Raw genomic sequence first — 72,089 nt, 5'->3', positions numbered from 1 at the left:
GAATAAATTTATCTTATTTTTCTAAATGGTTGCATGTTTGGCATTTTCAAAGAAAAATAAACTCATAATTTATTCTCTAATATTATTCACTTTATGTCTCTAAAATTATTATTTGCCTTCACTACAAGAGACATCTTAATTTTCATTCATAAATTTTATTCTTAATGATGTTGATGATTGAGCTGCTATTTTACAGTCAGAAACTAAATCGGTACTATTTGGACTTAATTACCATTGTCTATTTAGCATTTACATAGTACCTAGAAAAACAATAAATATGCTAGTTACTTATATCATTAGCCATTGGCACAATGGGTGGGAAATGGCCTGGAAGAACATAGGCTCAAATGGACATTCATTACAAGTGGATATTTCATCTGATCATGGTGGTTAGTTTTATGTGTCTGCTTGACTGAAGTACAGAATGTCCCAACAGCTATCAATGCCATGAATTCTGGGTGGGCCTATAAGGATGAATGCAAAAAGTAAAGGCATTATCTAATTCATTGAGGGCCTGCCTGAATAGAATAAAAAGTTTGGATCAATAAAAAAATAAAATAAAAGCAGGAGAAAGCAGTGAGTGTTAACCTTCTTCTTGAGCTGATGCGTCAACCTTCTCCTCTCTTCCACATCAGAGCCCCTGATTCTTCTCCCTGCAGCCTTCAAGAGTCGTAGATCTGGCTCTCTGGTCTTCAGCTGTGGTCTAGGAGTGACACCATCAGCTGTCGGATGCCTTCAGACTCAACAAACTTAGCACCGACTTCACTGTCTCTCAACAAACTTAGCACCGACTTCACTGTCTCTCGAGTCTGCCTTGAGCACCAGACTCAGCATTCACATGAACCACCTCCCATAGTGAATCCTCTTATATATGCGTAGTGAGATGACCATCCATATTTAAGCATTCTGCAGCCAAGGATTCAAACAACCACAGATAGAAAAGGTTTTTGAAAATTTCATCTGGGGGCCAGTGTTGTGACCAAGTGTATTAAGCATCCGCATACAGCACTGGCATCCCATATGGACACTGGTTCCAGTTCCAGTGGCTCCACTTTCAATCCAGCTCCATGCTAATGGCCTGGGAAAGCAGTAGAAGGTGGCTCAAAAACTTGGGCCCCTGCACTCATGTGGGAGACCTGAAAGAAGTTCCTGGCTCCTGGCTTTGGATCAGCTCAACTCTGGCCATTGCAGCCATTGGAAGACCTCTCTCTGTCTCTCCCTCTCTCTGCCTCTCAAGTAAATTAATATATCTTTAAATAGAAAGAAAATTGCCTCTGTTTTAAACATGTACAGTCTTTTTCCCTTGCCATTATGTCCAAACAATTTAATATAAGTACACATAACATTTGCCTATATTTGTTATTATAAGAAATCTCAGGATGATTTAATGTATGTGTTTTACATGCAAATACCAAATAACTTTACATTAGGACTTTGGATATTCATGGATTTTGGTGTTTACATGTGTCCTGGAATCAAGCCTCCGTGGACTGAATATACCATTGGTTCTTTCTCTCTGGATAACTTTGGTTAATAAAGATATGAATCCGAAAGAGCGTAGTGAGAGGTTTCTGTAAGGCACTTAAATGCTGAGATATTTACTATTGCTGAATATCATTTTGTGTTTATGAAAGAAGAAAACCTAGCAGTATTTTGCTGTGGAAAACCATTTTCAAGACTAAAAACAGTATTTGCAAACATTAAAGCTTTAAATAATTACCTCACTTATTCCTTAATCTGTGACTGCTGATCTCTGCTCTAGTTTTAAATGATATCATTGGATTTTTAGACCCAGATACTTAATTTTATAGTCTGTGTATTCTTGCTCAATATTATCTTCAGTTTGTATTTCTTTGTACCCATAGTAAATGAAAGTCCTTTAAACACTTTTGCTTTATTGATCTTATTTATTATCCTCTTCTTTCCAACTGTTTAGTTATTGATTTTAATTACCGTTTGTTTATCAAGATTGCTTCTTAAATTCCTTTTAGCTTTTCAAAGCTTGCTATTCTATCTGATGCATTTCATGCCAGAGTATATCTTCTGTTGTTCTCATCAAAAGAAGCCATTTCTGCAGCTAGATATCAAATTGTAAGGTCATAATTTTTGGCTTTAAAATCGGGTGCCTGCTTCAGCTGTAACTTTCAGAGGTATGTGGTAGAGGAAGCACTGATATCTGCTATTTTCCTTATAGTACCACTTACTATGTATGAATTTGTGAGTGAGGAGGACTGTACTATATGGATGTGGCTTATATGACAGGTCTGAAGAAGATTCCTGGGTGAGAGGTGCAGACTCTATTCCCTTCCCAATTTTTAAATGCTCTGTAAGATGTGAATGCAAAAATAAGTGCAACTAACACAAAAATAATACCAACTTTTCACAGAGTGTGCAGAATGGACAATTCTATGAAGGCCCCTTTTATGTTGATCTTTGGTCTTGTATCCTTTATTCCATCCCAGCTCTGAGCCCATTTCCTTAGTTTTGTTTATCACCTGTCTTCTAACATAACTAAGCTTACTCGTGCTGGACTACTCTGTCTCCACAGTTTATATCTCTGGTGGTCTAGACATGTGTTCCCATGCAAGCTGCTTACGCACAGCCACCAGGGTTTCTCGACATTCTCTAATGACTCCCCACTGTAGTAAGTGTTTCTATATTCCCTAATATTGGACTCACAAACGCTATCCACACTGAGATAATCACAATGCTATCCACACGAAAATTTGTGGAGTTGATATCTCTAAAGATGTGAATAAGAAAGGACAAGTACTAATTAAATAAAGCAAATGTTATTCAATTTTATAGGTGGTTCAATACATACATTTCTGAAACACAAGCACATATTTGGGGTAAAATCAAAGTCTCCATTTGCTCCTAGGTAGGAATATGGACTGGCTTTGTATTTATGTGCATCTATTAGTTTTACATTTTAATCTAATTTTAAAACTTGTGATCATTTTTTAATTTTTCAAATGATTTTAATATAAAATTTTAAATTTCTTACTAATTAAAAAACAGTAATTATGTCTCCACAAATACCAAGTTCTTTATCTTTTTCGTAAGATCAGTTCCCTTACGGAGATTTGAGAAGCACATTTGCAAAGGCCCTGACCAAGACCACAATCGGGAGCGGCAACCACCGTGTAGCCATTGGTACACCTGCTCTAGTGGTACAAGTGGCACAGCAGGAGATACTGTCCCCTCCACAACCACTGAGCAACTTAGGGAAATAAAGAAGAAGCACAGCCAGTAGACTCTCAGGGCTCCATCATGACATGGGCTTCCTTCATTTTTACTGAACTTTTTTGTAACATGTTTGCTAGGAAGCCAAATTCTATTAGAATAAGTAGAATGGGGTTTAGAGAAGTGGGGGTTGAGTGGTAGGTAGTATCGAGTTAGAACGAATACTACGTACAGAATCTTAGAGACCTCAGAAAACAGTGGAGGGCATTTGGCATAATGAGGAGGGTGCAACTTGGGACACCCAAATTCCATGCTGGTCTTCAGGGATCGAGTCCAGCTCCACTTCAGATTTCAGCCTTCTGGTAATGAACACCTGTGAGGCAGTGGGTTATGGCTCAAAGTTTGGAGTCCTTGTTAGTCATTATGCTACCTGGTGTGCATGGCTCCCAGCTCCTGCTTTGACCTGGTCCTGCTCCAATTGTTTCAGATATTACAGGAATGAACCAGCAGGTGGAAAAACTCTGGACTATCTTTCTGTTTATTCTCCTTATCTGCCTTTCAAATAAAAATAAAAATACTAGAAATCCAGGGATAATATAGTAATTCACAAATAGATTTACCTTTGTGATCTAAATACTTTGCTGATATTATACACACACACAAACACATACACATGATTTCAGTTGTATGTAAAGAAATCATTTATTTAACTCTTGTAATCCTTTTCTGTAAATTAATTTCATAATTATGCAAATAATACTAAGAGTCTCAATGACAAAGCAACAAAATAATATTAGCTTAAAAGATAATTAATCTAGACCTTTCTCTGGCTCTCTCTCTCACTGTCTAACTCTGCCTGTCAAAAATAAAAAAAAAGATAATTAATCAAAAGATTCACTATCATTGATTAGATGAGTTAGTGTATATACTTATATTTGTGTATATAATTTATGTACGTAGAGTGATGTGCATATATATGCTTGCATACTTTAAAAAGTTTGTGAGAAAATGAATTAAAAGATACATTTATTTTGCTACAAAATTTGAAATCCAAGCATTTCTTTCGTAATATGCATTTTCATGCACTGTATGTAGAAGACAGATCATTTGGCTACACGTCAGGCACCTTGATTGTCAGTGGATATATCCAAATGAACAGGATCAGAAAAAATACTTCTCTTACAGTTTAAATTTTAGGGGGTGAATAAACACTAAGAATTGGAGTACATGAAGCATTGGTATAACTGTAGGCTGATGTATTAGGAGAAATGCAAGATAGTCACTGGGAATATCTAAAAAAAATAGGGTCAGTAAATACATTCTATCAAGATTATATTTACAGGGGGTTGAGGAAAAAAAAAGGTTTATCTATAGATCCCTCCATCTTACTATCTACCTCATATACAAAATAGAAATAACCTATTTGAAAAGATGACATTTAAGGACAAGAGGTAAAAATATTGAACAAGCTGAAGCAGTTGAAGAACTGAGAAAAAATATGGAGATAATACCAGGCAGATGAAAAATCTGCTATGATAGAAAATGGTAAGGATTTTAAATAGTATTTAAAACTATCATATCCACAACTTCTATTTTGAGATAGAATGATGTCTTATAAAAAATTTTAAAATTGAAGTTGAAAGTTCAAATAGTATGTTGGGAAACTAGTATGAGTTTTCTATAATTATGTTTTTGTAAATTACATTGAGAGTTTTTTTGAGTTTTCTTTTATATTTTGCATCTAATTTTGGTTATAATTTCTAGCTTATGGACAACATGAATTTTATACCCATAATTTTCACAAGAGCTCTTTATATTAGATTTCATAATAGGAGCTATCAAAATTAGTAAATAAATATTAACACATTCTTAATAGATATATGCGCTCAGAGTTCTGATTACACATTTTTAAATGGTTTAGATTTCATTTGGTGTAGTAAATTTGACTTTAATTTTTAAAATCCTGGAGAATTTTGAGTTACTCATGTGTGACAAATGTTTACAATAATGACTTCAAAAGTGGTAATAACTTGGGGCCAGCGCTGTGAGTTAGGATAGAAAGCTGCAACCTGCAAATTCGACAGACCATCTGGGCGCCAGTTCATGCCCCAGTTGCTCCACTTCCCACCCAACTCTCTGCTAAGGGTCCGTGGAAGCAGGAGAGGATAACTCCAGTGTTTGGGCTCCTTCACCCACGTGGAAGACTTAGAAAGAGTTCCTGGATTTAAGCTTTGGTCTGGCCTAGCCCCAGCCCATGTGGTCATCTGGGAAGTGAACCAGCAGATGGAAGATCTCTTTTTCTCCCTCTTTCTCTCTGTAACTCTGACTTTCAAAAATAAATTAAAAAATATATTTTTTTAAAAAAAGTGTTACTACCTCAAAAATATAAATAATTCTGCTTTTTTAAAAAAACATTTACTTAGTATTATGGACTTTAGAGGCAGAGATTTGAACTTCAGATTTCATTATGCCACATACTGGATGGGCAACCCCAAACACATACATGTTTTGTTTTTCAAAATTAACTTATTTATTTGAAAGGCAGAGTTACAGAGAGAGGAACACACACACACACAGAGAGAGAGAGAGAGAGAGAGAGAGAGAATGAGTATCTTCGTTCCACTGGTTCACTCCCTAAATGGCCACAACAGCTGGAGCTGGGTGGATCTGAAGCCAGGAGCTAGGAGTTTCTTCTGTATCCCACATAGGTGCAGAGCTGGGATTTGAAACCAAGTGCTCCAAAAAAGATGTGAGTTGTCTAAGTATCCTTTTAACAGTGGCACCAAACACCTACCCCTCGTCATCAGTTTTTTAATCACTGTGATTATGATGCTGCTTAGGAGTTGCAGATTGATGCTGAAGTCCAATATCTCAGGAAAGTATAATATTTCATAGTACTAGACTGGATGTAACATGAAAACTTCAGCATTCTAAGTACATCATCTATTGAATGCATATTACTTCTGCACCATTGTAAAGTTGAAAAACCGTAAGTTCAACCATTGTTAATTCAGAGATCATGTGTACTTTAGCACCTCTTGAAAATTCTTGGAACTTGCAGTCTACATTTTACATGAAGCTCACTGTGATTGTATTGTCAGTACACAAACTAAAATTGAAGATGGGTATGAACCTTGTTCAAAGATGACAAGCACAATTGTTTCATACTTTTAAACAAAAATATAATATCCATTATAAAACATGGGAAGATATAAAGCTCACTGTTACATTAGATGCATAAATTAAAAAGTAATAATAGAACCTATCACTTTAGACAACTACCACTATAAAAATAGAAAACAATGTATAGAGAAACTAAGGATTTATAAAACACCAAGATTACAATCAACATAACAGGGGAAATTCTTACTTAACAAAAATAATCTCAATATAAATGGATAAGATCCTATATGAGGATTCCAAGATGATGGAATAGGGAAGGAGCTTACTACTCTATTCTAGGGGAAGAGATTTAAAAAAAGTGAAGAGAGTGCAAGCTCAAGGGAGAGTTATGGAGAAAAGTTCAGAGGAAATTCCGTGCAAATTAGAGGGACACTATGGATTTATGTGGAGGGTGAGGATGTGCAGCGCAAACATAAACACAGCATGTGACCCCAGGTGTGGAGAGCCTCGACACCAACTTTGGAGAGGGAGGTAGACCAGACTGCAACAGACCGAGCCAATAGCAGTAAAGCTGCAGGGAGACCTTAGTGTAAATCTGTCTTGGAGTCCTGTGGGGGTCAGTGTACCTACCAACCTAAAGGAAAGAAAAAGGAACACGTTTCTCTCTCCCTGACCATCCAGCACTGGTGTTCTGTAACTATCTGAGAGAGGGCAGAGGCATTTTGGATATATGTAACAGCTGTGCCAGTTTGCACCTGCCTGCCCAGCAACCAGATGAGAGTGGAAAACTGAGTCTTGCTGGGAGAATTGACAAGGGGCTGGGTGCTCATGACTGTGAGAGCTTTGTGTGCCAGGAGTATGAAAACGCTGTGACTGCATGAGAGGGCACAGGATGTCGCTGGCTTTTCGGGGCAGTCACTATAGGAGGTTCCACACACTTAGGGCTCCCTGATTGCCTGATAAGGGTCATTGCTGTAGGATCTGTGTTCACAATGAGGACTGCACAAATCATTTGTATAGTTCTTGTGGCAGTGTGGATGAATATTGCCCCACTGAGGCTAGAACCTGGGCATTGGTCTCCTTGGAGGAGAAGATGTAAGCCTTAGTCTTCTCCACTGGTGCTGATCAAATCCTCCCCTGAGAGAGAGAAAGAGAGAGAGAGAAAGATAGATTTATCACACCCAACTTGGGTGTCTCCTTGGACACTCCCCTCACCCTGGAGCAATGAACAGAGTTCCCTGTCCATACCCAGCACATTCCTCTGAGTATTCACTGAAAGAGCACACACTCCACTAAGCCACAGAGGGAAAGTCCAAAGATAAAGGGCATCATGGGGAAAAAAAATAACAAGTATTTCCACAAATGCCTAAAAATAAAAGCAGAAATTCAAGAAACAAGAATAAGGAAGACAACATGATGCCCCCAAAGGAACACAACAGCATGTCAATACTAGAATACGAAGATGAAGAAACTGAAGAAACATCAGAAATAGAATTCAAAAATTAATCATAATGTTACTCAGAAGTAATCAGAAGCAAATCCATGAATTAAAGAAATCCATATATGAATGAAATCCAAATCATGAATGGAATTTTTCCCATGAAATTTTTTTTTATTTCAAACTTTTATTTAATGAATATAAATTTCCAAAGTACAGAATATTGATTACAATGGCTTCCCCACCATAACATCCCTCCCACCCGCAACCCTCCCCTTTCCCACTCCCTCTCCCCTTCCATTCACATCAAGATTCATTTTCGATTCTCTTTATATACAGAAGATCAGTTTAGCATGCATTAAGTAAAGAGTTCAACAGTTTGCTCCCACACAGAAACATAAAGTGAAAAATACTGTTTGAGTACTAGTTATAGCATTAAGTCTCAATGTACAGCACACTAAGGACAAAGATCCTACATGAGGAGTAAGTGCACAGTGACTCCTGTTGTTGACTTAACAAATTGACACTCTTGCTTATGGCATCAGTAATCACCCTAGGCTCTTGTCATGAGCTGCCAAGGCTATGGAAGCCCCTTGAGTTCACTGACTCTGATCATATTTAGACGAGGCCATGGTCAAAGTGGAAGTTCTCCCCTCCCTTCAGAGAAAGGGACCTCCTTCTTTGATGACCCATTCTTTCCACTGGGATCTCACTCGCAGAGATCTTTCATTTAGGTTTTTTTTTTTTTTTTCCCCAGAGTGTCCTGGCTTTCCATGTCTGAAATACTCTCATGGGCTTTTCAGCCGGATCCGCATGGTTTGAGGGCTGATTCTGAGGCCAGAGTGTTGTTTAGGACATCTGCCGTTCTATGGGTCTGCTGTGTATCTCACTTCCCATGTTGTATCATTCTCTACCGTTTTTATTCTATCAGCTAGTATTTGCAGACACTATTCTTGTTTATGTGATCCCTTTGGTTCTTAGTCCTATCATTACGATCAGTTGTGAACAGAAATTGATCACTGGGACTAGTGAGATGGCATTGGTACATGCCACCTTGATGGGATTGAATTGGAATCCCCTGGTATGTTTCTAACTCTACCGTTTGAGGTAAGTCAGCTTGAGCATGTCCTGAATTGCACATCTCTTCCCTCTCTTATTCCCACTCTTATATTTAACAGCAATCACTTTTCAGTTAAGTTTCAGCACTTAAGAAGAATTGTGTATTGATTACAGTATTCAACCAAAAGTATTAAGTAGAACAAACAAAAAAAAATACTAAGAGGGATAACATATTAAGTTGCTCATCAACAGTCAGGGTGAGGGCTGATCAAGTCACCGTTTCTCATAGTGTTCATTTCACTTTAACAGGTTTCCTTTTTGGTGCTCAGTTAGTTGTCACCTATCAAGGAGAACAAGTGGTATTTGTCCCTTTGGGATTGGCTTATTTCACTCAGCATAATGTTTTCCAAATTCCTAACAGGGATCACTTTTCAGTTAAAATTTAAACACCTAAGAATAATTGTGTGTTAATTACAGAGATTTTAATGAGAAATAAAAATGAAATGTTGGAAATTAAAATCAAATATAAAAATGCAATTCAAAGTTTTAACAACAGACTTGGTGAGGCAGAAGAAAGAATATCTGAGTTAGAAGACAAACCCCAGAAAATTTTACAGTCAGACTAAAAAAAAAAAAATTAGAAAACTTAAAAACAGAGTTGGAGATCCATGAGCTAGTGTTAAACAGCCCAACATATGGTTCTTAGGATTCCTGAAGGCATGGAAAGAGAGAATGGATTAGAACACCTTTTTAGTGAAACAATCAGAGAAAACTCCCCCAATTTGGAGAAAGAAAGTAACTTCCAAGTACAGGAAGCACACAGAATGCCAAACAGACATGACCAGAAAAGATCTTCACTGCAACACATTGTAGTCAAACTTTCCACAGGAATACATTCTAAAACGTATATGAGAGAAATGCCAAATTACTTTCAAGGATCTCCAATTAGACTCAGAGCTGACTTCTCATCAAAAAACCTGCAGGCTAGAAGAGATGAGAGATATATTCCAAGTCTTAAGAGAAAAAATATACTGTCAACCCAGAATACTATACCTTGCAAAGCTCTCATTTATGAAGGAAGATGAAATAAAGAATCTCCATAACAAACAGAAATTGAAAGAATTTGTCACCACTTGTCCAGCCTTACTAAAGATGCTTAAGAATGTGCTAAAAACAAACACAGAAACATGGTCATTACTATGAAAGAACTTGAAAGCACAAAAGACCCCCAGTAAAAGTACAAAGGAAATCCAAAGTAAACAAGAGTCATATTTATGAAAAATTGGCAGAGAAAATTTGTTACTTATTAATAGTAACCTTGAATATAAATTGTCCTAAGTCTCCTGTTCAAAGATACAGATTGGCTCAATGGATTAAAATGCAAGACCCATCTATTTGCTGCCTACAAGAAACAAATCACCACAGATACCAGCAGACTGAAAGTGAAAAGATGGAAAAAGATATTCCATGCTAACAGAAACCAAGAAAGAACAGATGTAGCCATCCTAATATCAAACAAAATAGAGTTTAACACAAAAATATTTTAAAAGTACAAAGAACGACACTGTATAATGATTAAGGGATCAATTCAATATGAAGTTGTGAAGATAATAAATGTATATGAACCCAAATAGAGGGCACCTGACAATTTAAAAGAAATATTAAGGGATCTAAAAGGAGAAATAGACTCCAATACAAAAGTAATGTGGGACTTCAATAACCAAATTTCAGCAATGGACAGATCAACCCACACAAAATCAGCAAGGAAACAATAGAGGTAATTGACACTATAAACCAAATGGACCTAACATATATCTACAGAACTTCTCATCCTACGGTTGCAGAACACACATTATTCACAACAGTGCATGGAACTTTCTCTAAGATAAATCACATGCTAGGCCATAAAAAAGGTCTTAGCAACTTCAAAAAATCTAATCATACCATGCATCTTCTCTGACCACAATGGAATGAAGCTGAAAATCAACAACTTAAGCATCTCTAGAGAATATGCAAACATATGCAGACTGAGCAACGTGATCATGAGTGAACAGTGAGTCATTGAAAAATTCAAAAGGAAATCAAAAAATTTCTGGAAACAAATGCACATGACAATACAACATATCAAAACTTATAGGATACAGTAAAAGCAGTATTAAGAGGAAGGTTTATAACAATTGTTGCCTACATCAAGAAACTGGAAAGGCACCAAATAAATGAACTATCAATGCATCTCCAGGACCTAGGAAAGCAATAACCATGATGGAAATTGCATCAGTAATAAAGACCTTCCAACAAATAAACCACGACCAGATGGCTTCACTGTTGAATTCTACCAGATGTTTAAAGAACTAATTCCAATTCTTCTCAAGTTATTCAAACAGTTGAAAGAGAGGGAATCCTCCTAAACTCCTTCTATGAAACCAGCAACACCTTAACTCCAAAACATAAAAAAAGATATAACAGAAACAAGAGAACTACAGACCGATTTCTTTGATGCACATAGATGCAAAAAGTTTTCACCAAATACTAGCCAATCAATTAAACAACATATCAGGAAGATCATTCACCCAGTCCAAGTGTAATTTATCTCTAGTATGCAGGGATGGTTCAACATTCTCAAATCAAAAGTGATACACCACTTTAAAAAACTGAAGAACAAAAAACATATGTTTATCCCAATAAATGCAGACAAAGTATTTGATAAAACATAACATCCTTTCATGATGAAAACTTTAAGCAAATCGGATATAAAAGGAATATTTCTCAACATAATCAGGCCATTTATGACAAACCCATGGCCAGCATCTTATTGAATATGGAAAAGCTTGAAACATTCCCTCTAAGATCTGGAACCAAACAAGGATGCTCACTATCACCACTGATATTTTACATAGTCCTGGAAGTTTTACCAGAGCCATTAGGCAAGACAAAGAAATCAAAGTGTTAAAATTATAAAGGAGAAATTCAAACTATACCTATTTGCAGATGACTTGATCCTATATATAGGGAATCCAAAAGACTCCACTAAGACACTATCAGAACTCATAAAAGAGTTTGTTAAAGTGACAAGATATAAAATTAACACACAAAAGTCAACAGACTTTGCATACACAACCAATGCTATATTTTAGAAAGAACTTCAAAGATCAATCCCATTCACAATAGATATAAAAATATTATGATGACAATTATGAAAAATATCCCTATTTTTCTCAGTGAATGTTGTTAAATGATGATTGCATTATGTTAGTCATAACGATACAATATACAACAGTTCCTTTCTAAACGTGTAGTTAATGAGATATTATTTAAAATAAAAAGCATTTGTCTGATAAACTATTTGACAATGACAGAGAATCAAGGCTTCAAATAACTGTATTTGATTTTCGTATACTAATCTTTATGTACTAATGTTCAAGTATCCATATACTTAATATTAACCACTGTCAAGGAAACAGCTTTGATGCAATGTTGAAGGATCAGGAAATTTAACATTCTTTGCAAGTGTCAAAATTGGCAAATAGGAAAGAATATGTCAAAATGATTGCAATGTATGAAAGATTTGCTTTGAATCATGCTTTGTCAGGATGGCTTATAATCAATAAACTATTATGGCTTTGAAGCAATCAACACAATATGAAAGATGCCAGAATATCCTCTTATAACTCCAATGGCTCATCCTAAAAACAAAGGAACAAATCATGAGGAATCACAAGAGTTACTGACAGGATACTCTACAATTATAGCTTCAGGAGTTCTTGAAATTGTATTATCACATAGAAATTAAAAATAAGGCATTTTAAGAGTTTTCTTGTCAAAGAATGCAACAGTACAATCTCTCTTGTTTGCTCCTAGCATTCAGAGAAACTATGAGAAGTGAGTTTGTTGCATAAGTAAAAGTATTCTCCCTTGATGCCTGATAATTATCGAGAGAATTATGCGGTAGCTTGATGTTGTTAACTTTGGTATTTTATACTTTTCTTTTAAAAATTTTAACTGATCCACAAAAATTGTACTTACTTATGAAGTACTATGTTATGTTTTTGTATTGCATACATTGTTTTATATTCAAATCATGGTAAATGTACCTATTTCTTCAAAACTTTATTATATCTATATCATGAAAACATTAAAATCATCTTTTTAGGTCATTTAAGTGTAAAGAATTATCATATCTACAGTCACATTACTGTGCAATAAAACACTACAATAGTGTTCTATCTAACTATAATTTATTACATGTTAGTCCACCTTTTCCTATACCTCCTTGGCCCTTCCCCTCACCACCAGTCTACTTTTTTGGTGTTGATATCTATTGCCACAAACATCCTTTTTAGTACTGTGTTTCTGTTTATTTTTGTATCCTATATTAAAGAAAGAAACAGAAGAAGACTTTAGTAAATGGAAATATCTTCCATGCTCACTGATTGGAAGATTCAATATCATCGAAATGTCCATACTACCAAAAGCAATTTACAGATTCAATGAGATACCAATAAAAATGAGGAGATTATTCTTTGAAGTAGGAAAAAATGAAGCTGAAACTCATATGGAAACACAGGAGACCCCAAATAGCTAAATCAATCTTCTACAACAAAAATAAAGCTGGCAGATGAGTTGGAATATATTTATGTATTGTTTATTCTTCCCTTGACTTTCATCTTTAACATTGGAAAGTTTGATTATAACATATATCAGTAGATTTGCTTGAGCTGCATCTGATTGGCAACCTTCGGCCATCCTGTACTGACTGAATAGTAGTATCCTCTATGTTTATGATTTCATATTTTATTATCCCTTTGAATAGGCTCTTTCCCTTTGCATTCTCCGGTCTATGATGAGCCCATCACTCACATATTTTCAATTTTAATGTTCAAAAAATTTTATAAGCCTTTTCCATTGCTCCTGATTCTTCTTTCTTCTCTGGTTGTATACTTTCAAATTGAATAACTAAGCTAATTAACTTTCTTCTGTTTTATCTATTTTGCTATTAGTTCCATCTCATTTTTAGCTTTGTTTAGTGTACTTTTCAGCTCAAAGATACATGCTTGGTTTTTAAAAATTACTTCAATATTTCTGTTAAATTTTTCTATTAGAGTAGAATAATTTTTCTTGTAGCTCAATGAATTTCTTTAAATGAACTATTTTGAGTTGATTATCCAAAAGTTTGCAGACATCATTTATTTGGTGTATGCTTAGTCTCTGGTGTTTTATTTTGTTTATCAGGTAAGGTTATGGCTCCCTGAAAATTATTGGAGACATCATCTACATTTTGAGGATTAGGCATTTATTCCATATGCTGTAGTCTCATTTTGTTTGTGCTTGTCCTTATAGGAATTCTAAGGAATTTGCTTATTTTCTCTGAGCCTGTGTACACTTCTGCCATTTGGCACTAGACAATGTCTAAAGAGAAGGTGTATCATTATCTGCCTGGGTGCATCACCACTGTTTTAGTCCTAGAGATCAGCACAAACTTAGGTGTGCCCCAGATGTACTGATGGTATTTTGTTTGAATGAACTGAGAGGATATCTAAAAAGGGTGGACCACCTTGTGAGTCTTTCCCTGGGAATGAATGATTGGAAGGGCCTCAGATGCTTCATTTATGATCCTTGGATTGCAGTCCTACATCACAGGATTCTGTTTGACTCTGAGTCTCACCATGGGATGGTCCTGCTCCATACTCTCATGTAACAAGTTGGCATAAATCTCACTTTTCTTCCCTAAAGTAGAAAATTAGTACTTTCATATGTTTCCTGGGGTTCCTAGAGGAATAGGGAGTGTAATCTCATTGCCCTTAGTGCTCAACTGCTGCATTGATAGTTCACACTTTGAGCCTACAGCCACTGATACCAGTGTAGTTTAAGGATAAGATCAAAGATCATGCTGCTACTTGCTACCTGCTGCTTAAGTGGTGAAAACCACTTTAAACAGGTTGAGTGATGTTGCCTGGATTATGACCAGTCAACTGCTCCTATCATTTGCTTTTGGGTCTGAGGCATTTACAGATACACTGTCCATAAACATGACCATAGGGACAGGAACCACTAGTATCTATCCAGTGTTAGCCTATATCAGACCAGCACAGAGTTCTAAGACATAGGTATGTGCTCACTTTTGCTTTATTACCAAGGGATTTGCTTCTTACTTCTCATTGGCTGTTCTAGGCTGGGGAAGAGGATATAGAAGCAGTCTCTTGAACAACCAGGCTGACACTAAGCTGAGTCACACCCGAGTTCACAGATGTGGAAATTTTCATATTCCCTGAGATGCATTCCAGTCCTACACATGGCTGGCAGTGAAGCATGCCTAAACATGAGTCCATCTATATTGAGGAACTTGTTTCTGCATGACGCTAGGATTGGTCTAGAAGCTCTACATTTGAACAGTGGCCTGGGATTAGCGATCTTTGGACTTTATCTGTTGCTGTGTTTCATCATTACAATCATGGCACTGAACCCCAAGGCAAGGCCCAATTTTACATTCTTGCACTATTGTCTATGGGATGGAATCTTGTTCCACCATGTGTCTGAGGTTGGGAGAAAGCTTGCACAGGCAGCTCACTTTCTGTTTAGTTTAGGAGGGCCAAAAGGTTTAGTCTGAAAATACTGGCCTAGAGCCAGAGAGCAAGGGGCCCTAACTGACAGCACATTGCATTGTAGATGTCCTGGTACTGAGTTTCAAGTCTAAGTTCTCAGTTAATTCTTTCTGTTTACCCAAGCAGGAGGTGTGTCTCCATGCTATGCTATTTGGAGTTGTGAGATGAGTGACATAAGAAACTCTCTCTTTGCTTCCTTCTTCAATTTATCCTTTCTTACTCTACTAAAACCAAAAACTATGATCTCTCATCTGGCTCCCTTAGTATTTTGGAAGGTTGTTTGATACATAAGCACCTGTTCAAATTGATGTCTTGGTAGAGAGATGATCATTGGAGAATATATCCAACATCTTTCTACATTTCCCTTTCCTTATTCTTTAATCGTTTGTAAAAAAAAATGTTTTACAGAGCACTTAAAAATACAACTATGATAGTTATCTATTAACTAATTTGTACTGTCATGTAGCAAACAAAAAGTTCGTGGTTCCTCTCCCAAGTGCACAATTGGTACTTGGGGCAACACAACCATGAAAACCATAGCAATGATCTTTAACTTGGATTAATACAATGACATCACATTTTTGAAAAATGAATATTTCAAGGAATTTTAATAATCATTATCTGAGTACAAATAATCATTGTATTGATTATTATGCTTATCTATTCAGTTGAACCCGGTTGGCAATATTCCTCCTACATAACATCTTATTTTGAAATGTCAAGCTATTAATAAACATATGTAGCTGCAGTTTTTACTTTGCTATGTGCCTTAAATTTAATGTCCTTACATTTTCTCCAGAAATAACAACATTAAAACATATTTTTCCATAGTAAGACACATCAACATTGGCTTTACTGACATTACATAGATCAATTATTGGTTTGGAGGGAGTGTTGGTATATTGTAGGATGTTCAGCAACATTTGTGGATTCTACCTACCAATAACATGAATAATGTCACTTACACGTTGTGACAACCAAAAGTGTTTCTGATGTTACCCAGTGTGCCCTGCATGCAAAATCACCCCCACTTTCTATAGTTAATAAACCTACTTTCAGAGTTGAAGGAATAAGTTTCTAGCTTTTCACTGCATTGAGGGAACACTCTAGTTCACAATAGTGTAATATATTGCCTGAACAAATGCAGGAAAGAGGAGCCAAGCCTTCAATCAAAGTATTGCCAAAAAGGGAAAGGTTGATTATATTGTTCTGATCAGTGCATATTGTATTCATGTATTGGTGTATTACCATGAAGCCCATATATATCTACATATATTGCTAATAAAATTTGTAAAAAAAGGATTGTTTAATTTTTTAGAAAACTTTTATTTAATAAATATAAATTTTGAAAGTACCACTTTTGGATCTTAGTGATTTTCCCCCCATAATTACTCTCCTACCCACTAACCATCCCATCTCTTACTCCTTCTCCCATCCCATTCTTCATTAAGAATTATTTTTAATTATCTTTATATACAGAAGATCAACTTAGTATATACTAAGTAAAGATTTCAACAGATTTCACCCATGCAGATACACAAAGTATAAAGTACTGTTTCCAGACTAGTTTTACCATTAATTTGCATGGTACAACACATTAAGGACAGAGATCCTACATGGGGAGTAAGTGCAGAGTGACTTCTGTTGTTGATTTAATAAATGACAAGGATTATTTAATTTTATACTTAGTAAAATAAGACTAAAAATTTTAAGGAAAGGCATGTACTTCCAACAAATTCTCCAAATTCTCTATTAAACAATGTTGATGAAGGCAGTTATATATAATACGAATGCCTAAATATTTCTTCATTAAATGAAAGATAAATAAAAAATTATTCATTCCTGCAGAAGAGTGGTATTTCTACTTTCTAGTTGTTAAAGTACTTATTAGTGGAGTATTTAGCCTGTGATTATAAAGTAAATTAAAAATATGTTATTACAAAAATTAAAAAGAAAGAAAGGAAAGGAAGGAAGAAATGGTAAGAAGTATTAATATGTGCTTAAATTGTATATATGAAATACATGAAATCTATTCTTTTAATAAACATAAAAATGAAATGGGAAAATCTGAACCATACTATCAAATGTCATGATTAAACTCACCTAGGACACACTACACACTACCTTCCACATTTATTTCAAGGGAACGTTGAATATTTATGAAGTTTGTCTGTGTACTTGTTCATAAAATTAATCACAGCAGATATAAAATAATATGTGCTGTAATGTATGATAAACTTAGATTCCAAAATAAATAATCATGGTAATAGATCATAGTTCAGAGAAAAAAATAGGATTAAAAAATTCTATGGCAACTGTATCAAGAAGTGGCAATGAAATTTCTTTTTCACAGTAAAATGTCTATTTGTAATATATTGAAGGTAACATATTATGAAGAAATACTTAAACTAATGTAAGGAAATTGGATGAAGAACACAATATAGAGATTATGTGGCCTTAAACAATACCCCTATAGATTACTTATTAATAATGATGAGAAAAATTGTAAGTTTACACTGGCAAGCTCTAGTTTCTGCTACTTAATGCAAGTGATCACTTAATCGCAGTGACTTTGGTATAATATCACCAATATGTACATATTAACATGATACAATGAGAACAACATTACATATATTGAGCAGTATTTCTGCCAAAAATTCAAAACCCAAATTGAGGAACTTGTTACAAAATAGTAAGTCTGTGGTTTTTGTAAGACCACTGGAATGTTTAAAGACAATAAATGCAAAATATTCTAGATTAAACAAGACTAAAGATAAATAACCATGAAATAAAATGGTATCCTATAATTAATTCCAGACAAGAATTAAAAAACATGGTAAAAGTTATCATCAACAAAATTTATATTTGATAATTAATTTGAATATGAGCTAATTATTAGAGTATTATATGACTATTTGGTGTTCTCTTTTAATATTTCTGTTTGATTTTACAAAAAAATATACTTGTTCCTAGGGAATGTACACTGTAGTTTTGTGTGGTAAAGAAAAACAATATCTTCAACTTATCCTCAAACAGTTCATTGCTTGTTTCTATATATTTTTATATGTTTTTCTTTTATAAATTTAAATTTTATTTATGTTAGACCAGTTTCATGTATTTCATACACACAGAGTTAGAGACACAATAATTCCCACCCTGTCATCCTTCCTGCTCATCTTCCAATTCTTCCTCCTCCCTCTCCCACTCCCATTCTTAATTTTTACGAACTTATATTTTCAGTTGACTTAATGATCATAAAGTTAACCCTACACTAAGTAAAAGATTCAACAAATAGTATGAAAAAAAAGCCCACTGTTCCTCAACAGAAGAGAGAAGGGCTGTAAGTAATCATTTAATCTTTTTTTTTTTTTTTTTTGGACAGGTAGTTATAGACAGTGAGACAGAGACAGAGAGAAAGGTCTTCCTTTCATTGGTTCACTCCCCAAATGGCCACCACGACCAGCACTGCACCGATCCGGAGCCAGGAGCCAGGTGCTTCCTCCTAGTCTCCCATGCAGGTGCAGGGCCCAAGCACTTGGGCCATCCTCCACTGACTTCCAGGCCACAGCAGAGAGCTGGAATGGAAGAGGAGCAACCGGGACTAGAACCTGGTGCCCATATGGGATGCCAGTGCCACAAGGCGGAGGATTAATCAAGTGAGCCATGGCACTGACCCCAATCATTGAATCTTAAAATGTCCATTTCACTTGACTACATTACATTTTTAATTTTTTTTATTTATCTTTTGACAGGTAGAGATACAGATAGTGAGAGAGAGACAGAGAGAAAGTTCTTCTTTCCATTGGTTCACCCCCCAAATGGCCACTATGGTCAGCACTGTGCCGATCTGAAGCCATGAGCCACGTGCTTCTTCCTGGTTTCCCATGCAGGTGCAGGAGCCCAAGCCCCTGGGCATCCTCCACTGCTCTCCCGGGCCACAGAAGAGAGCTGGACTGGAAGAGGAACAACCGGAACAGAATCTGGTGCCCATATGCGATGCCGGCACCGCAGGTGGAGGGTTAACCAAGTGAACCACGGTGGCGGCCCCATTGAATACATTTTAGGCACTCTAGTAGTTAGCTCAGATAAGAGAAAACACATAGCTTCTTGTCTTTTTGAAACTAGCTTATTCACTAAGTATAATAGTTTCCAGTTGTGTCCATCTTGTTGCAAAACACAGGATTTCATTTTTTAACAGCTGAATAGTACACCATAATGCATACATATCATAATTTCTTTATCCAGTCAGTAGTTGATGGACATCTGGGTTGATTCCATATCTAAGCTATTGTGATTGTGATGCAACGAACATGAGGGCACAGGAAATTCTTTCAGATGCGATTTATTTTGCTTTGGGTAAATGCCCAGAAGTGGAATGGCTGGATCCTATGGTAGGTCTATATTCAGATTTCTGAGGTATCTCCAAACTGTCTTCCACAGTGGCTGCACCAGTTTACATTCCCACCAAGAGTGGATCAGGGTGTCTTTTCCTTCACATCCTCACCAGCATCTGTTGCTGATTTATGTATGATAGCCATTCTAACTGGAGTGAAATGGAATCATATTGTGGTTTTGATTTGCATTTCCCTGATGGCTAGTGATCCTGAGCATTTTTTCAAATATCTATAGGCCATTTGAATTTCCTCTTTTGAAAAATACCTGTTGAAGTCCTTTGCCCATTTCTTTAATGGATTGCTTGTTTTGTTGTTGTTGAATTTCTTGAGTTCTTTGTTAATTCTGAATGCTAACCCTTTATAGTTAAGTTGGGTAGTTTGCAAATATTTTCTCCCCTTCTGATACTTGAATTTTTGTATTTAGTTTTTGGCATTTGTGGAGTTACTTTTTTTTTCATCTGATTGCTTTAATTCTTGAGCTATGCTTCTGTAGCATAGTGGGAATCTGTGCACTTTCAGTGAATACCAACGTGTGTGTTGATTGTGGTCAGGGAGCTCTGGTCAGTGCTCCAGGATTGGACAAGGATCTAAGGTAACACCCAAGTTTGGGGTCGTAGATCTTTTTTTAACAAAATCATGAACATGGCCACCTTTGTTGGTGTGATCATCCTCTAACCTCCTCTCCTCCAAGCTGAGCATTGCCCAGTGTTAGCCCTCAGTGGGTTCAACACTCATCTGTGCCGCCATATGAACTGCACAAATGATCTGCACAGTCTTCATTGTGAGTAAAGTTTCTGATGCAATGACCTGCCTCAAGCAACCAATGAGATCCTAGTGTGTGGAGCCACACCCAGTGATCACCCAGAGAACCAGGTACACCCTGCAAACTCTTGTAACCACCAAGTCCCATGGTCTCACACAAGCCTTCCACAGTGCTGGGCACAGAGGTTTCACTCTGCCCTGCCAGCCCATCCAGTCATCAGAGAGGCAGATGTTCCCTGAGTCAACTCCACCTAGGCAGCTTGAGCCCCTAGGGGCTAGCAACTTAAGCCTGTGGTATGCTGGGAGGCTGGGGCACCTCACAGTCCTATGTGTGTTTCCAGCCACCTGTCAATTCTCCCAGTCAGGCTCAAAGTCAGTGGGGACTGCAGATTTCTGACTGCTGGAATCTCTGGATCACATGTGTACACAAGAGCCACTTGGCTGAATGTTGCTCTCTCCCTACCACTCACTGCCTACAGTACTGCCAAGAAGATGGCATCCTGGCTCAGCCAGCTACTGTGCACATGCACAAAGGCTTCAACAGCTGCAGCCCAAAACCAAAATGGCAGTCACCATTTCTCAGCTGGGCAACGGGTGCTGTTGTGTGGAGGTTGGGGTGAGACAAACGTGCCCCTTTTCCTTTAACTTGGTCTCTCCACAGATTGAGCAGTCAGGTCCCATCTCTGTCTCCAAGCTGCCACCCTCTCTGGCTCTCAGCTGCTGTGGTCATGAGTTATTCCATGTCTGTGCTGTGAGTCTGTACCTTCCATACAGGTCCACAGTGTTCCTCTTCCTTCTGTAGATGTTCCAGCATGTCTTTCTTTCCAATTCTCCCCTGAGAGTGCACTTCTTACACTTTTTTTTTTCTCTCACTCATAAAATTGTTCATAATGTTGTGGTGCTATGTGATATCTAGATGCACATATTCATTGTATCCTGCCCAGAGTGTATGTATCTTTATCTCCTAAAACATTTCACATTCTTTTTAGTGAAAATATCTAAAATCCTATTCTAAGCTTTTTAATAAAGGAATACATAGTACAATATGTATAGTCACCTTACTAAGCAATAGAACTCAATAACTTATTGCTCCTGTCTACAACATAGTATCCATCTATCAATTTTCCCCATTCTGTCTTCCAACAGAATGCAGTATGTTAACCAAGTGAAAGTCTATGCTAGAATGTATATGATTTCTTTAATTTAAAATAGTTTCAATAGATCAGTTAAATTATATTCTGCTGGGGTTTTTGGTGGGAAAATGACTTTCCTTTTTATTTTCACTTTTAAAACATTTTAAAATTAGAGAGATTTTTCATATAGAAGGGAATAGAGACAGAGTGAGTTCTTCCATGCACTGGTTTACTACCCAAATGGCAATAATAGCTGATGCTGGGCCAAGTTGAAGTACAGAGGTTGTAATACACGTAGGTTTCTCCTATGACTGTCAGGGACATAAGTATTGGAGCCTTTACCTGTTGCCTTCCAGGGTACACATTAGCAACAAGCTAGACTCAGAAACAGTGCCAGGACTCAAACCCAGGCACTCCAACATGGGATACAGGCATCTGAAGTGGTGTCTTTACAGCTGTGCCAACATGTGCCCTGGAAAAATGATTGTTAAAAAGAGATTCTTTAAGTAGAACATAAAAAGTCCAAGGCAATTTCAAATACTATTATGTCTATTTCATTTGTGAATCTCCTCTTAATTGTCCAGAATCAAATTTAAAAAAAAAGTAGTTTTAAACAACAGATTTGTATATGCTATATGATCCTTGGCTAAACTACTCAATCATTAAGTAACAGTTACATATTTCAAGATTGTAAATAATTTTCCAAACATATTCACAACACTCAGAATAAGTAACTTGGCTTGTTTAAAGATTTAAGATGCCTTTGGTACTAGATCAGCCCTGAACTTGATCTTGCCTTTGGGTTTTGCTGTACCAGTGAGTATTACTGAATTTGTAGTTTTCAGGCTATCCTAGGCTACAGTACATTACTGGCTGAATCCTAATTGGATAAAGGGTCATGTTGCTTGTGACATTTCTTTTGACTACATTTATATGAAGAGTTTTCAAAATTTTTACATTGGATAAAGTTTAGATATGTGTAGTCACAATGGATATATCAAACTTCCAATTTTGTATTTTTTACACTTTTAAAATTCTTAAATTCTTATTCTCCTTATATTACTGTCATTGTAGAGAGAAATTTTTATTGTAAAATTTTTTGTCTATCTCTTAATGAAATTATTTCACGTCTAGTTTATTTCCAGCAAGATACCACTAATATTCAAATTTCACAACTATACATGTTTGATGCAAGCATTGTTCTTGAAAAAAAAAAAACAACTCTGCCCTGATGTTGAAACTTTTATTATAATATAAAATAAATGTCCTTTAATTCTGAATAGTTTTGAATTTAAAGCATGTTGATAACACTTGACTAAATTTTTTATGTCTTTATTATCTTATTTCAGAGTGATTCTATATTTTGAAATTATTTATTATTTTAAAATATTAGTACACAATGAACCTGAGGGAAAAAAAGTATATATAAACTCTACAAGGAAATTCTGAATAAAATATTACATTTTAATATTGAAATATTGATCCTGACATTTTACTCTGTGTGGAAATATATGTGTGTGCATGTGTGTGGATATATGTGTATTTAATGTTGTCTAAATTAGTTATTGTATTACTTATCTGGTATAAATATTCTGCATACATTTGGAACAACTGTTATTCTCATGTAAGGTAGCAAGTTCTTAAAATTGACTGCAAACCTGTCTTAATTATTGTTGTATTTATATTGTGTCTTAGCCTACTCACTCTGAAATGCTAGACACTGGGTAGCTTGAGCAATGAAGATTTATTTTCTGAGTTCCAGAGGTTAGGGATTCTACAATGGGGTGCCAGCATGGTGTATATTTAGCCCATAAATCTTATTTTTCAATAAATGCTACTTGATAAGTATATAAAATGTTTACCATTTTTTTTTATCTAGCTTTATATGTGTAGCACAAGATTCTTAATACTTCACTAACCTCTTGGATATAATTTTGCATAATTCATTTTACTGACCTCTTTAAGTACAACCTAAAAATAGGTGGATGTTCCTGACACAATCTACATAAATGAAGTAAATGATATAACAAAGATTCTTCCATCTTAAGTCTTTTTCCACAAGAATGTGATTGCTTTGGAGAGCAATTTACTACAGCTTAAAGGAGTAATGATAAATTTCACAACAGAAAAATAAAATGGCCTTCTCTTCACTTTAGAAAAAGAACATTTACTATGTTTAAATAATGTAATATTTATAAACAATGTACTTTTGAAAAAAAACTTGTCCAACCTTATATTTGTAAATAAAAGAATTCCCATTTAGGGATCCACAATTCCCCTATCTAATTTTAGAATAATTATTTAAAATTATTATCCAAATTTCACTCAAAAAAGGATTCTAAATAGAAAGCAAGATCTCAAGACAGAAAGGAGAAATGCTAGTAGAATTATGAAAAATACAGGCTCAAGTAAGAAAGTTCCTGGGACACAGACATTTTCTTTTTTTTTTAACTTTTATTTAATGAATATAAATTTCCAAGTACGATTTATGGATTACAATGGCTTCCCCCACATACAGTCCCTCCCACCCACTACCCTCCCCTTTCCCACTCCCTCTCCCCTTCCATTCACATCAAGATTCATTTTTGATTATCTTAATATACAGAAGATCAGCTTAGTATACATTAAGTAAGGATTTCAACAGTTTGCTCCCACACAGAAACATAAAGTGAAAAATAATAGATGATTTTTTTTTTTTAAATGATGATGAAATCAGATCAGACCTATTGTCATGTTTAATCCCAGTGAGAGTCAAGTTGGGAGTTGATAATTTCTTTTTTTTTTTTTTTTTTTTTTTTTACAGAGGACCAGTTTAGTATACATTAAGTAAAGATTTCAACAGTTTGCACCCACATAGAAACACAAAGTGAAATATATTGTTTGAGTACTCGTTATAGCATTAAATCTTAATACACAGCACATTAAGGACAGAGATCCTACATGAGGAGTAAGTGCACAGTGACTCCTGTTGTTGACTTTACCAATTGACACTCCTGTCTATGGCATCAGTAGTCTCCCTATGCTCCAGTCATGAGTTTCCAAGGCTATGGAAGCCCTCTGAGTTCTCCGATTCTTATCTTGTTTAGACAAGGTCATAGTCAAAGTGGAGGTTCTCTCCTCCCTTCAGAGAAAGGTACCTCCTTCTTTGAAGACCTGTTCTTTCCACTGGGATCTCACTCGCAGAGATCTTTTGCCAGAGTGTCTTGGCTTTCCATGCCTGAAATACTTTCATGGGCTTTTCAGCCAGATCCGAATGCCTTTAGGGCTGATTCTGAGGCCAGAGTGCTATTTAGGACATCTGCCATTCTATGAGTCTGCTGAGTATCTCACTTCCCATGTTGGATCACTCTCCCCTTTATTTATTCCATCGGTTAGTGTTAGCAGGTACTAGACTTGCTTATGTGCTCCCTTTGACTCTTAGTCCTTTCATTATGATCAATTGTGAACTGAAATTGATCACTTGGAATAGTGAGATGGCATTGGTACATGCCACCTTGATGGGATTAAATTGGAATACCCTGGTATGTTTCTAACTCTACCATTTGGGGCAAGTCAGCTTGAGCATGTCCCAAATTGTACATCTCTTCCCTCTCTTATTCCCACTTTTATGTTTAACAGGGATCACATTTCAGTTAAATTTCAACACTTAAGAATAACTGAGTATTAATTATAGAATTGAACCAGTCATATTAAGTAGAACATACAAAAAAACTACTAAGAGGGATAATGTATTAAGTTGTTCATTAACAGTCAGGGCTATGCTGATCAAGTCACCGTTTCCCATAGTGTCCATTTCACTTCAGGAGGTTTCCTTTTTGGTGTTCAGTCAGTTGTCACCGATCAGGGAGAGCATATGGTATTGGGACACAGACATTTTCATCTGAAATCATTGACATGCCAGAGGATAGAGGAAAGAGCTCCTCTGTGCTAAGTATCTGACAGTATTGGATACTCTCAATAGATTAGTTTTGGTGGGTGTCACTCTATTTTATGCATCTTTTCTAACACCAAGCAATAATTTCTTTATATATAATCTCTGAAAAGCTATGAAAATATTTGCTTAGTATATAATATACATGTATGATATGTATGTTACTTATTTTTTCTGAATTGTTTAGTTACACTTCCCAAAGTCACTGTCCGCTTATTTATGTATCTTCATGTAAATATGCAGGTGACTATATAAATTATTGGCATACAAGTACTGATTATAAAGATACAGATTTATATTTCCTAATAAAAAATAAATTTTCAAATAATATTATCCTAAAGAAATAGAGTAACAAATTAATTATTGTTAGACCTTATATTTGGATATCCAGGGATTCTTAAAGGTAAGAATTAGAAAAATATTCATCTTTCACTATGTATATGCACATTTTTTGAACCTGCTATGTGCATATATATTTTTTAGGCTTTTTTATGCTTATTTAATTTTATTCAAATGAATATTCCTTTTTTTTATTTTTGACAGGTAGAGTGGACAGTGAGAGAGAGAGACAGAGTGAAAGGTGTTCCTTTAACATTGGTTCACCCCGCAATGGCTGCTGTGGCTGGCGCGCTGCGGCCAGCGCACCGCACTGATCCGAAGCCAGGAGCCAGGTGCTTCTCTTGGTCTCGCATGCGGGTACAGGGCCCAAGTACTTGGGCCATCCTCCACTGCACTCCCGGGCCATAGCAGAGAGCCAGACTGGAAGAGGAGCAACCGGGACTAGAACTTGGTGTGCCGGCACCACAGGCGGAGGATTAGCCTATTGAACCGTGGCGCTGGTCCCAATTGAATATTCCTAAAACTGTTTATTTCATTTTTTTCTTAAACAAAATAATACTAAAAGAATATTTTAAGAATTTTAAGAATTTGCTTTCGTATTAAAAGATGAAAGTGATAGGATAAATAGATGACTCTCTACTTGTATCTCTATATAATGTACCTTCTTTTAAACTTTTATATATATATATGTTTGTCAGTGAATTACTGTCATACTATATTGTTTTGAACAGTTACAAATTTATTTCCCTGGTGTATTGACTATTTTAAATTAAAGGAAATAGAAAACATCAAGTGCAAGATCATTCTGACCTTCATCTTATATCCTAAAAGCAGAGGTGAATTTCCTGCATGAAAGATGGAGCATTTTAATCACCAAGGATATGAAATTGAAACATACAGAATTCTGCACAGATCTTGTTAAAATGAGTCTTAAGTCTCTTCACAAAATTTACTTGCATTTTCACATCGATATTATCTTTTGTCCACTCAGTATGCAAGTCTTTGATTCTAACTGCTTCTGCGGGCCATTATTTCTACATGAGGGCTCTCCTGCCACATCAGACTATCCATATATACTAAATTTGGGTGCCTTTCTTCTGTTAGCCTCTCTTATGCCAGCTGAATTCCCATGCTTAGCCAGGATGGAGGCAGGGTGTTTCCATGCCTGCGGCTTGCTATAGATTAAATCTCACATTCAAAAAACCAACAGTTCATGCATGATGCTCATAAAAATGAGGAATTATATGCTTTAAACCATCTTTATGAAGCATTCATTATTTTGGTTGTTAATTTTAGCTTTTTACAAAATCAACCTGGAAGTTTTCCCCCATGTTATCCATATGATTAATCTTTAGAAAAAGCTCAAAAGCTGAAATACTGGTTTTTTTCACATGAAAGATAAATGTTGAGTAATGTGACTAAATAACTACAAGATTAGCTACAAAATGATATTCTGTTATTAATTCCAAATGGCAGGCAGAAGGCAAGGCAGGGAAAGCATTGGAACTGACTAACTGCAAGTAGCATGACATGAACCAATAGAAAATATTTAGTTTTACAGTTTAGTGTGCATTGCTTATTGTTTTATAAGAAAATCTTATCATTAAGATAAAGTAGCCTTATTTTAACTGTCCTGAACACTGAAGTTCTGTAATCAATTCCTCAAGGAAAGAAACATTATCAGTTGACCATGTATAAGGTCAATTGATTGTCATTAAGCTGTCAAAGAAATAATACCATCCTCAAATTCAGTATTAATGAGAGCTTCGATATCATCAACTTTATAAAAGAAAACTGTAATATTAAATTTTTTGTCTTTTGTTGTTATCTATTTTGTTATTGAGTTTCAGAATCAATGGTTCCTTCTGAATTATCATGGTAGAGTATAAATTCATTTAAGTGAATGCTCAATCAATAATATATCTTTCCACTGATTCAGTACTCCAAAATATTATCATAGCTTCTTATCTTTTTCTCAACATATACACTTTTTTGTATATCTATTGGCATTGTACACAAATGAAATCATCATTAAAAAAGGAAAATCAGTATTAAATCTATTTTTACTTTGTGTCAATATTTCAAAGTCAGGTTCCACTTTACAGTCCCTCACTCTAAACATCTGTACTTTGGGGAAGTAGTTTGCAAACTGTACTCTTGATTTTCCAAAGAACTGGTTCCCTTGGAGGCAATGGATGAGGAAGGATGTGGCATGGGCCAGTCAGGTGTGTGAGCTCATTCCGGCTCGTTTTGTATGCGAGCATTAGCATTAAATGTTAGATCTTTGAGTCATCTTTCTTTACTTAATGGGTGTCTCTAATTCAAGCATTTAATATATTTGAAAATTATTTTACTGTGGCAGATGTTTAGTTTTAACATAAATGAAAGGTGATTTTTCTTCCCAAGTACAAGTACTTAATGGTTTTAACAATTCTTTTAAATCATAGCAAGTATAATATCTTGAGTTTTGGGAAGTCAGACTTTAGCCTACATTTTTATAGCATGTCTCACACACACAGAGACGTGCACACACACACACACACACACACACTAGTTGGAAAAAGATGTGTTTTGATGGAGCTGGTATGGAGCATTACTGGCTTCCTTTCTAGATACTTCATGTTTTCTCACAGAAATTGTATATGTTGCTATATCCGCTACATACATCCTTATATTAATATAATTAGACTTTAGGACTTTGTACTAGTTGGTCCAGGCTGTTAAAACTAAGTACCATACATTGACTGGCTTAAAACAACAGATATTTCTCACACTCTGGAGACTGGATGTCCCAGATGAGGGCACCTGTATGATGGGGTTCTTGTGAGAGACCTTTCTACGGATGTAGACTGCAGTTAATGACATCAAATTGGGGATTAATATTTCAAAATATGAATTTGATGGAACAGGATATAAACATTCAATGTAAACATACCATGCTTTCATAATTCAAATTTAAACATTCTGCGACGGACATTTTTTGTCATTTTGTTTCATTCTGAAAAATAATCATTACCAATGAAACTGAGGAACTGTCTGTGACATCATTGGTTCTTATTTTAGAGATGTTATAACACTAAACATATGTACCCCAGAAAATGAAATGTACAAGTATCTGAACTTTTCAAGCATAAAACACAGACTGTATTATACTGCTGTTTCATAGATGAGGAAAATTAATACAGAAGTTATAAATAAAAATCACAAGAACACAAAACTAATATATTGTGCAGCTGGAATTCAGAACCAAATTTGACTCTGTGATTTATTGTCTCTCTAAAGATTTCTACTTCTAAAAAGTTCACTGTTGGGGCCAGCACTGTGGCGTAGAAGGTATAGACACCACCTGGAGCTCCAACATCCCATATGGGCACCAGTTCGAGTCCTGGCTGCTCCACTTCTGATTCAGCTCTCTGCTCTAGCCTGGGAAAGCAGTGGAAGATGACCCAAGTCCTTGGGTCCCTGCACCCCCGTGGGAGACCTGCAAGGATCTCCTTGCTCCTGGCTTCAGTTCAGTACAGCTCCGCCTTTGCAGCCAACTGGGGAATGAACCAGCACATGGAAGACCTCTCTCTCTCTCTCTCTCTCTCTCTGCCTCTGCCTCTCTGTAGCTCTGTCTTTTAAGTAAATAAGTAAATCTTAAAAAAAAAAAAAAATTCACTGTTGATGACACTTGATTGCTGTTTACTTCTAGAAGTCCCTGTCATGACCCATATTTAATAACCTATTAAGAAATAATATCTATTAATAATAATATATTAAGAAATTCTGGTAGATTCATGAGGCAATCAATGGTGTAATCAAACTACAGATTTCCCCACTTTCTTAATTCTTGACCACTATGTACATGCTTCTCCCCTACTAAAAATCTAAATAATTTTTTGAAAAATTGATTTCATATTTATGCCATATATCAGATTTTGAATGTAATAGTTTTCAACTCTTTAACAATTTGGACAAATTATCAAAAAAATTATGAGACAGAGAAACCAAAGCTGCTTTAATCAAAAACCTACACAACTCACATAATCCAGTGTATCATAGCTATGTCTATGGTTGTAAACAAAATAATGGTAAAATATTTTTATGTTCTTAAGATTAAATAGAGAATATTGTAACCTTTTTTTTGAATTTTAACACTTATTTCTTAAACACAAATAGTATTTTACATATTTAAATAGGTGGTGATAAAAATGTGTACAAATATTAATTGAATGCTTACTGTGAGCAACACCTAAGCTTAGCAATTTTTTGTCGCTATTTCATTGATTTTTCTTAACAAAAAATGTGGAATAATTTGCTATTTCTATGTAAGATAGTAAGATTTCAACAAAGAACCCATTTATAAAGTTAAAACTGGAAAAATCTAGATTTATACCATTTACACATTTTTTTCTTTCCAAGGTGGCCTGGGAATACAGAGACCATCATTCCCTTTCAGGTTACAAAGCAAAAATGTGAGTCTTTCTTTAAAGCGGGAATGATCTCTTATTCTCCATATGTAGAAAGAGAGTCCTACATACATGAGGCTGGCATGGGTGACTGAATGGACACAAATTTACATATCTACAGAATAGTAAATTTAAATTAGTGGAGTGCAAAAATTCTTTCTAGCCTTCAAATCAGCTAATTCTGCCTCTATTGAATTATTAGTACTCAGTAGACACTGTTGATTGTCTTGACCTCAATCTCTAGCACATTTTCATTGCTTCCTCACTAAGCATACTGAGGCACCGATGGCAGAGACTAGTATTATGTTTAAATCAGATGTTATTTCTATTTTGAACCTGTTTTGAAAAAGATTAAGCCAAGCAATGGGTATCTTGCAAGAGGATGTTGGGTAGCATTACATTTACTTCTGGGCCTAGCTCCTAATAAAACCCTGAGAAGTCCCATGTTCTCTCTGGGTACATAGCTTGTTGGAGAGAATGCTTGAGCCCATTCCATGGACACCTAAGGGCCAATGTGTCAGCAAATCAAAAGATTTCCATATTCCTGATTATTGGTTACATGGCAGTATGGCACAGAATAGACACATGGCTTATTAAGAGGAAAGGCTGTTGTGTACTCAATAAATACATCTTTCTTGTTGCCGGACGCTTGCCAGCGAGAGTCCAGCATAGTAAAGACACGATCGCTGCTTACTCGGTTCTCATGGAACTTTATTCATCCAGATGCAAGGCAAAAGAAAAGAAGCCAAGCACTCCTCCCCCTACACAATCCTATCCCCATTATATACCCTAGGTTCCCCTAGCAGGATGCTCCCAGCCAATGGCAAGTCTGTTCACATGCAGTCCATGCAGGCACAGTCCAATCACGTTGAAGGGCACATAGTGTCTCAGGTCGAAAGTTCATCTTGCTCCGTCGGGGTTGTTTGTGTGTCTTCAGGACATCCTGTGGTTAGCACTTCCTTGACTTGTTTTTCTCAGCAGCCAGCACTTCCTTAACTTGTTTCGCACAAGTTGTTACAACAGGCCATGCAAACAGCAAAGTGAGGAAGTTCCCACAGGTGGCCAGCCTGCGGTTCCCCACATCTTGTGTAAGTCACTGAGATTTTTTATGCATTTACCTAATTCAGCATCCAAAATATCATTAATTCTTCTAAGCTTAATTACATGTATTTTATTTGAGGCTGAAAATAAAAAGGATTTAAGGTAGATTCACAGTATCTTCATCTTAGTTTTCATTTCAGGCTTTCAGTTTGTGCCTGAAGCCATGTTGGAACAGTGAAACCCTCATTAATGGAAGTACACAGTCAAAATAGTTTAAAATTGAGGAGAGATTCTTCAAGAATTATTGAAGGCCCAGGAACACATGCTGAGAATTTTGGAGATACATCAAATAAATATGCAAAAAATAGCATTTAGATTTTTTTATGTCTTGGTGGGTAGTACATAAATGTATACCCTAATGTATTCATTTTTACTTCATTGAGGTTTCAGCTTTGTTTTGTTGTGAATTGATGATATAAACTTGAGAGGAGACTATAAAACACACAGAAAGGAGAATCTACTGTAATGAAACCACTTATAATTAATTTATGGTCTCCAAGATCAAATATTCTACAAAGCTTGGCATAGTTTACCCTCTTCTAGCTTAAAGTTAACTTTGTGAAACTTCTTGAGTTGTAATAAGAAAAATATCAAAGAGAGAAGCATATGTGTATATATGTATGTTTTTTTTTTCATTTTTTATAGTTTCTCAGAAAGGTCTTTAAAACCAAGACTACTTCAGACCAATTATACTTGGAGTCATTTGCTGAAGTACTTAATGTGGAGTCCCAAGTATCTAAACTATTACACTAAATTGGCTTTACAGGAATGATCCTTTCAAATGAGACTTCTGACAAAAAAAGAAGACAGTTATGCTTTACTTATCTAATTCTTAAGCAATTTAAGGAAATAACCTCAGTAAGTAAAGCTACTAACATCTAATTTTTGGTCTCAAGCTTATTTATTTCTCTGCCTCCTAACATTTCTTGATGTGTGCATTTGAATATAGACGGGCTGACAAACAGAAAGGGAGTGAGGGAGAGACCTTGAGTGGGAAAATCTAAATTTTTTGTGATTTGTATATAAATCATTTGAACATCCAAGTTTTCCTTCCAGGAAAAAGAAAATAGAATTATACAGGAAAATTCACAAGTTTAATACAGTGGTTAAATTTGAAAATATGCAAAATCTTGAAAGAAATACAAAATGACAGGGAGCTGGGCTAACACTGGATGACAGGACTGAGTACAGGCTGATTGGATTATGATACACATTTAAATAAAAGATTAGATTCAGAAAATGGAGACTAAGTGGAACTTCAGCATGACCTGGGCAAGAAGTGAGAAACCTAAAAGGAACAATATTTTATTTTGTGTTCATATCTTTTGTTTAAAAAATTGCAACCAATAGTAGAATCGTCCAGAAATCTTTGGAACCTAGGACATATTACATTAATTAACTTTAAAAACAATTAATTATCAGAGATGTAAGTAACTTGTTTTAAAGCAGACATTTAAGCAACTTCCAATAGATAACAGAAATCAAGGTGTGTACTCAAGAAAAATCATGTTTTTCCAAATCTCTTTCAATGACATACACTTGTATCTGTATTTGGGCTAATTATCATTATATGAGTCAGAACAAATCGGCCATGTAGAGAGTAGTTTTGTTTGGCTTGGGTGTCTCTATTAGTCTTTGATCTGATAGAAGCTAGCAATGGCAAAGCCTGTGTGGAAGAAGGAAAAACGTGGTGAGGCTGGGAGCAGAGGGAGACACAAGAAACACACTCAGATTATATGACCAACTCTCTCTCAAGAACTGTCTTCCTGGGACAAGTACCCAGAGACCTAAGGACCACCCACCAAGACCACCTACCAGAAGCAATAAGATCAAGTCTCCAGCCTTCATCTATCAAAGGTTAACATAAAACTAGGGTTTAAGCCGGCGCCCCAGCTCACTAGGCTAATCCTCTGCCTTGCGGCGCCGGCACACCGGATTCCAGTCCCGGTCTGGGCGCCAGATTCTGTCCCGGTTGCCCCTCTTCCAGGCCAGCTCTCTGCTGTGGCCAGGGAGTGCAGTGGAGGATGGCCCAAGTGCTTGGGCCCTGCACCCCATGGGAGACCAGGATAAGTACCTGGCTCCTGCCTTCGGATCAGCACGGTGCGCTGGCTGCGGCGGCCATTGGAGGGTGAACCAATGGCAAAGGAAGACCTTTCTCTCTGTCTCTCTCTCTCACTGTCCACTCTGCCTTTCAAAAAAAAATAATAAATAAATAAATAAAATAAAAAAAAAAAAACTAGGGTTTAAACATCTGCATGAATTTAGGAATCCAAGCCCTGTTCTGTCCATTTGAATATTATGATTTGGACATTATGAGACACTGACTTTAATTATCAGGATTGCATAAATAATCAATTCATAGTGCTAGTACATAAACATATTTTAATGTTTGTTTTTTTAATGATGTATCATATAATTTTCAAATTAAGATAATATTGCAGAAGTGTAGTGTCCTGCACAGATACTCTGGGCTCAGTGACATGGTTTCTTCAGCAGCTGAACACTAACATGGTGTCAACTTGGTAACATGTTAACTTGATATAAACAAAGGCATGAATTGTGCTTGTGCAGTGTGGCGCTTGGAAGTCTGTCTTTGTCAAAGCAAAAGTGCTGTCTCATTTTGAGCACTAGAATGTTCTGATGTGGAGCACATCTGACCGCCACGCAGAGATTACCTGAATGCAGGACAAAGAACAAATTATAGCTCTTTTAATTCCTTAAATTCGGATGTTATGGCATGCAAACAGAAAGCACTATTGCAAACAATCTCAGTAGAGCTATTTTATAATTTCTGATAGTTAGCAATTCAGCATTTTCATTGGCAAATATTATCATATATATTCAGTGCCAGAAATATCAGAAGCTAACACTAAAATTAAACATTCCTTGGTTACTTATTGTGCATTAGGAATAGTGATCAACTCTGATAATTTTATTTAATCTCAACAATCCCAAAGTGTAATAATCACCATTTTTTTACAGATGTTCAGTGATTTCACTGGAGCACACAGCTGACATTTTATAGAAATAGAACTTAAATACAGAAAAACTTTCTCCAATGCCTATATTTTATGTCATGTTTAAATATCATATAGTATATACATGTGAGCTTAATAAATTTGTCACTTTAATATATTTCGTACACAAATATATCTTCTTCATGCTACACATATTTTCCATTCTACCATGTAAAAGAATCTTATCTACTTTAATAATCCATTTTTAATGCCTCAGTTGCATACATATTTATAATAAGAAGCAGAATTGATGGAGAACTACAAGATAAACTAATATACTAATGCCAAATATTTATTGAGAAATACTTAGCGATAATATAAAAGTGATAAAAACTCATGAGTAAAAATATGGCTTCACTGTAGTCCTCTCCATACCACACAGGTGGTCTCTTCAAGAGTAATTACTGGATAGATAAATATGGGGCATTCATGTCAACGGAAATTATGAAGATACTGAAGTAGCTTTCTGAAAAAACTGGGTGTTTGAATAACTAATTTTTATAACATTTGTGAAAGTCATTAAGGTAACCCTTCTGAGGTCATTAGAGGACATTACAGGAAGCTCTGAAATATTAATGGTCTATTTCATCTCAATAACACCGCCGCCCTCAATTTCTATTCCTCACACCACATAAAGTAAAAAAAAAAAAAAAATACTTAGGGTAGACCATGATATAGAATGATCCTAAAATTTAAAATCCAATAGAGGATCCCATGTAGAATAGTAAGCAAACATTAGCCAATGAAACAGCATGCCAGAAATGTAATATGATATTAAAAGGAACAAAATGAAAATAGTTACCATAACAGGTCAGACTTGTACATTAATAGTAAATGGCTGTTATTATTTTCATTGATTGGTGGTGTTCACCAGCATCTAAAATCAAGTAATGGTTTGGCCCAAATGGTAAAGCATCATTTAGTCAAAGATCTGAATGATTTGTATTCCTCCTCTGTCACTGACCTTGCATTATATAAATGCATTATTTTCATTTTTTAAACTTGTAATACTTTCTACATACTTCCAAATATACATTTATTTTTTAGTTGTATTTTTTCAACTATGTGACACTGTAACCTCTTAGCAATAACTGATTTCCAGAAGTATTCACATAAGCTTAAGGATTTGGAAGTCTTTCTGAATTTCCTTACAAAACATAATCTACCACTTTTAAAATCACTTAAATTTAGCCATGGCAGCTTGAATCCAAATTAGATTCATTCTATTCAAATATCAAACCTAGACATTTTTTTTTTTTTTTTTGACAGGCAGAGTGGACAGTGAGAGACAGAAACAGAGAGAAAGGTCTTCCTTTTGCCATTGGTTTACCCTCCAATGGACGCTGCGGCTGGCGCACTGCAGCTGCACACTGCGCTGATCCGATGGCAGGAGCCAGGTGCTTCTCCTGGTCTCCCATGGGGTGCAGGGCCCAAGCACTTGGGCCATCCTCCACTGCACTCCCTGGCCACAGCAGAGAGCTGGCCTGGAAGAGGGGCACCGGGACAGACTCTGGCACCCCGACCAGGACTAGAATCCGGTGTGCCGGCGCCACAAGGCGGAGGATTAGCCTATTGAGCCCAGCGCCGGCCGTCAAACCTAGACATTTACCTTAATATTGGTCAGCTGGCCATTTTCCCCGATCATTTAGAATTCTGATATTAACTTTAAATGACTATTGATTTCAAAATTCTATACAAAAGTCAACTTTTCAAGTCTCTAATCATAAAGTAACATGAAGAAACATAGTAGGTATATCAAGAATATCTAAAGCTAAAATAATACACAACATTAAATAAGAGTAACTGACATGAAAATTGATGTCTCCACGTTTTATTTTAATGTAATAAATATCAAATGCTTTATGTAATTTTTGATGGTCGCAGTTATTACCACATTATTGAATAATCAACCCTTTTACTTTCTCATTTGAGCCATTAAATACTTACACATTAAATTACTTAACAGCATTAAAGATTATGAAAAAGACAAAAGAAACACCATGCATTCTTTTTCCATTTGTATAGTAACTGAGATATTTCTCAGGGGCTTGGAATTTCTCCAAAACACACAGCATATCATCATAGACTGAATAGGTACAGCACATCTAAGAGGCTCAACTGCCGCTGGTCAATTGACATTCTGCAGATAATTTGACTCAAGCTAGCAGAAGCTCTGCCAGCGTGGAGCTTGAGTCAACAGCTACAGCAGTGTGTCACAAGTTCAACAGGCCACTATGCCCTTCTTTCCAGATGAACTCCAGCACTTTGTGCATATTCATAGGCTGCAATGCAATTCTCATTCTCTTTCCAATTCTTGGTCTCTGAGATTTTTCTTTTAATATAAAAAGGAAGCAGCACGACCCCATCTTAAATATTGAAATATTCACTGACCTCTGGTTATTCCCGCAATATCACTAGTATTGGTGAATAATTCAAATTAAATAGTTTCCTTTATATTCCATGGTAGAGGACTTCATTTACTTTCTTTGAGTAGTTTCTGCGTGTGCTGTTCTCACCCTGCATTATTCATATGCAACCTCACAAATTGCTTCAAGTTCAGGCAATGCTGATATAAATCATAAGGCTATTTTCTCTGGAGGACTTCAGCCTTAAGCTCCACAACTTGTTTTAAAATGAAAACTGTTCAATTAAGGTGATTTGTTTGCTTCAAAAATTAACTATCTTATGTTCCTATTTGCAAGGAGAGAAGGCTGAAGTTACATTTCATGATGCTGAATAATTTTAAAAATTACTTATTTTCTATATCACTCTTATTGTGTCCTTGAATGTAGTTTTTCCTGTGCATATATTTGTGCCTAGCTCACATTCCTGAGGCTATAAATATACCTATCAAAACTTTGTTCCCTAAAAGTCCGAGATTTGGGGCTGGCGCTGTGGTATAGTGGGTAAAGCCACCACCTGTGGTGCCAGCATCACATACAGGCACTTGTTCGAGTCCCAGCTGTTCCACTTCTGATACAGCTCCCTGCTAATGCACCTGGGAAAGCAGCAGAAGATGGTCCAAGTCCTTGGTGCCCTGTACCCTCATGGGAGACCTGGAAGAAGCTCCTGGCTCCTGCCTTTGAATTGGCCCAACTTTGGCCTTTGCAGCCATTTGGGGAGTGAACCAGCAGATGGAAAACTTTCTCTCTCTCTCTCTATCTCTCTCTGCCTCTGCCTCTCTTTAACTCTGACTCCTGACTCTCAAGTAAATAGACAAATATTCTTAAACATAAGTTTGACATTTTGATTTTGAGTATTTATGCTAGAAACAAACTAATACTGTGTTCTGTTTTTCCCAGGTCCATCACAGTAGGAGAGGAAATAGACGGTGCTGGAGGGTGCATAAAGATAAATAAGTGGGAACACAAGCAAACTGAGAAATGAGTTCTAGTGTGGAGCATGGCTATAAAAGTAGTGTTTTAGGAGTTGTTACCAAACAAGACCCTTTTGCTATGCAATCCAAACAAAATAATCCAAGCCACCTGTACAGAAAAGAAAGGTTTTATATGTGTGGCTTGCAAGCACTGGGACATGGAGAAGACCCAAATCTATATCTTAGACCAAGGGTCTGGAGAAAATTTATTGCATCTAGGAAGGAGAAGTTATGGCCTGGATGCATTTATCAACAGGGGGAACAGATTGATAGGTCTGGAGCAGGATGGTGAGGGATTGGATCATTATGATGTGTTCAGTTATTAGATGCTGTCAGCTCTGTGATCATAGGGTCTCTTGCTTCCTAAGGCTATGGCTCTTCTGTATCCATTCATTATCCAACATTTGGTTCCATGGTTGGGGAGAGGGGTCACAACTTGGGTTCCAGGCATTATCTGTACATCATAGTCCTCTGTTGTGCCCATGTGAAGCTCAGCTGGTCAGGCTCAACCTAGCTGAAATTAATTTAGGCCACCTTGGTGGTGAAGCATAAAAATAGCACTTGAGACAGTGATTAGTATCCTGACTTTTACAGCTGGGATCTATTGTTTAAGAATGGGATGGGGAAACACATTAAGGGGTTTTTGAGTTTTGGCACTGTCAAGAGGAGACCTCATTAGGGGCAGCAAGTTGTTTTCAGAGGGATGTCGCTGAAAATGGCAAAGGAGGCAATCAAGATTTCTCCTTCCACAGAAACAATGAACCAACAAAAATCATCAAAATCAGTATTTTAAAAAACTCTAGGATCCAATGAAAAGCTTACAGCAATTGAGGAAGACTTGGTGGGAAAAAAAAGGCGCATTTCAGAATGTATGATGGCCACCTCCACACTCCACATCAACAGCCTGAGTGAGAGAACCAGGAGTGCTAGGGATTTTGTTCTCAGAGAAGTGTGCTGTGATTTTGCAAATACCTGGCAACTCCTTTAAGAAGCAGTGCAAAAATTCCCTGGTTCCACTTGACATGAAGTACTCCCAGGACTGGAATTGCTTCCCTAATACATTGTGCCAGATGCATTTAGACCAATAATATTAGATAACAGCAACCGAGTCAAGAAAGAAGACTTGAGACAGCCTCAAGATACCATGCAGAGCATGCTTACAATCAGTGATCAACTAAGTAACAGGGGAAATTACAAAATATATTAGGATATGGAAATATAAACATAGCATACCAGCGGTCTTAGAACACAACAGAAGCAGTGTGCATTTGAAATTTTATAGCTATAAAAGCATCCTGTAGTCCTAGTACTATGGATGTTGATATTATAAGCACTAGCACCACTTGGACTCTCCTACCAGGACCTGAGGAAGGGTCCCTCCCTAATCACACAGTCCTAGAGCCACAGCAGTTGGTGCCATAAACACTGGCATCACTTAGGCTTGCTAGTAGGAAAAAGGGAGAACCACCCTTGTCTCCCTCTGCACCAAGAACAAAGCTCTGGCTATCACATTTGCCAGGCAGACTGATGCTAATCTCTCTGTGGACCAAAAATGCACACCTAAGGAAAACCTTATGCTCTCAAAGCCACACCTCTATTCCTACAAACTGCAGCAGATTACCCCACTGTGTCACTAACAGACACAGCTGACATTGATTAAGACAAAACAGATCCTCAGAGACTGTGCTACTGAGTTCATTTAGAACAAAGCCACAGCAACAAGTAAGTAATACATTGCATTCCAGCTAAAAAATAAACACTTTCCCAATAAAACCTACTCCATAAAGAAGAAAAGAATATACCAGATGGGCAGATGTTAATGCAGGGTCACAGGAGACATGAAGAGCAAGGAAACAGGACACCTCCAAAGGACACAATAATCTTCCAGAAATAGATTTGGAACTGAAAGAAATCTGTGAAATGACAGGTATATAATTCAATAAGTGATTGTGAGGAAACTCAAAGAGATGAAAGACAATACAGATAGAATAAAAATTTCAGGAAATCAGAGAGTGACACGAATGACTAAGGAGATTGAAGTCACTAAAAAGAACCAAATAGAAATTTGGAGATGAATCTTCAATCAGTGAAATAAAAATGTGATTTAGAGATTTAATATCAGAATAGAACAGCTGGAAGAATTTCTGACCCTCAGGAAAAAAATTTTGAAATAACCAAATCAGGCAAAAACAGAGAAAAGAATTAAGAGAATGAAGAAAGTCTACCTGAAACATGAGACACCATTAAATGATCAAATATTCATGTTATAGGCATTCCTGAAAGAGAACAAGAAGAAAAAGGCACAGGGAACCTGCCAAATGAAATAATAGTTGAAAAGTTCCCAGGTCTTTGAAAGAATATGGGTATTCAGATAGAAGAAGCTCAAAGAATCCAAAGCAGACTCAACCAATAAAGATCATCTCCAAGGCATATTGTCATCATATTGTCAAATGTTAAAGACTAGGAGAAAATCCTAAAGACAGTAAGAGAAAAGTGTCAAGTTCCACACAAAGGATAACCAATTAGATTACCATTCGACATCTCAGTGGGAACCTCATAGGACAGAAGAGAGTGGAAGAAGATAGACAAGGTCAAAAAAAAAAAAAAAAAAAAAAAACTTCCAAGGAAGCATACTTTTTAAAACATTTTAAAAGATTTTATTTATTAATTTGAAAGAATTACAGAGGGAAAAAAGAGGGGAGAGAGAGAGAGAAAGAGAGAGAGAGATTGATTTTATTTGCTGGTTCACTTCTCAAATGGTTGTAAAGGCCAGGGCTGGGCCAGGCTGAAGACAGGTGCCCTAAACATCACCTGAGTCACCCACATGGGTCAGGGGCCTAAGCACTTGGGCCATCAGCTGCTGTTCTCCTAGGTGTAGTAGCAGGGAGCTGGATTGGAAGTGGAGCAGTGGGACTCAAACTGGTGTCCATATGGGATGCCAATACTGCAGACTGAAGCTTTCCCACTATGCCACAGCTCCAGCTTCCTCAGTCAAGTATATTATATCCGGCAAAGCTTTCCTTTAAAAGTTAAGGAGAGGGCCGGCGCCGCGGCTCAATAGGCTAATCCTCCGCCTAGCGGCGCCGGCACACCGGGTTCTAGTCCCGGTCAGGGTGCCGGATTCTGTCCCGGTTGCCCCTCTTCCAGGCCAGCCCTCTGCTGTGCCCCGGGAGTGCAGTGGAGGATGGCCCAGGTGCTTGGGCCCTGCACCCCATGGGAGACCAGGAAAAGCACCTGGCTCCTGGCTCCTGCCATCGGATCAGCGCGGTGCGCCGGTCGCATTGCGCTGGCCGCGGCGGCCATTGGAGGGTGAACCAACGGCAAAGGAAGACCTTTCTCTCTGTCTCTCTCTCTCTCACTGTCCACTCTGCCTGTCAAAAAAAAAAAAAAGTTAAGGAGAAATAAAGCATATTCCAGATCAGCAAAAAACAGAGAATTCAACAAACAATAAATTCTGAAAGGTGTCCTGCAATAGAAGTAAACATGAGACACATTCACCATCAAGTTCACTGATAGAGCAGGTAGAATCATTGTCCAATCAAGAAAATGACAGATCTTAATTCTTTTCTGTCAGTAATAACCTTGAATGTCAATGGATTAAAAGTCTTAGGTTGGCTGAATGGATAAAAATTACAGGACCCCACTATATTCTGCCTAGAAGAAACTAAGTTCAAAAATAAAAATACACACAGACTGAAAGTTAGGGGTTAGAAAAAGACATACCAGGCCAATGGAAACCAAAAGAGAGCATGTATAGCTATCCTTATATCAAATAAAACAGACTTTAATTAAAAACTGTAAAAAGAAATAAAAAAGAACATTATATATTTGATAAAAGGTTGTATTCATCCAGAAGATATGTAACAAACATAAATATATGTGTACCCAACATAAGACCATCCACATACACACAGCAAATACTGATAGACCTAAGGAGAGATAGATTCAAATGTGATAATAGTGGGTGATTTCAACATCCCACTCTCATCAATGGTCAGGTCAGCGAGACAGAAAATCAATAAAGATGACATCATATTTGAAGATACTATCCAGCAAATGGACCTAATAGACATTTACAGGTCATGTCACGCAACATCTACAGAATACACATTCTTCTCATCAGCACGTGGAACATTTTCTGGGATAGACCACATATTAGTGCAAAAATCAACTCTCAGCAAATTTAAAAGACTGAAATCATTCCATGTATCTTCTCAAGCTATAAAGGGATAAAACTAGAAATCAACAAGAAGAACAATGGAACACACATAAATACTTGGAAATTAAGTAACATGCTACTGGATGATAAATGGGTCATCGGATAAATTAAAGAGGATATTAAAACCTTTCTTGAAATAAATGAAAATGAAAATACAACATATCAAAACCTGTGAAATACAGCTACATCAGTATTAAGAAAGACATTTATTAAATGCTTACATTAAAAACAGAGAAAAGTATCAAATTGGAAATCTAATTATACATCTTGAAAACAGAAAGACAAAGGCAAATCAAACTTACAATCAGCAACAGGTGAGAAATAATAAGTATCAGAGCAGAAATAAATGAAATTGAAATTTCAAAAGTACAACAAATTCTAGTGGGAATGTGGGGGAAAAGGTACCTTAATCCACTGCTGCTGGGAACATAAACTGGTGCAGCCACTGTGGAAGGCAGAATGGAGACGCCTCAGATCTGAAAATAGATCCATCATATGACCCAGCAATCCCACTCCTGGGAATTTACCTAAAGAAAATGAAATCAGCATATGAAATTGTTATCTGTACTCCCATGTCCATTGCACCTCAGTTCACAATAGCTAAAATATGGAATCAATCCAGATATCCATCAACTGATGACTGGATAAAGAAATTATGATATATATACACTATGGAATACTACACACCAATAAAAAAGAAATCCTGTCATTTGCAACAAAATGGATGCAACTGGAAACCATTATACTAAGTGAAATAAGCCAGTTCCCAAAAGACAGATATGACATGTTTTCTCTGATCTGTGGTAACTAATAGATTACCTAAAATGAAGTGTATATACATGAAACTGGCATTTTCAGATTTGGCGATTATTTACAGTTCTTGTCTCTACCATGAAGGAATAGAGTTTTTCTTGTTTTCTTTATTCTATTTGTTCAACTTGTTACTTAGTGTAATGCTAATCTTATGAATATAAAGAAACCTGAAAATAGATCTTTGTTAAAATTACGAGTGGGGATAGGAGAGGGAGGAAGAAGAAGGGTGGGAATATGGGTAGAAGGGAGGGTATGGTGGGAAGTTTTAGTGTGTTCTTGAATCTGTATATATGAAATATATGAATTTTGTATACCTTAAATAAAATTTAAAAATACAGAAGATCAGCAATGCAAAAATTGTTTTTGAGAAGATAAACAAAATAGATAAACCTCTAGTAAGACTAATAAAAAAGAAAAATTATTCAAATAAATTCATAGATGAAAAAGAAAATTTTGCAGCTGATACCACTGAAATACAAAGGATCATAAGAACTACAGTGAAGTACTATACACTCATAAACTGGAAAACCTCAAAGAAAGGGACAATTTGCTGGATTCATATAACCTATCAAGATAAAATCAAGAAAATATAAGCAATCTAAGCAGACCCAGAACAAGCAATGAGATACAACAGTAATCAAAGGTCTTCAATCAAGTGAAAATCCAGGACCTGATGGATTTATTACTGAATTCTACAAACATTAAAAAAAAATAAGAAAGTAATTCCAATACTCTTCATTTATTAGAGGTAGTATCAAAGTATTGCTCTACGATGCTACCAGAAATTCATTCATAACTTAAATATACCCTCCATTATGAAGGCGAAGTGTAAGATCAATGGTGGCCTAGATTATCATCCATGCAGCACACAGAGATCTAATATGGGGAGAACAGGGGAATCCAGAATCACAGAATTTGTAGGTGAGACAAAAAGGCAGTGTTTCCAATTCCATCCCCAGATTGCAATGTATGTATTATTTTTAATTGTATTTGTAGTTCAAATGTTTTTATAAAGCATATTTAATTTCTACAGTCCAAGTGACAACTTTTTTCAGGTAAATATTGATAGTTCCTTAATCCCTATGTAAAACCTAATTCTATTTAATGGTACAGCATTAGCTTAACTGATAATTTAAAAATGAGAAAAAAAGAATCATATATTATTGAGACACATTATGTTAGCATTTAATAGTTACTATAATTTACAGGTTTCATATTGATAAAAATTAAGTCATACAAAATGTATTTACAGAGACAGAAAATATCTCCATTTTTTTTTTCTTGGGAGATGGAAAGTAGACAGATATTAGATAGTAATCTATGCTGTCCTTACAAAGAATAGTCATAGAGTTTAAAATTGTAATCATATTCTTCTCTAGCCAACTGTTAAAATATGTGTTAGTCTTACCCATATAATGTGGGATGGATAAACTTTGGTCCATATGTCATGATTAGATAGTAAAAGATTCTTTCTGTATTAAAAAAAAAAAAAAAACTAAAGTTCATAGGTTATTTCCCAAAGACATCAGAATCATTCATTTAAAAACAGTTGTTTTAGACACATAGCCATCAAATGCCTCCAACAAAATAGGTAAAATAAATGAGACAGTTTAATGCTGAATAATTAATCCAAAACACAAAGAGAATTTCAGAAAGACAGCTTACTTTCAAATGTGAAAAAATAACATTTGATATTATGGGGGAAAACACATGAGAAAAAGTGCACCTCTAGGGCTCACTTTAGAATAGCCTTCCCTGGCAGCAATGGAGTCATTACAGCATCTTTTAACAGTGTATTATTTATAAATGTTCTAAGAGAGAAGCCATAATAGAAGTTTAACCTTCTGAAAATCTGAAAAGAAAGCCTATAGTTAAATATGTGTGTGTTTAGTATATAAAAAGCTTTCTTTACATTTATTTGATTATTTGACTTATTTTATATTAGAAATTAATAAAAATTAGAAGAGATTTCATTACTTTGTATTTTACTCATAGTAATATGAATTTTTTTTCTTTATAATCGTGGTTAGTATATTGCAGTGTATTTTCTAATTAGTAGTCCATACTTCAAGAGTTAAATTTTAAATTAAATTTTATTACCCATTATATGACATCTGATTACCACTTTCAGTCATCCTAGTGGGAAACGGTTGCTGGCAATGGAATTGTTACAAAACATTCTTTACGTTTCACTTTAGAACTTCATTCTTTGAAAGGGACATCACATTTAAAGAAATACTATAAGATTATTTCAATGCTGAACAGTTGGAGCTTTCTCAGGCTAATCTATATTCTTTGTTACTTCAAATATTTCTTGTAGACTTAATGATGTGCCAGGTACTGTGTTCTGTGCATATTTGTCATTGCTGTTCCTCTGTAACATTTAGATCGTGAAGATAAGCGGTCTTATGCAATAGTCAAAGTGCTGGTACAGCTGAATGCATTAAGGAAAATTAGTATAAGAGGATAAATAATAGCAAGTCCTTTTGTTAAGGGTTTCCAATGTGTTAAACATGACTTGAAGAGTTTCACATCAGTTACCTTAATTAATTCATACAATAGCTACATCAAGTACCCAGAGCACAGAGAAGAGAAATAATTTGCCTGCTTACAACACTCGTCCACTACAATGGGTCTGTATTTGGACCTACACAAAGCAGAGTAACTTCTCCAGGGAAACTCACAAGCTTGATGATATAGTCCAATGCAAAAAAAAAAAAAAATCAAGGATCATACTTAGTAGATAGACTCTTCCACCCAAATATGAAGAAGCAAATGTTAGGATATGGGTGGATTTATATCTTCTAGGTCCCACTCTATTAATTCTATCACAGTTTTATATTAAGGAATAAAAGGAGAACACAAGGAAACACACAAAACAAAGCTTATTAACCTAACTCAAGTAAAGCAATTATTTAATTAGTTCATTGATAGGAAAAAGCAGGACTTCATCTCTAAGATCAATAAAGCCATGTAGTGGTTAAGATGGGGGTTTCCCATGCAAGAAAATGGGTACAAAGGTCTGTGTTTGGTTAATTAAAACAAACGACATTATTTATTGATAAAAAAAATAAGTCCCCCAAAATGCCCAATAGCAGTCTGGTGTACTGAGTTAACTCAAATGTTCATGGTCTTTTATCAGCTTCAATTGTAGATCCAGGTGTTACAGAACACAATATTCATTTTGATATCATTTAAGTAAGAGTTACTGTAAACAACATATTTTCTCTTTCACTTTCATAGAATAACAGAGAATGAAAAGTAAATGTAAATTCATTACTGTAAGGTCTTCATGAAAGATTTACATTCATTCAAGGAAATAATTTCTACCTCTATGTCTTTCCAGTACCTCAGATATTACCTTACATTAGAAAATTGTGTATTTATCCCAGTTTTATTAATGTTATTCATTTCACCATTCTTCCAATTTAGCCTACAAAAATATAGTTTTTAAAACTGGTGGAATTTACAATACACAAATTTGATTTTTATTCTGTTTTATTAATTTACTCCATCTTTTTTTACCCAAAATTTAACAAGCAGAATACCAAAATTTGGAAAGGAAAAACACAAATGAGAAAATATCCTTGTTATCAGGGAAGCTATCTTTTAGTAATGGAGACAAGGAAGGAAATATCATTTAGAGTATATTGTTGAATATTGACATAGGATGAGTATAAAATGGAGCCCAAAAGAATATCAAATGGGACTTAGATGAGCGGTCAAGGAAACTTCCTTGAAGAGATAATACCTGAGCTCAAGTTACATTTCAATGAGCAGGCATTAGATGAAAAGAAGAAAGCCAGAGGTGGTATATACAATAAGACAAAATCCATTGACTAGGGGTATGACTTAGTATTTGTCTTATATTATTCATGTAGCTGTTGATGTAGGAAATTCTTCCATACAAAACTATTTTATCAAATATGAGATATTTCAAAAAATTTATGGAAAACAAAAAAATATGGAAAATGCAATCAAAGATAAGTGTATGTGGGGCTGACACCATGGCACAGTAGGTTAATCTTCTGCCAGCGGCACTAGCATCCATATGGATGCCGGTTCTAGTCTAGGCTGCTCCTCTTCCAATCCAGCTTTCTGCTGTGACCTGGGAAAGCAGTGGAAGATGGACCAAGTGCATAGGAGACCAGGAGGAAGCAAGTGGCTCCTGGCTTCAGATTGGCGCAGCTCCAGCCGTTGTGGCCATTTGGGGAGTGAACCAGCAGGAAGAAGACCTTTCTCTCTGTCTCTCCCTCTCATTGTCTGTAACTTTACCTCTCAAATAAATAAATAAAAATATTAAAAATGATAAGTGCATATTGGTATATTTTGGTGCAAACATTTTAATATTTTGTTTATTTATTGATTCAATTTTCTTACAAGTAAAATGTACAAAAAACCACTGTTCTACCAGAATATAGACAAAGATTATTAATAATCAAGTCACAAGGTGTCCATTTTGCTCATTTAATTTAAACATTTTTGTACTGTTTGTATTTTAGCCATCATAAATTAATGAAAACATAATAATTGTCTTTTCGTGTCTGTTATTTCACTATTTGAAATCTACATGTAAGGTAAATCTTCAAAAGATTCAATGAATGTGATTAGTAAATCACCTAAACATATTATCAGAAACTATGAAAGTATTGAATGAAAACATAGGAGAAGCACTTCAAGACATCGGTGTACATGATGATTTCTTGAATAAAACACAAAAAGCACAGACAAAAATGTAAAACTAGACAAACAGGGTAATGGACATCTCAGAAGCTTCTGCACAACAAAGGAACAATAGATACAACATAGAGCCATCCAACAGAACAGGAGAAAATATTTGTCAGCTATTTATTTGACAAAGGATTAATACCTAGATGTATCAGCAACTCAAAAAATTCAACAACAACAAAAACAACACAGTCCAGTTGAGAAATGTAGAAAAGCCTTGAACATATAGTTCACAAAAGAAGAACTACAAATGGCCAAAAGAAGTATTGAAAATTACTCAGTATCGCTAGCCATCAGGGAAATGCAAGTCAAAACCACAAAGAACTATAATCTCAGCTCTGTCAGAATAACTATTATCAAAAATACCATGAGTAACAGATGCTGATGAGTTTATGGGAAAAGGGAATTATATAGTGGTGGGAATGTAAATAAGTACAGCTACTGTGTTAAACTTTATGGAGATTTCTTAAAAAAAAAAAAAAAAAAACTGGAATAGGAAATGCCAAATGATCCAGTAACTCCACCAATGGGAATATATCCAAAAAAAAAAAAATGAACTCATTGTATCAGAGTGATACTGTACTGTTCAAAATAGACAAAATATGGAATCAGCCAAGTTGTCCACCAACAAATGAATGGATAAAGAAAATGTGGCTCAGTAGGAGGGATAAATTTTTTTAGATTAAAAATAGGGAAATATGGGTATTATTAATCAATTGTGACAAAGGCACTAGCAAAACATGTTAAAATAAGGGAAACTGGGTGAGGGGATCTGGGAACTCTGTATTGTTAGTGAATTGATGCCGTATTGTTTGGCGCACCAACTCAAGTTCCCAGATGCCAGCCCAGCCACTACCTTCTACACGAAGTTTAGCTAGGATCCAGCCTGGCTTACTAGGAGTTAGGTGACCGGATTGCCCATCAACAAATGGCAACCCCACCACCACTCATGGGATTCTCCGTTCTCACCCCCTCATCCCACAAGACCTGCTTTACACACAGGCCCTTTTTTTGTTCTCTCCCTCCAGCCTGCTGGGTTTCCCCCATCAATAATCCCTTTCACTTACTGCAGCATTCGGTGCATTTTGTGGTGGCCTTTCACAGGTGCCATGACTTGGATCCAGGATCCCCCACTGACCTGCTCTCCCTCTGGGGATTTGAGCTGCTTCAGGATCCTGGACTTCTGCCAGCCACAAAACATCCCCCCGGACCTCCTTCTTTGCCACCAAATGCTCTGTGATGTCCATCCTCACACCAGCCATCCAAAATTCTGAGGAAAGATGGTTAACAGAGAATTCTCCCACTTCAACCTCTACCACAGGTTGTGGTTCTACTCTGCTTGTCTCTAAGTCCTGATACCAGGCACCACCACTTTTCACTGGCTTTCTGCATTTCCATGGGCTCTACGCCTGGGGCAACAGTGAGCATCAGTGACAACCACACCCACTACTTCCCTTCCACAGGCTCGCTCTATGCCTTGGGCTCCAGTGGGTGCAGATGACGAATCCACTCTCTGCTCCCATACTCTCCCCATTAGACAGCCATGATCTCAGGGATGCCTGATATCCACTAGTCCAACCCCCCGATTATGGGAGCTTCCTCGCCCTGCATTCCATCCGACTCTCCCCTTGGTTGTATCTTAAATAATCCTATTCCTCTCAAATTGGCTCCAGCTCTCAAATGCCATCACCTCATCTTTCTTTGTAATCAGGCATGGCCCATGTATGACCTCAGCAACCAGTCCAAATGGTCACTTAATGGCGCATTTGACGCTGACATTATTCAGGATCTCTATCATTTCTGTGAGCATTTGGGAAAGTGGAAGGGAATCTATCCATCTCCATTCTAAATCTTCTCTCTGTTCCTCATGTTCTCCAGCTCAGGTCCTTTTGGCCTCCAAGGTTCCCACCAAAGGCCCAGTGCCTGACCTGAAACCCGTTTCTTCTACCTTCAGTCCTGCATACTAGTCTCCACCTTACTGCTCCAGCATACAGGCACTGGCCCAGCCACTTCCTACTCAGACCCCCATGGTATCACCTCCCATCCAGAGCCCCCAGGCCATTCCAGCCCTTGCCATCTCATCAGCACCTCTGCCTCCCACCCAGGAATTCCGGGAGGCAGCACTGGCTATACTCCAGCTCTCACTGTACCATCCCACCTTATCTCAAATTCCCTGTTCACCCTTTCCTCAAAACCAGTCCTGTCCATTTCTACTCCTCCCTTTTCCCTTATCCCAAACCAAATCTCCATCCTGACCTTCTCTCTTCCATGCCCTCAAACCAACATTCTGTCCCCACCACTGCCTCAAGCACTCCCCTCCCCAGTGCCCGGTACCCGGTCTCTTGCTCCCAAAGGGCAGCCAGGGAGCTTGCCTCCTTGTTACCTCTACAATAAGCGGTGGGGGTGGAGGGCATAGTCAGGGTCCACGTTCCTTTCTCACTTGCTGATCTCTCACAAATCGAACAAGAACTGGGCTCCTTCAACCCGACATCCGTACACTAAGGAGTTCCGATATTTAACTCAATCCTATGATCTGACTTTTCATGATGTCTTTATGATCCTCTCCAATACCCTTCCTTCCAGAGGAGCAAAGGTGAGTTTGGGAACAGGCCCTTATCCATGAAGATGAGACCCATCAGATTGACCCTGCCCATCCCATAGAAGATGCGGTCCCTGAATAGGATCCCAATTGGAATTACAACTCTCCCAATGGCATAATGTCTAGAAACTGTTTCATTGACTGCTTACTAGCTGGCCTCAAAAAATCCACCAGAAATTCTGTAAATTATGATCAACTACCTCCAGCTCAACTTTGGGTTGCATTTTGTTACTTCTCCCTCAAGATGACCCAGTCCCAGCCAACCTGTCTACCTCAGGGGCCCTGTCCATTCTTAACCCATGGGTATGGGACACCAGTCACCCCATGGTAGCAGCTCACAATTCTCCCATCCAGATAAAATTACAAGACCCCTCCACACTTCCTTCCCAACCACAAGATCTAAAGTCTGTAATTTCAAGCTCTTCCACCAGGGCCTCCTATGCAAGACTAGCCCACCTAACACCCCAATATTGGCAGTTAAAGAGCCTAATGGGTCCTTCTGTTTAGTACAAGACCTTTAACTTATTAACGTAGCAATAGTACTCATGCACCTGGTGGTCCCCAATACATACACCCTCCTTTCTTCTATGTCAGCATTCACATCTCATTTCTCCATCCTGGATCTAAATGATGCATTTTTTACCATTCTTCTACATCCTAGTTCTCAGAACATATTTGCTTTCAACTGGATTGATCCTGACACCTGAGTATACACTCAACTGACCTGCATTGTACTCTCCAAGGAATTCTGGAATAGCCCCACTCTGTTTGGTCAGGTCTTGGCTAATGATCTAGGACCCTGGACCCAACCCCTTCCTTTCTTCTCCAGTACATCATGGACCTCTTCCTCTGTAGCCCCTCAAAAATAGATAGTCAGAAACAGACTGCTGCTCTTTTCAACTTTCTAGAAGCCAAAGGTTATCAGGAATCCTTCACCAAGGCACAACTTTGCTTACCTGAGTTAACCTCTTTAGGTGTACATCTTACTCCCACCCATAAGGCTATCACTGTAGACAGAAAGTGCCTCATAGCTAACTTCCCACTTCTTGTTCTGTATGTCAAAAATAAACCCTAACTCTAACCTCTGCCCTCTACCTTTCCCTTCCTATCAAGCCAGAGGACACTTGTTGGCCTCTGACTGGTGGATTGACTTAACCCATATGCCCAAATACAGTGTTTTCACTATCTCTTGGTACTGGCAGATACCTCTCTGGATGGGCCAAGGCCTTCTCAGCTACTAACAAATGGGCACTAACAGTTTCTAACATCCTACTTCAGGAGATTATTCCCTACTTCAGGGTCTCCAGCTCTCTCCAGTCAGACAGTGGCCCTGAATTTACATCCCTGGTAATTCAGCTACTTACCAAGGTGCTTGACTTCCCTGGCATTTCCACATCCCTTACCACCCTCAATCCTCAGGAAAAGTAGAAAGGACAAATCTTACACTAAAAAAGCTCTGACCAAACTCTCCCTTGAGCTCCAGTTGGACTAGAGTCAACTACTCCCATTGTTCCTGCTCCGTATGAGGCCCCTTCCAGAAAATCCTCCCAATACTTCGCCTTTTGAACTGATGTACGGACGTCCCTTGTTTCCTCCAACTGTAACCTCTCAATCTCTCCTCTTGCCACCCCATTTACTTTAGCCTCTCCTCAGATATCTCCAGAGTTATGGAAATATACAGACACTGCCCAGTTCCAGGTTCAGCCACCTCAGACAGTTTCCCTCCTCACACCCCTTCTTGGGTGTGGAGTGGGAGACAAGGTCTTCCTGTGCTCCTTACACCCCTTCTTGCCCTCTACTCCTGCTGAGCCATAGGCCAAATGGACCAGACCTTACTGAGTTATTCTCACTACTCCTACAGTGGCAAAGTTACAGGTAATCCCCCATTGCGTCTACTTCACCCACTTAAGCATTCCCCTCCCCGTCATTATACAGTTACTCTCACAGCCAAGTTTACCCAGACTCAAGTTCCATTATCAATGGTGCACGAAAAATCAGACCCTTCTGCACTTAATAAACCTTCTTCAGAGAAAGAGTGACCACCTGGCCACCTGCCATTTGCAACACCAGAGAAGTACTGATCCCCTCTTACACCGCTACCAACTCTTCCTACAACTGCTGTGGGAGGAGTATCAGACTCACTCCTTATCCATATACCACTCCTGGTTCCTTTTGGATATTGAAGATTTACACGTCCAGGGAGCCTTCTCAGACTTCACTCCCTTTGAGATCTACATTTTTCCATTCCTTCTCTTATTGTCTCACTCCCTCTTCCACACATCATGATGAATTTCCCTATAATCTCATCCCTTCTGCTCCTCTGTGTCTGTCCTACATCTGCACTAGCCCCAGGGACACGTTATGCATGGCAATTTCAGATTTATACCACTTCCACTCCTGCTTAATTACTTAGCTTAATCTTCTGCCCCATCATGGGCTGTGCAGGCCCTACCACTCTGTACTTTGATTACACTCAGGCCTGCACATGTAATTTATTATGACTGCACTAGATATAGTTTATCTCATTTCAGAGCAAATCCATATTACCTCTGCCTAACTAAGGACAACAGGATCATGTAACGATGCTTACTGGAATGGGTGCTCATCATGGTATAAGTACTACTATACTGACCATGAATACGTCCTCCTGAGAAAATAATTCTATAAGGTTGTGACACAAGAATAACTTGCTCTAACTTGGAGGCCACAGGTAGACATAGATCACTGAGCCCAACCCCTTTTAGTCTTCACTATAACTGGCTCCTACCTTAACGCCTGGCAAATGGAGTTGAAGTGGCCAGTGCCGTGGCTCACTAGGCTAATCCTCCGCCTGTGGCGCTAGTACTCCATGTTCTAGTCTTGGTTGAGGAGCCAGATTCTATCCCATTTGCTCCTCTTCCAGTCCAGCTCTCTGCTTTAGTCTAGGAAGGCAGTGGAGGATGGCCCAAGTGCTTGGGCCCTGCACCTGCATGGGAGACCAGGTGGAAGCACCTGGCTCCTGGCTCGGATCGGTGCAGCGTGCTGGCCGTGGCAGTTATTTGGTGGGTGAACCAACAGAAGGAAGACCTTTCTCTCTGTCTCTCTCTCTCTCACTGTCTAACTCTGCCTGTCAAAAAAAAAAAAAAAAAAAAAGATGGAGTTGAAAGATCTTTGTCTTTGTGTATGGATCTAACCTGTGAGATCTCCATGGAACCATAAAAATTATCAGGGCCTACACTCAGCTCCTGAAAGCTCCCATAGCTGTGGTAAGAGTCCTCTAAACAATGTCCCAGCTAATTAGCCTGGCCAAACCTCCTTTAATGTGGGTTGAACTCATCAATCTGTCTCTTGCCCTATTTTTTTTAGTTTTTTTAATAAAAAAAAATGTTTTTACAGGCAGAGTTAGTCAGTGAGCGAGACAGAGACAGAGAGAAAGGTCTCACTTCTGTTGGTTCACTCCCCAAATGGCCACCACGGCCAGCGCTGCACCAGTCCAAAGCCAGGAGCCAGTTGCTTCCTCCCGGTCTCCCATGTGGGTGCAGGGCCCAAGTACTTGGGCCAACCTCCACTGCCCTCCCAGGCCACAGCTGAGAGCTGGACTGGAAGAGGAGCAATCGGGACAGAACCAGCGCCCCAACCGGGACGAGAACCCTGGGTGCCGGCGCCACAGGTGGAAGATTAGCCTAGTGAGCCACGGCACCGGCCTCTTGCTCTATTTTATCAACTGCTCAATTCTACCTTTTTTGAAAAGATTTATTTATTTATTTGAAAGAGAGAGAACCTGCTGGTTCACTCCCTAAATCGCTGCAACAGCTGGAGCTGCACCTATCCAAAGCCAGGAGCCAGGATCTTCTTTCAGGCCTCCCACATGGGTGTAAGAGCCCAAGAACTTGGCTATCTTCTACTGCTTTCCTAGTAGAGAACTGGATCATAAGGAGAGCAGCTGGGACTTGAACCAGTGCCCATATGGGATACCTGAACTGCAGGTTGGTAGTTTTAACTGCTGTGCCATATTGCCAGCCCCCAATTCTACTTTACCCTAAGCCCTTTACCAACAACAATGCTTTCTATGTGACCCACTTTGGGAATCTCCCAATGTGGCTACCCTACTCTCCAATGTTTCTGCTCCTACAAATTCCTGTACCCAGTCATCTTTCTCTACATTCTAAAGGACAAGATGCAAAATGTTGAATTCCTAACAGAATAGAGCAACCTAATGGGCTTTTGCCACATAATATTCCCTGTGTCACCAATATAGCCCTCACTTCCACAGCCTCCCTTTCTATCCCACCTAGAAATTCACTTCTTTGCAATTATACCTTATACACTTGTATCAACAGTTCTGCAGCTGGTCCACGTGTATCAGTGATCTTTTTCGGCATCTAACATTGTATGACTATGCAGAGTTCCTTTTACAGACTAATCCCTCTACCCACAAGAAACGAGTGATCTTTCTCCCTGTCTTGGTTGGAATCAGCTTTGCAGCTTCTCTCTCTTTGGTGGTGGTCTTGGGAACTGCTGTAGGCCACAATGTTAAATCTGTTAGCCGGTTCCAAGAACAATTCCAACAACTATGAGAAGAGTCACCAGATCCAACAGATTGCCAAAGCTATTAGACTGTCTATGTTAGGGTCCAGGGAGTCTCTCCTCTCTTCCTCCCTATGGAGTCCCCTTACCACTTGGTTAATGGCGCTCCTAAGATCATTGACCGCTATTCTCACCCTGGCTTTTGTACTATCTTGTCTGTATAAATGTTTACAGGAGGTGAAAATGGAATGAACCAAAGCCTTCACCAACTAGGCAGTCAACCAAATGTTACCATAGGGATATATTTGACTTTCCATCCAGGAGATCACAATTTGAGGTGTTGCCCCACAAGTGGAGAGTAACTCATCAGCAGGAAGTAGCTCTAGAAGACAGACTATCACCCCTCCTCCTCTCTTGGGCTTTGGGGGCTGATGTAAACCCATACAACACTTGCTTTATAAAAAAAGGGGGAGAAATATTAGTCAAATGATGCCATATTATTTGAGGTGCCATCTCAAGACCCGGATGCCGTCTTGGGCTATGGCCCAGCCACCACCTTATACACTCAGTTTGGCCTCCCTAGGACCCTGCGTGCTTTACTAGGAGTCAGGTAACCTAATGGCCCGACCATAAGCAGCAACCCATTCTCATTGTAAGGGGATTCAGTGACCCCACTCCTTCATCCCTGGAAAATAACAAGGTCTGCTTTTACATGCAGGCCCTCTTTTCGCTCTCTTCCTCAAGCCTGTCAATTTCCTTCCCTTATTCTGGCATTTGGCATGTTTTGTGTTGGCCTTTCATGTGGTAGTACTTCATAATTTTTATTTTATAATTTAAAAACATTCTAAAATAAAATGTATTTAAACAAGAAAATGAATGGTAGGAAAATCTATGCATGGGTTTCAAAAACACTTACATGAAAATACATTACTTTTAATTGCACTTTCCATGAAATTTTTGAAGGATCTTTAGGAGTACATAAGGAATGATAGAATTAAAAACTTACTGATTGTTAATTACTAATAGAATAATGAGTCTTGCCTTAATGGATGTACAAATCACCAGGCTATCAAGCTTACCTAACTGACCATGCTCAAACAAATTGGCCAACTTAACATCAATAAAAGAGCAACAAACACTAATTTTGTGCCTCCTGCTGTATTTCCAAAAAAATGAACACAACATTACTAATGAAAATTTCTTCAAAAAGGAGGAAAAATGGAGAGGTAATTCATCTAATCAAAGTAGATTTAATTACCATTAAAAAATAGATATGTGGTATTCAATGCAGATTTGAAGACAAGTTCCATCACTTTTATATATGTGCTTAAAAAACTGACTTAATCTTCCTGAATTTTAGTTTTCTTTCTTTATAAATAGTGGTTTTAAAGTTTATTTTGTAGGGCCTGCGCTGTGGCTTAGCAGGTAAAGTCGCCACCTGCAGTGCCAGTATCCCATATGGACGCTGGTTCAGGTCCCTGCTGCTCCACTTCCAATCCAGCTCTCTGCTATGGCCTGGGAAAGCTGCAGAAGATGGCCTAAATTCTTGTGCCCCTGCACCTTTGTGGGTGACCCACAGCAAACTCCAGGCTCTGGGCTTTGGGCACAGCTCCAGCCATTGCGGCCATTTGGGGAGTGAACCAGCAGATGGAAAACTCTCTCTCTCTCTCTCTCTTCCCTTCCCCACCCGCCTCTGCCTCTTATAGCTCTGTCTTTCAAATAAATAATAAATAAATCTAAAACAAAGTTTATTTTGTTTCATTTATTTGAAAGGCAGAATGAAAAAGTGTCAGTGAGAGACAGGAGAGAAACAGCGAGAGCAAGAGAGCTTCCATCTGCTGGCTTCGTGCCCAGTGCCTACAAGAGCCATCAGCCTGAAGTCAGGGGCCAGGGATCCTGTCCAAGTCTCACCCAAGTACTTGAGTTATCATCTGCTGCCCCCAGGTTGCACGTTAGCAGGAAGCTGGATCAGAAGTGGAGGCAGACTCAATTGCAGGCACTCAGATATGGGACTGGGATCCCCAAGCAACAGTTTAACAACCTGCACCACAAGGTCCATTCTATACTTCAGTTTTCTTATATGTAAAATAGAACAATCATAGGAAATCACATACAGTGTCTTCTTGTGTTGTCAGAAAAGTCAGCAAGATAACTCCAATGACAGTCTTTCAAAACTAGTATTCCAAAGTAAATTATATGAGTATTATTAATTACTGTTATTGTCTCATTTTTATTAAAGTGAGCAAACCTCACAGAGTTAAGAGTCTAATTGGAGACACAGGAGTATACAGGCAATTTTAGTAGAAACTGAAGTTTCCTATGAGAACAATAAATGGGCAAAAAGTGAATATGACCTGTACTCTCATTATCTATTCCTTCTCTGGATCCCCACATTTGAGAGATTGAGTAGGTAAACACAATTTGATAAAGCATGGAAAGAATAACTGAGAAACCAACAGTTTATAAAATGATCCTCTAGTGAAATACTTCCTGTCTCTTGCACCGGCTATTCAAGGTTAACAAGAATCCCTGCTTTCCTACTGGTGTTCTTTATTGATCACTTTGTTCCCTTAGTTTAGTGTTTTGTAAACATTAGCCAATTCAATGCAAATACAATGCAAATTAATTATAAAGTGAAAGTGCATATCTTGCAAGAATCACATTTTCATTATGTCAATAAAATTTGTTTATGAACTATTCTAGTCACATACAAAGCCAAATGAACACCAACCAAGGTTGAGTAGTTAACAATTGAAGAAGGGAATATTGATTATAAATTTACTTTAGGTGTTTTAAAAAATTTTTCAAAATCACGATTTAATTTAGTGCTATGGGAAAATTGTTGCAAATATATTTTTATATATATTTTATATCCAAATGTAAAAATTACATTCTTTATGATTCTTCTACAAAACTCAAGTAGTGATGAAAGATATAATTTTAAGATATTATAAAACAACAGAAAAAATTCTATGTAGAATAGCAACATTTTAAACCGTATTTAGGAATCAAAATGGCTGCTGCATACAGTAAATCTTGTTAAATTATGAATTAATAAGGGAGGCATATTGCTTGTTGCTTGGGCCAATTACATGCAAATCCTACTGCCTGGTTCAAGTTCCAGCTGCCCTGCTTCTGACCCAGGTTCCTGCTAATGCACCCCTCAGAAGTAGTAGATAATCACTCAGCTATTTGAGTCCCTGTCACACATACGGGAGACCGAGAAGGAGTTCTGGGTGCCTAGGATCAGACTGTTCCATTCCTGGTTTTTGTGGACATTTGAGAAATAATCCAGCTGTCTGTCTCTCTGCCTTTCAAATGAAAGAAACTATAAAAAAAAATTAAATCAAGAAATAAGCTGTTTATTGATATGTAAATTACCTTTTAGCATTCCATTCCAGATACACTGATACTACCTAAGAAATTGTTAATTTTTTAAAGATTTTTTTATTTATTTGTTTGAGAGGTATAGTTACAGACAGTGAGAGGGAGAGACAGAGAGAAAGGTCTTCCTCCTGCTGGTTTACTCCCCAAATGGCCGCAATGGTTGGAGCTGTACCAATCCTAACCGAGGAGCCAGGAGCTTCCTCCTCCCAGTCTCCCATGTGGGTGCAGGGACCCAAGAACTTGAGTCATTTTCTACTGCTTTCCCAGGAAACTGCAGAGAGCTGGACTGGAAGTGGAGCAGCTGGGACTAGAACCAGTGCCCATATGGGATGCTGTCCATGCAGGCGGAGGATTAACCTACTGAGCCACAGCGCAGGCCCCGGAAATTGTTTATTCTGATTTTAAATGAATTTCCTGCAAGTATCTTTCTGCTGAATAAAGCACACTTTAAAAGTAGAACCTCCTGTATGTCCCCGATTCAGAATCTGGAGGGTCTCAGGATTAACAGAAAGAAACTACTCAGACAGAATTGGTGGTCCAGATACAGACTCCCAGAAAATTCTTGGATGCTGTGCTAAAGAGATTACTTTTTATTGCATTAAGTTGGGGGATGCCCGGCAGATTTACAATCATGGGTATTTACATAATCAGATTTATGTCACGAGAAGCGTACTGATATGAGACACTGCTGATACTCACTGCCTCCAAGTTCCAGCTAAGGCTGGAGCGTATGCTTTGAACAAGGCTAACGGGCAGTACCTTGCCGCGGTTTCACTGCACCCTTGCATTTTTACCCTAGTGTCTTTCAGAGACATGCTTTTAAATACATGATAAACCGCTCACATACGCGTAACCCCAGAAGTGCTTGTTTAGACTGTAAGTATTCATGACTAAAAGGCTAAGGACATAAATGGATAAATGAGAGGAAATAACTAGTAGTTAACTTCTAAGGCCATGAAATTAAACCACTTATCACCGCAAAAGTCTTATAAAAATTAAGAGTTTACTCACATAAAGCAACTTTTTTTAAAAATACAAGTGATTACAAAAATCAAATTTACTCACCTAAAGCAAAATTTTTAAAAATACAAGTGAGTTAAGATAGCTGAGATCATAATACAGATATTGCAATAAATACACCAGACCAAAAATAATCTTATTTTTGGTAAAAAGATTATATTTGAACATTTTAGATGAAATATACAGTTTTTTCCAGCAATATTGAATGATGAAGTGTTTTATTTTTTAAGAGTCATGAGCCATAGTAATACTTGTATGATCATCCTTATCGATATGGATATAAAATATAGTTGAACTTTTTTATTTTGCTTTTGTTTGGGTGGGGTTAGCAGAGTTTGATGATAATGAAGGTGAATTATGTAATTATGACGATGAAAAAGTCACAGAATAATAATCATAATTATAATCACCAGTACAACTAATCTTCATCAGTAGCATGATTTCCATTTGTAATTCACTGAACAAGTACTTTAATTAACACAATGGGAAAAAACCCCTTGCTATTAGACAGCAGTTGTTTTCTAAGAAAATTACCATTACAAAAAGAACCTCTGTAATTGTACTATATAATTTCACTTTAATCTCTATAACTGCTTGAGCACATTTTTTCAAGTATAAATACCACATTGTTTGAAGATTCTGAATTCATCATGTGTACTTATTGAATATTTTGATAGGACTGACATGGGAAAAGTAGCATTGTGGTGTGGAAAGAAAGCACAACATAAGTAGAGGTTTTGCATGTTTATTTTTTATCATGAAAATTTGGCTTTCTTTAATAATTTGTTTTGTTTAATATCAAAAACTATGTCAAAGCTTTTTTGGTAATGCTACCACTTTATATTCATGTAATTCTGATACCAAAATAATAGGCTAATTTGTTGAATTCAGTGTTATGAGTTTTAAATCCTTAAGTTTCTTGGTTTGGATCACATCCAGGAATATTTTAATCATCACTCAAAATAAATATTTTTTAACTTAAGTGTTAAATAATGAAATAACCAATGAACTTTCTCTTAATTTTGGAAAAAAAAAAGTGTTGGTAAACTCTCATCTTATGCCACTTCTGTGTTTTATCAAGAGATGCAACTTATTTCTAAACATAATTAGACCATCATTTCTACATTGTTTTAATGAGTCTGATATTTATTCCATACACTCAACTTCAATAAGATCTAAATACTACTGTTTAGTTTTTATAGTGTATGAAGTTCAAATCACTGTTCTCCACTTAATAAGGACTTTCAATGATCTCATTTAATAAAATATAAAATGATTTTGAATCTTTAGATAATAAAAAATCTTGCTCATTTAGTGTATTTTTGTCATTCAACATAGCAAATAAATTGAAATTTTTAAAATTATTTATTTATTTATTTGAAAGTCAGAGATACACAGGGAGATAAGAAGAGGCATTTACCCACTATGCCACAGCACAAGCCCCATAAATTGAAATTTTCTACTGAATATTTGAAGAAAACTCTGAATCAAGAGAAATTACACTGTACAAGTGGGCTCAGTAAGCAACAATTCTGAATTTTCAATAAAAAATATTTTAGAACTTGATATAAATATATTTTCACCAATCCAGTAGACACTAACCTTAAGTTTACCTTTATGTATATATGGCCAACAATGGAAAATCTCATAAAACGTTACAATAGTTTTCAGCTCCTTGCATTCTCTGAATTGTCAATCAAGTGTGTAACTTAAGATGTCGATGAAGTTGCAGGGAAGACGGAGCAGAGACTGAGTACTCCCAGTGCCCATTATGGCAGCAGACACCAGTCACCAGCCAGGGTGCAATAAGTGCGCTGCATTCATTCTTTTCTTTTCTTTCTTTCTTTTTCTTTTTCTTTTTCTTTTCTTTTTTTTTTTTTTTTTTTTTTTTTGACAGGCAGAGTGGACAGTGAGAGAGAAAGAGACAGAGAGAAAGGTCTTCCTTTTCCATGGTTCACCCTCCAATGGCCACTGCAGCTGGCGCACCGCGCTGATCCGAAGCCAGGAGCCAGGTGCTTCTCCTGGTCTCCCATGCAGGTGCAGGGCCCAAGTACTTGGGCCATCCTCCACTGCACTCCCTGGCCACAGCAGAGAGCTGGACTGGAAGAACAGCAACCGGAACAGAATCCAGCGCCCCGACTGGGAGTAGAACCTGGGGTGCCAGTGCTGCAAGGCGGAGGATTAGCCTAGTGAGCCGTGGCGCCGGCTTGAATTCATTCTTGAATGTGTTCAGCCCAGCACACTGAGTTACTTCACTGCTGAGCTGCTGTATGAGAGCCACACCGTTATTGTTATTACTACTATTATTATTATTACTCCGTTCACCCCTGGATGTTGCAGCATAGTGCCATGATTGACACTGTGAGGAAACAGCTAAAGAACGAATGGGACAAAAGCGCCAGGTCTTTCACTCACCTTCTGCAGACATCCCAATCTCTACTGATTCTCCTCTCTACCCCTGAAAGATGGACCACATCTATTGATGCTTTTGTCAGTGTCTCTGTCATCATTGCTCTCTTTTTTTTATAAAAAGATTTATTCATTTATTTGAAAGTCAGAGTTACACAGAGAGGGGAGAGGCAGAGAGAGAGAGAGAGGTCTTCCATCTGATGGTTCACTCCCCAATTGGCCACAATGGCAGGAGCTGCACTGATCTGAAGCCAGGAGCCAGGAGCTTCTTCTGGGTCTCCCTTGAGGGTGCAGGGGCCCAAGCACTTGGGTCATCTTCCACTGCTTTCCCAGACCATAGCAGAGAGCTGAATAGGAAGTGGAGCAGCCGGATCTCGAACCAGCGCCTATATTGGATGCCGGCACTGCAGGCCAGGGCATTAACCTGCTGCACCACAGCACCGGCCCCCATCATTTCTCTTAACAGTACACTTCAGAAGCTGTGAATGTTTTCATAGTTTACACCTCTTTTTATGACTTTTACACTTGAGACTGCTATGAGTCTGTTCTGTTCTTCGGTAATATGTGTGTATGTATTTATCCAAAGTGTGACATTTAACTCTTCTTTTATTTAAGTGATACAAATAAAAACTGTAATCAAACTATGATAAAATGAGTATTATCTCATATTTCCAAATAAAAAAATTAAACATAGAACTGTAAATCTGCTCTATCAGTAAATCAAAAATAATTTAAGCTGTCGGAGTTGCAGAGAGAGAAATCTTGCATCTGCTGGTTCACTTCCCAGGTGAACACAAGGGCCAGGGCTTGGTCAATTCAAAGCAAAGAGCTTCTTCCAGGTTTCCCACATGGGTAGCAGATGCCCAAGAGCTTGAGCCACCTTCCATTGCTTTTACCAGCTATTAGCAGACAACTGGATAGAGGGAGAGCTTTGGGACAAAAACAAGCACCTGCACGGGCTGCTGGTGTCTCATGCAGCAGCTTTACCTGCTATGCCACAATACCAGCCCTTATGTATTTTAATCTTATGTATTCAAAAGCAACTAATGTAATATCTATGTTTAGTCAAAGTTTTCAGGTGACTGGATAATTACTTTTTAAAATATATCTTTCGAAGCCGACACTGTGGCATAGCGGGTAAAACTGCCTCCTGCAGTGCCGGCATCCCATAGGGGCACCGGTTCAAGACTGGGCTGCTCCACTTCTGATGCAGCTGTCTGCTATGGCCTGGGAAAGCAGTAGAAGATGGCCCATTTCTTTGGGCCCCTGCACCTGTGTGGGAGATCCGGAAGAACGAACCTCCAGGCTCTTGGATTTGGATAGGCACAACTCTGGACGTTGTAGCCAACTGGGGAGTGAACCAGTGGATAGAAGACCTCTCTCTCTCTCTCGCTCTCTTTCTGCCTCTCCTTCTCTCTCTGTGTAACTCTGACTTTCAAATCAATAAATAAATAAATAAATCTTTTTTTTTTAAGAAATGTTCAAATAATTTATTTCTGTATTTACTTTGAAACATTATATAAGGCTTTTAAATTGTTTTCAAAGTACCTTTTACTATTCAAGGGCTTTATTTTTACTCCATAGGGAAAATGATTATTTTCCTTCCTTTTTTTCAAGTAATTTTTAGCCAAGAGCCAAGAGAAAGGCTACTTCTTTCTTATCTGTCACAATGTTTTGGCCATTCTTTATTTCTGGAAAGATAATAAGTGTCTAGATATCTTTTAAGCACTTGAAAATACTGCCAACTTGAATATACAAGTGAAAAGAATAAGGCTGTTCTGTAACAATAATGAAAAGACAACTGTTTTTGGGAAAAAAAGTGAATGTTCCCTTATGTTAATATCAAATATGAAAAATTTTGCCATAAACCAAGTGAACTGACAGTAATGTAAGGATGAAAGAGATAATTCATAAATTAAGAGATAGTTTTATCTGCTTTAGATAATTGTAAATTCTCTGTAGCTTTAAAAAGCAAAGCCCGGATGTGCTAGGAGAGAATTCCATGCCTCTCTTAGGTGCTATTGGCTTCGTTGGCCTGTGCCCCCTTCTATCTTAGCCAAGAATATCAAGTTGACTTTATATGTTGCACCAGTCCAGCCTTCCTTCTTGTCACATTTCTTCTGATTTGTCTCTCCTTACTCTTCGTGTACATCTAAAGAACCCTTATAATGACAATAGCTTCAACTGGATAATCTAGAGTAATCTATTCATCGACTTATTAAAAATCTTAATTCCACAAGCAATTTCCCCTGGTGTGGTCACTTGAAATATGATTACTTACATGTTCCTGAGATGATTACAATATGGACATCTTTGGCAGATGGAAGCATTTTTCTGCTTAGGTGAATATAATGTGCCAGGAACCATTCTACATTTCCCACATATCAGAATTTAATAATTGAACTTAATTCATAAATTCAAATGAGTCAAATGAATTATATCCATGAAGTTAAAAGTGTGTTATGTATTTTATGTTCGCGAGAAGCTATGCATTTAGTGCTATTATATCCACCATGCAGATAATTTAATCGAGTAATAATTGCAATAATATCGGTCACAGACTAATCATATCTATTATATAGGAATTCCATTAGGATTAAATAAAATGACATATGTGACATTCTTAAACAGAGTTTAGTATGCAATGCATTTTAATTATCCCTATTGTATTTTCTTGGCTTTTATCATGCTTATTCTGTGTTTCTTTAGACACTTTCTCAAATGGGAATACTTTGCAGAAGTAAATCTCTGTGACTTCTACTTAACTATAACAGATTAAACCACATATTTACAACCTCTCCCTACTGAAACCTCTGTGAAAGTAAAATAAATTTTAAAATGCATAAGCAAATAAAGCACAGAACAGAGAAAATTAGATATAGCATGACAGCAACAACATTTTTACAACTAGAAATCAAATAAGTCCTATGAGACTTAGAAAAGCAAAGAGAATTAGACTGCAAGTCAGCAAGAGGGGAATTTCACACAAAAGATGAATCACCTCACAGAATCTTAAATAGAGACAGGGATTGATGGCAACGGATTCCTCTGAAAGTGTAGCTGCAGTTGGTGCAAGATTGTGAGCTTATCGGTTTCAAAATGTATACAATTAACATTCTAGAATGTTCCATTCCCCATCAGTTTACCTGTGAAGCCATTGGTCTGGGGGCATTTAGACACCAAGATATGGGAATATTGATACTTTTCTTGGTCTATTCTGCTGAGCCAACAGTTCAATCCTCACAGTTTTGGAGACTGAGACGTCCAAATTCAAAGTGCCGGAACATTCAAAGCCTGGTGAGGACCCATTGCCTGTTTATAGATGATGCCTTCTCATTGCACCCTACATAGTGGAAGGGGCCAGTGAGCTCCCCTATGCCTCTTTCACATGGGCACTAATTCCCTCCCAGAAGCTTCTACCAGTTAATCTCTGGAGGTTAATATCTACAGTGCTTGGGGTTAGGATTTCAATGTCTGAGCTGGGTGGGGAGCACAATCATTCTGACCATAGCAAAACCTTACACAGCCAGATGCCTTTACTTCACAGGATCTCTCACCCCATAGTGACACCCTGATCTTGTCCCATGATGCCTGGGTGTGATATCACTACCAGCACCACTCTGAAGATGAAGGGCACACAGCACAGATACAAGGGTACAGAAGCATCCCACGGTGAGATGTATGTCTACGGATCAGACAATGTATGTGAGATTACTGGTACGCACTTCTCCTTTTGCCTTCCCCCACTCCAGTACAGGTTCCTTCTGACAAGACACAAATTGAGAGATATCAATATCGAGAAATTATTAAAATAACATAACATAAACACATTTCTAAACAGTAAATGTCTATTTTCATTTCTACTGACAATAACAAAAACATTTAAAAATAAAATTTCAATGCTTACTATTGACAAAGATTAAACTGCCATAAAAATGAATAGAATTTTCTAAGGGTTTTGACCTCTTGGAGCCCCTCTCCATGCCACTCTCAGCTGGAGGTCTCTCACTCTAACAAATCTTGCTTTTAAATACCTTTAAATTCTTTTCTGGGGCTGGCGCTGTGGCATAGCAGGTAAAGCAGTTGTCTATAGTGCCTGCATCCCGTGTGGGCGCTGGTTGCCATCCTGGCTGCTCCACTTCCTATCCAACTCTCTGCTATGACCTGGGAAATCAGAAGATGGCCCAAGCCCTTGGGCCTCTGCACCCACATGGGAAGACCTAGAGGAAGCTCCTGGCTCCTGGCTTCAGATCAGCACAGCTCTGGCCATTGCAGTCAATTGAAGAGTGAACCTGTAGATGGAATACCCACCCACTCTCTCTGCCTTTCCTCTCTCTGTGTAACTCTGACTTTCAAATAAATAAATAAATCTTTTTAAAAAAGATAATATAGCACAAAACTTCCCATCTCTAATAATAATATCAAAATACATGAATTTATAAAGAATGACTTATGAACATGCAGGATCAAATACAGTAAAATCAAGCATCCCAAGCTTGCTACACTTCACTTTATTATTCTCTGCAGATATGACATTTTTTTACAAATTGGTGGCTTTGGACAACCCTACATAGAACCAATTTATCACCACAATTTCTACAACAGTGTCTTCTCACTTCGTGTCACTGTAACACATTTTGGAAACCTCACAATGATGCAAAATTTTTCATTTTATCACGTGTTATGTGATCTGTAATCAGTGATTTTCAGTGTTACCACTGTAATGGTTTGGGGACAACATATGGTGCATGCGTACAATAAGGGCAGACTTAAAAATGATGCATGGGTTCTGACTTCTCCACCAATTCCCCCTTCCCTTGTCTCTCTTTCTCTCTCTGGGCCTCCCCAGGCCCTGAGGCAAAGCAATTTAAAAATTATGCTAATCAATACACCTATAATTGCAGCTCAGTGCGAAATGAAAGGAAGTGTTGTACATCTCTCATATTAAAACGAGAGGGAGCTGATTAAGCTTGGTAGGCTTTGCTTTCTCCACATCCCCACCAGCATTTATCACTTGCTGTCTTTCTTTAATAGCCATTACGACAGGAGTGAGGTGATATCTCATTATGGTTTTGATTTGCATTTCCCCGATGACTGGTGATAGTAAGCATATTCTCATAAATGTGTTGACCACTTAGATTTCTTCTTTTGAGGACTATCAATTCATGTGCTTTGGTAAAGACGTGGAAAAAGGATAACTCTTAAACACTGTTGGTGGGAATGTAAATTATTGCAGCCACTATGGAAAATGGTATGAAAATGTCTTTAAGGATGAGAACTAGAACTGTCATATGATCCAATACTTCTGCTACTGGGTATATATCCAGAAGACATGAGTTGGTTGTATCAAAGACAGACCTGCTTCACCATGTTTGTAGCAGCACTGTTGGCAATAGTCAAAACATGGAATCAATCAAGTTGTCCATTGTCAGACAAATGGACAAAGGAATATGTATCTATCAATCTATCTATGCACGTACAATAGAATATTACTCAGTTAAAAATTTGTAGCGAAATGGAGGGAACTTGAGGACATAATGTTGAATGAACTAAACCTAACACAGAAAGACAAATACTGCATATGCTCCCTCATATGTGAGAGAGAAAACACAAAAACAGAAACAAACAACTCAACCTGAACACAGAACATTGACTACTAGAGGAGAAGGAGGGAGAAAGGGAGTTGGGATTAAAACTGTAGGGGAAGTTGGGAGTAATTCTTGAATGTGACAAATAATCCCAATAATATAAAACGTTAATAATAGGAGAAGTTGGGTGTGGGGTATCCTAGAACTCTTTGTATTGATTCACTTTTTTTGTAAATTTAAATCAATTCAAAAATAAAAAAGTTTTTTTTTTTTTTAATGCTTAGTGAAGAAAGCATGGTGAAAGCCAAGACAGGCTCAAAACTCAGTCTCTTGAGTAAAATGTTTAGCCAAGTTGTGAATTCAAAGGTGGAGCTTAATTACAATTATTTTGACAACAAAGAAGTTCAAGGTGAAGTAGCAAGGCCTACGTAGAAGGCACAGCAAGTTATCTGGAGGTTTAGTTAAGATCATCAATGTGGCTACACTGAACAGCTTTTCAAAGTAGACGAAACAGCTTGACTTTTATCAGAAGAAGATGCCATCAACCACATTCGTAGCTAGAAAGAAGTCATAGTTTCACTTCAAAGCTTCAAATGACATGCCATTTTCTTAGGGACTAAAATGCAGCTGGTAAGTGTAAGTTGAAGCAATAATTAATGACTAAATTCTAGGATCCTTAAGAATTATAATAAATGTAAAAGGCTTGTGCTCTCTAAATGGAATAATAAAGCCTACATGGCAACACATCTGTTTACAGCATGGTTTGCTGAGTATTTTAAGCCCAATGTTGAGACCTACTGTTTAGGCAAAAAGATACCTTTCAAAATATTACTGCTCATTGGCAGTGCACTAGATTACTCAAGAATTCAAATGGATATCTTCAGTGAAATCGATGTTATTTTCATAATGCTAACACAATGCAACTCATGATTCAAGGAGTAATTTTGAATTTCAAGTTCTGTTGTCCAAGAAATACATTTTATAGGGCTCTAATTTCCATAGATAAGGATGCCTCTGGTTGATTTTCGAAAAGTAGATTGAGAAACTTCTGAAAAGGAATCATGATTTAGATGTCATTAATGACTCTTACAATCCTCATTCATGACCAAAGACTATGGTTTCCAGGGGTAGAATCTATGCCTCGTGATGAGAGCAGGGTTGAAAAGACAACAAAGGTTAAAATATACCATCAACTTACTTGACCAAGCAAAAGCAGTATTTGAGAGTATCAACTACAATTTTTTGAAGAAGCTCAATCAAAGACTGTTGTATGCTACACAGAAATATTCTTGAAAGGGAGTGGCAAAGGATGCAGCAAACATTTCTTTCAAGAGATTCCCTTGGCCTACCCAACCTTCAGACACTAACCTTGTGATCATTCAACTTCCAGCTATATTGAGGCCAGATCTATCAGCAGTAAAAGAATAAATAATTTCTTTTTTTAAAGGTTTATTTTATTTATCTGAAAGGCAGAATTGGGGGTGGGAAGAAGAAGAGGGAGATCTTCTATTATCTGGTTCACTCCCCAGATGTTCGTGGACTGAAGACTGTTAAAGAAATTATGGTATATGTACAGCATGGAATCCTACACAGCAGTAACTAAAAATGAAATCCTGTTATTCTAAAAAACATGGATGCAACTGGAAACCATTACAGTTAATGAAATAAGCCAGTCCCCAAAAGACAAATGTCATATGTTCTCCTGATCTATGGTAACTGATTGTGTACCTTAAAGGTAATCTATAGAAGTGAAATTGACACTTTGAGAAGTGATAACTTTGAACAGCCCTCGTCTCCACTGTTGAGGAATATTTTTTATCATACTATTTGTTGAACACTTTACTTTGTGTAGGGCTAATCTTATGTGTATAGAGTTAATTGAAAATAGATATTTGTAAAAAGTAAGAATGGGCATTGGAGAGGGACGTGGAAGAAGGGTGTGAGTGCAGGAGGGAGAGAGGGTAGTTGAGAAGAATCACTCTGTTCCTAAATTTGTACATATGAAATGCATGAAGTTTGTATACATTAAATAAAAGGTTTCTAGGTGAAAAAAAATTTTTAAAGATTTATTTTATTTATTTGAAAGGCAGAGTTAATGAGAGAAACAAAGAGAGGTCTTCCATCTGTTGGTTCACTCCTCAAATGAACGCAATGGCCAGGGCTGGGACAGACCAAAAACAGGAGCCAGGAGCTTCTTCTGGGTCTCCCACGAGGGTGCAGGGGCCCAAATACGTGGGCCACCTTCTGCTGCTTTCCCAGGTACCCATATGGGATGCCAACATCCATGGCAGTGCTTTATCCTCTATGCCACTGCACCAGCCACAAAGGATCATTTCTTTTTGAAGCCTCAACTGATGCTTAGCATTTTTAGCAGTAATTTTATTTAAGGCATATGCTTATATTTTTAGACATAGTGCTATTACACAGTTAACAGGTTACAATATAGTGTAAATAATCTTACATGAACTTGAGAAACCAAAAAAGTCAAACAATTCTCCTGACGCATTTACTTTTTGGAGGTAAGCCACAACTAAATTCCTGTTATCTTTGAACTATGCCTTTACTCTACCTAGGAACACAAAATATTGACACAAATTTAAAAATGAACACATCTTATGTGAAAGTCCAATATTAACAAAAGTAACTTGTCCATACAAATGTGTAATTTTGAAACAAGTATTTAAAATAGAATTTTAAGCTTATTTTTGGAATTTTTAGAAAAGGTAAGCTGGAATAATAATAAGAATTAGAAACAAATATTAAATCATGTGTAACAGCAATGTTGTCTTTGCAAAGTGGTGTTTAGAAAGAGACTAGGAAAAGATAGTAAAGTCCAGATATTAAAACTGATGCATGTAAAAATAAAATGTATTGTAAGTATAACTTCTTAAATAGGGAGAAATAATTTTTTTCAATAAATGATTCCATAGTTGGGAGAAAAAGTACATGTATGTACATAATACAAATATAGTGTTTGGGTAAATACTGAATTATCAAATATTTAAAGGCAAATAATAAAATATGACAATATATAAAATAAAAGAATCTGAATGCAATGAATAAGTTATAAACATGAAATGTTCCCCTCACAAGGTCAAATTAAATTCTTAATTTAAAAGTACAAACATATAAAACAAAAATTAAACAGCATACAACAGTGCATAAGCCAATAAATCCAAAATGTGAATATTTGCAAACATAAAAACACTGCATCTGTCCTGCGTTTGAAGGATTAGGGAAACGCCCAGAGTAAGCATCCCACAGAAGTCATAACAAAAGAAAAAAGCCACTGGTGGCAGAATCATTTTATATCAGAAATTTGAAAGCTTAGGAGAAATCATTGATTTTCTATCAAAATGTAAGTTCCAAAAAAACAGACTCAGGAAGAAAACTTTCCTTAGTAGTTCCTGAAAAAGACATTGCAACTAGACGGAGCCATACTTGTGTTTTCATTCAGGTTTTGCAAGAAGTATCATTGCAGTTTTAGTTATTCCAGATTGAAGAAAAAGAGAGCTGGCTCTCAAAATTATTTTTGACATTTAAAATTTTGAAAAGGACAAACTCATAGGATAAGTTTAGTTGTGATCATGATGCCAAAATTTTAAGTACATTAGGAGAAAATGGATTCTGATAAAAACATTGTTGTAGAATCATCACATAGATGAGATTTTTTTCTAGTACAGTATACTTATATTTATGAATGTCAAGACTGAATGAAGATTTTTTTTTTTTTTTTTTTTTTTTTTTTTTTTTTTTTTACTAAGAGGGATAATGTATTTAGTTGTTCATTAACAGTCAGGGCTATGCTGATCAAGCCACCATTTCCCATAGTGTCCACTATGAATGAAGATTTGATTGCCTATATATTTCAGTTTCAGTGAAAGGTCTATTTTTTGAGTAACTGAATTTATTAAATTAAGAATAATAACTGGATTGGACAGTCAATTCATCATTAAATAGTATTAACTGAAATAGACAAATTTCTACTAAGTCAATTTTTCAAATGTTCAACAAAACTTTGGAAAATTATCTCTATCAAATACAGTTGTTCAGACATCTTCATAAGTGGTTGCAGTGTAAGGAACATACAGAATTTTTTTTTAAGTTATGAGGCCCAACACAAAGAAAATAAGGACATTACAACTTCACTTAATTCTAATATTCTAAACAGCTAAAATTAAAAAGAACTTCTTCATATTATTCCTACAAATACATGTAAGTCTATGTGCTAGAAAACAATTCATAGACAAAAATAAATCCCAATGTACAGCTAAACCAAATAAGGTTTGCCTGAAGAATGCAAGAATCCTTCAAATTAGAAAACATATAGTAAATTCTACTCAATTTTCTAGTGATTCAAAATAAGGACAGTCTCAGTGATTCAAAATATGGTCTAATAAAACTTTGTATGCAGGATGAAGAGAAATTGAATCACTGTTGAACTTTTGCTGAGGATGGAAATTGTAAAAACACTCTAAAGCAGTCTGCCAGCTGCTTCAAACAGTGAAGATGCAAGTAACATTTGACTAACAATTGCTTCCCTGGACACTGACCCCATTCTGTAGACTGTTTTACTACTCCAGTTCACTAATATTTCTGCGAGCCGCAGTGGCGTTGTTTACTAAGGATTCTTACTTTGCAAGTTTTAATTTTGTTTCCTCTGGAACTTCTCTGCAGCCTGTTTAATAGATTTTCACAAGGGAGCAATAATTTATTTGTCCATTTGAGTTGTTTGTTGCTGCTTCCCCAACAGGCCACTTGTAACTAAGTCTTAAGATTCTCCTATCATATAAATTAAAATTAGTCATACATTTTTTATTTCTATGACATTACCAAATAAAGAAAAAATAAGAAATCTCCATCATTGATATGTACTAAACATTTTACATTCTTTGAGCTTCACAAACTAAA

Source organism: Oryctolagus cuniculus, chromosome 8, assembly GCF_051225735.1.
Source record: "Oryctolagus cuniculus isolate XC-2025 breed Fujian yellow rabbit chromosome 8, ASM5122573v1, whole genome shotgun sequence".
In the NCBI taxonomy this organism is placed as follows: Eukaryota; Metazoa; Chordata; class Mammalia; order Lagomorpha; family Leporidae; genus Oryctolagus; species Oryctolagus cuniculus.
Note: the sequence above shows the minus strand (reverse complement) of the source record.